Source organism: Genypterus blacodes, unplaced genomic scaffold (genome assembly GCF_046128005.1).
Source record: "Genypterus blacodes isolate CSIRO-AG114 ecotype Tasmania unplaced genomic scaffold, CSIRO-AGI_Gbla_v1 ptg000044l_1, whole genome shotgun sequence".
Lineage (NCBI taxonomy): Eukaryota > Metazoa > Chordata > Actinopteri > Ophidiiformes > Ophidiidae > Genypterus > Genypterus blacodes.
In genome coordinates this window covers 102,417-174,505 of record NW_027466857.1, presented here as the reverse complement: position 1 = coordinate 174,505, position 72,089 = coordinate 102,417, and positions in this window count along the sequence as shown.

Sequence of the window (72,089 nt, the reverse complement as noted above, 5' to 3'; positions counted from 1 at the left end):
TTGCCCCAAAATAACACAAATTGAAGCCATTGCAGCCTGGATGCTGTGTCTGAAATGTGAGCTCTCTCACTCCTTCCTTATCCAAGATATGGGCGTTTCAAGTTTTCTCCAGTTGAAAAAACACGTTGACCTCGGGGTCAACATTTTCACCAAAAATTCAATATTCCCCAATTTGCCCCGAAATAACACAAATTGAAGCCATTGCAGCCTGGATGCTGTGTCTGAAATGTGAGCTCTCTCACTCCTTCCTTATCCAAGATATGGGCGTTTCAAGTTTTCTCCAGTTGAAAAAACACGTTGACCGCAGTGTCAACATTTTCACCAAAAATTCAATATTCCCCAATTTGCCCCGAAATAACACAAATTGAAGCCATTGCAGCCTGGATGCTGTGTCTGAAATGTGAGCTCTCTAACTCCTTCCTTGCCCAAGATATGGGCGTTTCAAGTTATCTCCTCAGCTGAAAAAAACATTGACCGCGGGGTCAACATTTTCACAAAAAATTCAATATTCCCCAATTTGCCCCGAAATAACACAAATTGAAGCCATTGCAGCCTGGATGCTGTGTCTGAAATGTGAGCTCTCTAACTCCTTCCTTGCCCAAGATATGGGCGTTTCAAGTTATCTCCTCAGCTGAAAAAAACATTGACCGCGGGGTCAACATTTTCACAAAAAATTCAATATTCCCCAATTTGCCCCGAAATAACACAAATTGAAGCCATTGCAGCCTGAATGCTGTGTCTGAAATGTGAGCTCTCTCACTCCTACCTTATCCAAGATATGGGCGTTTAAAGTTCTCCTCAGCTGAAAAAAACATTGACCGCGGGGTCAACATTTTCACCAAAAATTCAATATTCCCCAATTTGCCCCAAAATAACACAAATTGAAGCCATTGCAGCCTGGATGCTGCGTCTAAAAATTTGAACACTCTAACTCCTTCCTTGCCCAAGATATGGGCGTTTAAAGTTCTCCTCAGCTGAAAAAAACATTGACCGCGGGGTCAACATTTTCACAAAAAATTCAATATTCCCCAATTTGCCCCGAAATAACACAAATTGAAGCCATTGCTGCCTGGATGCTGCGTCTAAAAATTTTAACACTCTAACTCCTTCCTTGCCCAAGATATGGGCGTTTCAAGTTCTCCTCAGCTGAAAAAAACATTGACCGCGGGGTCAACTTTTTCACCAAAAATTCAATATTCCCCAATTTGCCCCGAAATAACACAAATTCATCCCATTGCAGCCTGGATGCTGTGTCTGAAATGTGAGCTCTCTCACTCCTTCCATGCCCAAGATATGGGCATTTCAAGTTATCTCCTCAGCTGAAAAAAACATTGACCGCGGGGTCAACTTTTTCACCAAAAAATCAATATTCCCCAATTTGCCCCAAAATAACACAAATTGAAGCCATTGCAGCCTGGATGCTGCATCTAAAAATTTTAACACTCTAACTCCTTCCTTGCCCAAGATATTGGCGTTTCAAGTTCTCCTCAGCTGAAAAAAACATTGACCGCGGGGTCAACATGTTCACCAAAAATTCAATATTCCCCAATTTGCCCCAAAATAACACAAATTGAAGCCATTGCAGCCTGGATGCTGTGTCTGAAATTTAAGCTCTCTCACTCCTTCCATGCCGAAGATATGGGCGTTTCAAGTTCTCCTCAGCTGAAAAAAACATTCACCGCGGGGTCAACTTTTTCACCAAAAAATCAATATTCCCCAATTTGCCCCGAAATAACACAAATTGAAGCCAATGCAGCCTGGATGCTGTGTCTGAAATGTGAGCTCTCTCACTCCTTCCTTATCCAAGATATGGGCGTTTCAAGTTCTCCTCAGCTGAAAAAAACAATAACCGCGGGGTCAACATTTTCACAAAAAATTCAATATTCCCCAATTTGCCCCGAAATAACACAAATTGAAGCCATTGCAGCCTGGATGCTGCGTCTGAAATGTGACCTCTCTCACTCCTTCCATGCCCAAGATATGGGCGTTTCAAGTTCTACTCAGCTGAAAAAAACATTGACCGCGGGGTCAACATTTTCACCAAAAATTCAATATTCCCCAATTTGCCCCAAAATAACACAAATTGAAGCCATTGCAGCCTGGATGCTGTGTCTGAAATGTGAGCTCTCTAACTGCTTCCTTGCCCGAGATATGGGCGTTTCAAGTTATCTCCTCAGCTGAAAAAAACATTGACCGCGAGGTCAACTTTTTCACCAAAAATTCAATATTCCCCAATTTGTCCCGAAATAACACAAATTCATCCCATTGCAGCCTGGATGCTGTGTCTGAAATGTGAGCTCTCTCACTCCTTCCTTATCCAAGATATGGGCGTTTCAAGTTTTCTCCAGTTGAAAAAACACGTTGACCGCGGGGTCAACATTTTCACCAAAAATTCAATATTCCCCAATTTAACCCAAAATAACACAAATTGAAGCCATTGCAGCCTGGATGCTGCGTCTAAAAATTTTAACACTCTAACTCCTTCCTTGCCCAAGATATGGGCGTTTCAAGTTCTCCTCAGCTGAAAAAAACATTGACCGCGGGGTCAACATTTTCACCAAAAATTCAATATTCCCCAATTTGCCCCAAAATAACACAAATTGAAGCCATTGCAGCCTGGATGCTGTGTCTGAAATGTGAGGTCTCTCACTCCTTCCTTATCCAAGATATGGGCATTTCAAGTTCTCCTCAGCTGAAAAAAACATTGACCGCGGGGTCAACATTTTCACCAAAAATTCAATATTCCCCAATTTGCCCCAAAATAACACAAATTGAAGCCATTGCAGCCTGGATGCTGTGTCTGAAATTTAAGCTCTCTCACTCCTTCCATGCCCAAGATATGGGCGTTTCAAGTAATCTCCTCAGCTGAAAAAAACATTGACCGCGGGGTCAACTTTTTCACCAAAAAATCAATATTCCCCAATTTGCCCCAAAATAACACAAATTGAAGCCATTGCAGCCTGGATACTGTGTCTGAAATGTGAGCTCTCTCACTCCTTCCTTATCCAAGATATGGGCATTTCAAGTTCTCCTCAGCTGAAAAAAACATTGACCGCGGGGTCAACATTTTCACCAAAAATTCAATATTCCCTAATTTGCCCCAAAATAACACAAATTGAAGCCATTGCAGCCTGGATGCTGTGTCTGAAATGTGAGCTCTCTAACTCCTTCCTTGCCCAAGATATGGGCGTTTCAAGTTCTCCTCAGCTGAAAAAATCATTGACCGCGGGGTCAACATTTTCACAAATAAATTCAATATTCCCCAATTTGCCCCGAAATAACACAAATTGAAGCCATTGCAGCCTGGATGCTGCGTCTAAAAATTTTAACACTCTAACTCCTTCCTTGCCCAAGATATGGGCGTTTCAAGTTATCTCCTCAGCTGAAAAAAACATTGACCGCGGGGTCAACTTTTTCACCAAGAATTCAATATTCCCCAATTTGCCCCAAAATAACACAAATTGAAGCCATTGCAGCCTGGATGCTGTGTCTGAAATGTGAGCTCTCTCACTCCTTCCTTATCCAAGATATGGGCGTTTCAAGTTATCTCCTCAGCTGAAAAAAACATTGACCGCGAGGTCAACTTTTTCACCAAAAATTCAATATTCCCCAATTTGTCCCGAAATAACACAAATTCATCCCATTGCAGCCTGGATGCTGTGTCTGAAATGTGAGCTCTCTCACTCCTTCCTTATCCAAGATATGGGCGTTTCAAGTTTTCTCCAGTTGAAAAAACACGTTGACCGCGGGGTCAACATTTTCACCAAAAATTCAATATTCCCCAATTTGTCCCGAAATAACACAAATTCATCCCATTGCAGCCTGGATGCTGTGTCTGAAATGTGAGCTCTCTAACTGCTTCCTTGCCCAAGATATGGGCGTTTCAAGTTCTCCTCAGCTGAAAAAAACATTGACCGCGAGGTCAACTTTTTCACCAAAAATTCAATATTCCCCAATTTGCCCCAAAATAACACAAATTGAAGCCATTGCAGCCTGGATGCTGCGTCTAAAAATTTTAACACTCTAACTCCTTCCTTGCCCAAGATATGGGCGTTTCAAGTTATCTCCACTTCTGAAAAAAACATTGATTTTTTTCACCAAAAAATCAATATTCCCCAATTTGCCCCAAAATAACACAAATTGAAGCCATTGCAGCCTGGATGCTGTGTCTGAAATGTGAGCTCTCTCACTCCTTCCTTATCCAAGATATGGGCGTTTCAAGTTTTCTCCAGTTGAAAAAACACGTTGACCGCGGGGTCAACATTTTCACCAAAAATTCAATATTCCCCAATTTGCCCCGAAATAACACAAATTGAAGCCATTGCAGCCTGGATGCTGTGTCTGAAATGTGAGCTCTCTCACTCCTTCCTTATCCAAGATATGGGCATTTCAAGTTCTCCTCAGCTGAAAAAAACATTGACCGTGGGGTCAACTTTTTCACAAAAAAATCAATATTCCCCAATTTGCCCGAAAAAAACACAAATTGAAGCCATTGCAGCCTGGATGCTGTGTCTGAAATGTGAGATCTCTCACTCCTTCCTTATCCAAGATATGGGCGTTTCAAGTTCTCCTCAGCTGAAAAAACACGTTGACCGTGGGGTCAACTTTTTCACAAAAAAATCAATATTCCCCAATTTGCCCGAAAAAAACACAAATTGAAGCCATTGCAGCCTGGATGCTGTGTCTGAAATGTGAGATCTCTCACTCCTTCCTTATCCAACATATGGGCGTTTCAAGTTTTCTCCAGTTGAAAAAACACGTTGACCGCGGGGTCAACATTTTCACCAAAAATTCAATATTCCCCAATTTAACCCAAAATAACACAAATTGAAGCCATTGCAGCCTGGATGCTGCGTCTAAAAATTTGAACACTCTAACTCCTTCCTTGCCCAAGATATGGGCGTTTCAAGTTCTCCTCAGCTGAAAAAAACATTGACCGCGGGGTCAACATTTTCACCAAAAATTCAATATTCCCCAATTTGCCCCAAAATAACACAAATTGAAGCCATTGCAGCCTGGATGCTGTGTCTGAAATGTGAGCTCTCTCACTCCTTCCTTATCCAAGATATGGGCGTTTCAAGTTCTCCTCAGCTGAAAAAAACATTGACCGTGGGGTCAACATTTTCACCAAAAATTCAATATTCCCCAATTTGCCCCAAAATAACACAAATTGAAGCCATTGCAGCCTGGATGCTGTGTCTGAAATTTAAGCTCTCTCACTCCTTCCATGCCCAAGATATGGGCGTTTCAAGTTATCTCCTCAGCTGAAAAAAACATTGACCGCGGGGTCAACTTTTTCACCAAAAATTCAATATTCCCCAATTTGCCCCAAAATAACACAAATTGAAGCCATTGCAGCCTGGATGCTGCGTCTAAAAATTTGAACACTCTAACTCCTTCCTTGCCCAAGATAAGGGCGTTTCAAGTTCTCCTCAGCTGAAAAAAACATTTACCGCGGGGTCAACTTTTTCACCAAAAAATCAATATTCCCCAATTTGCCCCGAAATAACACAAATTGAAGCCAATGCAGCCTGGATGCTGTGTCTGAAATGTGAGCTCTCTCACTCCTTCCTTATCCAAGATATGGGCGTTTAAAGTTCTCCTCAGCTGAAAAAAACATTGACCGCGGGGTCAACATTTTCACAAATAATTCAATATTCCCCAATTTGCCCCGAAATAACACAAATTGAAGCCATTGCAGCCTGGATGCTGCGTCTAAAAAGTTTAACACTCTAACTCCTTCCTTGCCCAAGATATGGGCGTTTCAAGTTATCTCCTCAGCTGAAAAAAACATTGACCGCGGGGTCAACTTTTTCACCAAAAAATCAATATTCCCCAATTTGCCCCAAAATAACACAAATTGAAGCCATTGCAGCCTGAATGCTGTGTCTGAAATGTGAGCTCTCTCACTCCTACCTTATCCAAGATATGGGCGTTTAAAGTTCTCCTCAGCTGAAAAAAACATTGACCGCGGGGTCAACATTTTCACCAAAAATTCAATATTCCCCAATTTGCCCGAAAATAACACAAATTGAAGCCATTGCAGCCTGGATGCTGCGTCTAAAAATTTGAACACTCTAACTCCTTCCTTGCCCAAGATATGGGCGTTTCAAGTTCTCCTCAGCTGAAAAAAACATTGACCGCGGGGTCAACATTTTCACCAAAAATTCAATATTCCCCAATTTGCCCCAAAATAACACAAATTGAAGCCATTGCAGCCTGGATGCTGTGTCTGAAATGTGAGCTCTCTCACTCCTTCCTTATCCAAGATATGGGCGTTTCAAGTTCTCCTCAGCTGAAAAAAACATTGACCGCGGGGTCAACATTTTCACCAAAAATTCAATATTCCCCAATTTGCCCCAAAATAACACAAATTGAAGCCATTGCAGCCTGGATGCTGTGTCTGAAATGTGAGGTCTCTCACTCCTTCCTTATCCAAGATATGGGCGTTTCAAGTTTTCTCCAGTTGAAAAAACACGTTGACCGCGGGGTCAACATTTTCACCAAAAATTCAATATTCCCCAATTTGCCCCAAAATAACACAAATTGAAGCCATTGCAGCCTGGATGCTGTGTCTGAAATGTGAGGTCTCTCACTCCTTCCTTATCCAAGATATGGGCGTTTCAAGTTTTCTCCAGTTGAAAAAACACGTTGACCGCGGGGTCAACATTTTCACCAAAAATTCAATATTCCCCAATTTGCCCCAAAATAACACAAATTCATCCCATTGCAGCCTGGATGCTGTGTCTGAAATGTGAGCTCTCTCACTCCTTCCTTATCCAAGATATGGGCGTTTCAAGTTCTCCTCAGCTGAAAAAAACATTGACCGCGTGGTCAACTTTTTCACCAAAAATTCAATGTTCCCCAATTTGCCCCAAAATAACACAAATTGAAGCCATTGCAGCCTGGATGCTGTGTCTGAAATGTGAGCTCTCTCACTCCTTCCTTATCCAAGATATGGGCGTTTCAAGTTTTCTCCAGTTGAAAAAACACGTTGACCTCGGGGTCAACATTTTCACCAAAAATTCAATATTCCCCAATTTGCCCCGAAATAACACAAATTGAAGCCATTGCAGCCTGGATGCTGCGTCTGAAATGTGACCTCTCTCACTCCTTCCATGCCCAAGATATGGGCGTTTCAAGTTCTACTCAGCTGAAAAAAACATTGACCGCGGGGTCAACATTTTCACCAAAAATTCAATATTCCCCAATTTGCCACAAAATAACACAAATTGAAGCCATTGCAGCCTGGATGCTGTGTCTGAAATGTGAGCTCTCTAACTGCTTCCTTGCCCAAGATATGGGCGTTTCAAGTTATCTCCTCAGCTGAAAAAAACATTGACCGCGAGGTCAACTTTTTCACCAAAAATTCAATATTCCCCAATTTGTCCCGAAATAACACAAATTCATCCCATTGCAGCCTGGATGCTGTGTCTGAAATGTGAGCTCTCTCACTCCTTCCTTATCCAAGATATGGGCGTTTCAAGTTCTCCTCAGCTGAAAAAAACATTGACCGCGGGGTCAACTTTTTCACAAAAAAATCAATATTCCCCAATTTGCCCGAAAAAAACACAAATTGAAGCCATTGCAGCCTGGATGCTGTGTCTGAAATGTGAGATCTCTCACTCCTTCCTTATCCAAGATATGGGCGTTTCAAGTTTTCTCCAGTTGAAAAAACACGTTGACCGCGGGGTCAACATTTTCACCAAAAATTAAATATTCCCCAATTTAACCCAAAATAACACAAATTGAAGCCATTGCAGCCTGGATGCTGTGTCTGAAATGTGAGCTCTCTCACTCCTTCCTTATCCAAGATATGGGCGTTTCAAGTTCTCCTCAGCTGAAAAAAACATTGACCGCGGGGTCAACATTTTCACCAAAAATTCAATATTCCCCAATTTGCCCCAAAATAACACAAATTGAAGCCATTGCAGCCTGGATGCTGTGTCTGAAATGTGAGCTCTCTCACTCCTTCCTTATCCAAGATATGGGCGTTTCAAGTTCTCCTCAGCTGAAAAAAACATTGACCGCGGGGTCAACATTTTCACCAAAAATTCAATATTCCCCAATTTGCCCCAAAATAACACAAATTCATCCCATTGCAGCCTGGATGCTGTGTCTGAAATGTGAGCTCTCTCACTCCTTCCTTATCAAAGATATGGGCGTTTCAAGTTCTCCTCAGCTGAAAAAAACATTGACCGCGGGGTCAACATTTTCACCAAAAATTCAATATTCCCCAATTTGCCCCAAAATAACACAAATTCATCCCATTGCAGCCTGGATGCTGTGTCTGAAATGTGAGCTCTCTCACTCCTTCCTTATCCAAGATATGGGCGTTTCAAGTTCTCCTCAGCTGAAAAAAACATTGACCGCGTGGTCAACTTTTTCACCAAAAATTCAATGTTCCCCAATTTGCCCCAAAATAACACAAATTGAAGCCATTGCAGCCTGGATGCTGTGTCTGAAATGTGAGCTCTCTCACTCCTTCCTTATCCAAGATATGGGCGTTTCAAGTTTTCACCAGTTGAAAAAACACGTTGACCCCGCGGTCAACGTGTTTTTTCGGTTTTTTCGGTCAACATTTTTACCAAAAATTCAATATTCCCCAATTTGCCCCAAAATAACACAAATTGAAGCCATTGCAGCCTGGATGCTGTGTCTGAAATGTGAGCTCTCTCACTCCTTCCTTATCCAAGATATGGGCGTTTCAAGTTCTCCTCAGCTGAAAAAAACATTGACCGCGTGGTCAACTTTTTCACCAAAAATTCAATGTTCCCCAATTTGCCCCAAAATAACACAAATTGAAGCCATTGCAGCCTGGATGCTGTGTCTGAAATGTGAGCTCTCTCACTCCTTCCTTATCCAAGATATGGGCGTTTCAAGTTTTCTCCAGTTGAAAAAACACGTTGACCTCGGGGTCAACATTTTCACCAAAAATTCAATATTCCCCAATTTGCCCCGAAATAACACAAATTGAAGCCATTGCAGCCTGGATGCTGTGTCTGAAATGTGAGCTCTCTCACTCCTTCCTTATCCAAGATATGGGCGTTTCAAGTTTTCTCCAGTTGAAAAAACACGTTGACCGCAGTGTCAACATTTTCACCAAAAATTCAATATTCCCCAATTTGCCCCGAAATAACACAAATTGAAGCCATTGCAGCCTGGATGCTGTGTCTGAAATGTGAGCTCTCTAACTCCTTCCTTGCCCAAGATATGGGCGTTTCAAGTTATCTCCTCAGCTGAAAAAAACATTGACCGCGGGGTCAACATTTTCACAAAAAATTCAATATTCCCCAATTTGCCCCGAAATAACACAAATTGAAGCCATTGCAGCCTGGATGCTGTGTCTGAAATGTGAGCTCTCTAACTCCTTCCTTGCCCAAGATATGGGCGTTTCAAGTTATCTCCTCAGCTGAAAAAAACATTGACCGCGGGGTCAACATTTTCACAAAAAATTCAATATTCCCCAATTTGCCCCGAAATAACACAAATTGAAGCCATTGCAGCCTGAATGCTGTGTCTGAAATGTGAGCTCTCTCACTCCTACCTTATCCAAGATATGGGCGTTTAAAGTTCTCCTCAGCTGAAAAAAACATTGACCGCGGGGTCAACATTTTCACCAAAAATTCAATATTCCCCAATTTGCCCCAAAATAACACAAATTGAAGCCATTGCAGCCTGGATGCTGCGTCTAAAAATTTGAACACTCTAACTCCTTCCTTGCCCAAGATATGGGCGTTTAAAGTTCTCCTCAGCTGAAAAAAACATTGACCGCGGGGTCAACATTTTCACAAAAAATTCAATATTCCCCAATTTGCCCCGAAATAACACAAATTGAAGCCATTGCTGCCTGGATGCTGCGTCTAAAAATTTTAACACTCTAACTCCTTCCTTGCCCAAGATATGGGCGTTTCAAGTTCTCCTCAGCTGAAAAAAACATTGACCGCGGGGTCAACTTTTTCACCAAAAATTCAATATTCCCCAATTTGTCCCGAAATAACACAAATTGAAGCCATTGCAGCCTGGATGCTGTGTCTGAAATGTGAGCTCTCTCACTCCTTCCTTATCCAAGATATGGGCGTTTCAAGTTCTCCTCAGCTGAAAAAAACATTGACCGCGAGGTCAACTTTTTCACCAAAAATTCAATATTCCCCAATTTGCCCCAAAATAACACAAATTGAAGCCATTGCAGCCTGGATGCTGCGTCTAAAAATTTTAACACTCTAACTCCTTCCTTGCCCAAGATATGGGCGTTTCAAGTTATCTCCACTTCTGAAAAAAACATTGATTTTTTTCACCAAAAAATCAATATTCCCCAATTTGCCCCAAAATAACACAAATTGAAGCCATTGCAGCCTGGATGCTGTGTCTGAAATGTGAGCTCTCTCACTCCTTCCTTATCCAAGATATGGGCGTTTCAAGTTTTCTCCAGTTGAAAAAACACGTTGACCGCGGGGTCAACATTTTCACCAAAAATTCAATATTCCCCAATTTGCCCCGAAATAACACAAATTGAAGCCAATGCAGCCTGGATGCTGCGCTAAAAATTTTAACACTCTAACTACTTCCTTGCCCAAGATATGGGCGTTTCAAGTTATCTCCTCAGCTGAAAAAAACATTGATTTTTTTCACCAAAAAATCAATATTCCCCAATTTGCCCCAAAATAACACAAATTGAAGCCATTGCAGCCTGGATGCTGTGTCTGAAATGTGAGCTCTCTCACTCCTTCCTTATCCAAGATATGGGCATTTCAAGTTCTCCTCAGCTGAAAAAAACATTGACCGTGGGGTCAACTTTTTCACAAAAAAATCAATATTCCCCAATTTGCCCGAAAAAAACACAAATTGAAGCCATTGCAGCCTGGATGCTGTGTCTGAAATGTGAGATCTCTCACTCCTTCCTTATCCAAGATATGGGCGTTTCAAGTTCTCCTCAGCTGAAAAAACACGTTGACCGTGGGGTCAACTTTTTCACAAAAAAATCAATATTCCCCAATTTGCCCGAAAAAAACACAAATTGAAGCCATTGCAGCCTGGATGCTGTGTCTGAAATGTGAGATCTCTCACTCCTTCCTTATCCAACATATGGGCGTTTCAAGTTTTCTCCAGTTGAAAAAACACGTTGACCGCGGGGTCAACATTTTCACCAAAAATTCAATATTCCCCAATTTAACCCAAAATAACACAAATTGAAGCCATTGCAGCCTGGATGCTGCGTCTAAAAATTTGAACACTCTAACTCCTTCCTTGCCCAAGATATGGGCGTTTCAAGTTCTCCTCAGCTGAAAAAAACATTGACCGCGGGGTCAACATTTTCACCAAAAATTCAATATTCCCCAATTTGCCCCAAAATAACACAAATTGAAGCCATTGCAGCCTGGATGCTGTGTCTGAAATGTGAGCTCTCTCACTCCTTCCTTATCCAAGATATGGGCGTTTCAAGTTCTCCTCAGCTGAAAAAAACATTGACCGTGGGGTCAACATTTTCACCAAAAATTCAATATTCCCCAATTTGCCCCAAAATAACACAAATTGAAGCCATTGCAGCCTGGATGCTGTGTCTGAAATTTAAGCTCTCTCACTCCTTCCATGCCCAAGATATGGGCGTTTCAAGTTATCTCCTCAGCTGAAAAAAACATTGACCGCGGGGTCAACTTTTTCACCAAAAATTCAATATTCCCCAATTTGCCCCAAAATAACACAAATTGAAGCCATTGCAGCCTGGATGCTGCGTCTAAAAATTTGAACACTCTAACTCCTTCCTTGCCCAAGATAAGGGCGTTTCAAGTTCTCCTCAGCTGAAAAAAACATTTACCGCGGGGTCAACTTTTTCACCAAAAAATCAATATTCCCCAATTTGCCCCGAAATAACACAAATTGAAGCCAATGCAGCCTGGATGCTGTGTCTGAAATGTGAGCTCTCTCACTCCTTCCTTATCCAAGATATGGGCGTTTAAAGTTCTCCTCAGCTGAAAAAAACATTGACCGCGGGGTCAACTTTTTCACCAAAAATTCAATATTCCCCAATTTGCCCCGAAATAACACAAATTGAAGCCATTGCAGCCTGGATGCTGTGTCTGAAATGTGAGCTCTCTCACTCCTTCCATGCCCAAGATATGGGCATTTCAAGTTATCTCCTCAGCTGAAAAAAACATTGACCGCGGGGTCAACTTTTTCACCAAAAAATCAATATTCCCCAATTTGCCCCAAAATAACACTAATTGAAGCCATTGCAGCCTGGATGCTGCATCTAAAAATTTTAACACTCTAACTCCTTCCTTGCCCAAGATATTGGCGTTTCAAGTTCTCCTCAGCTGAAAAAAACATTTACCGCGGGGTCAACATGTTCACCAAAAATTCAATATTCCCCAATTTGCCCCAAAATAACACAAATTGAAGCCATTGCAGCCTGGATGCTGCGTCTGAAATGTGAGCTCTCTCACTCCTTCCTTATCCAAGATATGGGCGTTTCAAGTTCTCCTCAGCTGAAAAAAACATTTACCGCGGGGTCAACTTTTTCACCAAAAAATCAATATTCCCCAATTTACTCCGAAATAACACAAATTGAAGCCAATGCAGCCTGGATGCTGTGTCTGAAATGTGAGCTCTCTCACTCCTTCCTTATCCAAGATATGGGCGTTTAAAGTTCTCCTCAGCTGAAAAAAACATTGACCGCGGGGTCAACATTTTCACAAAAAATTCAATATTCCCCAATTTGCCCCAAAATAACACAAATTGAAGCCATTGCAGCCTGGATGCTGTGTCTGAAATGTGAGCTCTCTCACTCCTTCCTTATCCAAGATATGGGCGTTTAAAGTTCTCCTCAGCTGAAAAAAACATTGACCGCGGGGTCAACATTTTCACCAAAAATTCAATATTCCCCAATTTGCCCCAAAATAACACAAATTGATGCCATTCCTGCCTGGATGCTGCGTCTGAAATTTAAGCTCTCTCACTCCTTCCTTGCCCAAGATATGGGCGTTTCAAGTTCTCCTCAGCTGAAAAAAACATTGACCGCGTGGTCAACTTTTTCACCAAAAATTCAATGTTCCCCAATTTGCCCCAAAATAACACAAATTGAAGCCATTGCAGCCTGGATGCTGTGTCTGAAATGTGAGCTCTCTCACTCCTTCCTTATCCAAGATATGGGCGTTTCAAGTTTTCACCAGTTGAAAAAACACGTTGACCGCGGGGTCAACATTTTTACCAAAAATTCAATATTCCCCAATTTGCCCCAAAATAACACAAATTGAAGCCATTGCAGCCTGGATGCTGTGTCTGAAATGTGAGCTCTCTCACTCCTTCCTTATCCAAGATATGGGCGTTTCAAGTTCTCCTCAGCTGAAAAAAACATTGACCGCGGGGTCAACATTTTCACCAAAAATTCAATATTCCCCAATTTGCCCCAAAATAACACAAATTCATCCCATTGCAGCCTGGATGCTGTGTCTGAAATGTGAGCTCTCTCACTCCTTCCTTGCCCAAGACACGGGCGTTTCAAGTTATCTCCTCAGCTGAAAAAAACATTGACCGCGAGGTCAACTTTTTCACCAAAAATTCAATATTCCCCACTTTGCCCCAAAATAACACAAATTGAAGCCATTGCAGCCTGGATGCTGTGTCTGAAATGTGAGCTCTCTCACTCCTTCCTTGCCCAAGATATGGGCGTTTCAAGTTCTCCTCAGCTGAAAAAAACATTGACCGCGGGGTCAACATTTTCACCAAAAATTCAATATTCCCCAATTTGCCCCAAAATAACACAAATTGAAGCCATTGCAGCCTGGATGCTGTGTCTGAAATGTGAGCTCTCTAACTCCTTCCTTGCCCAAGATATGGGCGTTTCAAGTTATCTCCTCAGCTGAAAAAAACATTGACCGCGGGGTCAACATTTTCACAAAAAATTCAATATTCCCCAATTTGCCCCGAAATAACACAAATTGAAGCCATTGCAGCCTGGATGCTGTGTCTGAAATGTGAGCTCTCTAACTCCTTCCTTGCCCAAGATATGGGCGTTTCAAGTTATCTCCTCAGCTGAAAAAAACATTGACCGCGGGGTCAACATTTTCACCAAAAATTCAATATTCCCCAATTTGCCCCAAAATAACACAAATTGAAGCCATTGCAGCCTGGATGCTGTGTCTGAAATGTAAGCTCTCTTACTCCTTCCATGCCCAAGATATGGGCGTTTCAAGTTATCTCCTCAGCTGAAAAAAACATTGACCGCGGGGTCAACTTTTTCACCACAAAATCAATATTCCCCAATTTGCCCCAAAATAACACAAATTGAAGCCATTGCAGCCTGGATGCTGTGTCTGAAATGTGAGCTCTCTCACTCCTTCCTTGCCCAAGATATGGGCGTTTCAAGTTCTCCTCAGCTGAAAAAAACATTGACCGCGGGGTCAACATTTTCACCAAAAATTCAATATTCCCCAATTTGCCCCAAAATAACACAAATTGAAGCCATTGCAGCCTGGATGCTGTGTCTGAAATGTGAGCTCTCTCACTCCTTCCTTGCCCAAGATATGGGCGTTTCAAGTTCTCCTCAGCTGAAAAAAACATTGACCGCGGGGTCAACATTTTCACAAAAAATTCAATATTCCCCAATTTGCCCCGAAATAACACAAATTGAAGCCATTGCAGCCTGGATGCTGTGTCTGAAATGTGAGCTCTCTAACTCCTTCCTTGCCCAAGATATGGGCGTTTCAAGTTATCTCCTCAGCTGAAAAAAACATTGACCGCGGGGTCAACATTTTCACCAAAAATTCAATATTCCCCAATTTGCCCCAAAATAACACAAATTGAAGCCATTGCAGCCTGGATGCTGTGTCTGAAATGTAAGCTCTCTTACTCCTTCCATGCCCAAGATATGGGCGTTTCAAGTTATCTCCTCAGCTGAAAAAAACATTGACCGCGGGGTCAACTTTTTCACCACAAAATCAATATTCCCCAATTTGCCCCAAAATAACACAAATTGAAGCCATTGCAGCCTGGATACTGTGTCTGAAATGTGAGCTCTCTCACTCCTTCCTTATCCAAGATATGGGCGTTTCAAGTTCTCCTCAGCTGAAAAAAACATTGACCGCGGGGTCAACTTTTTCACAAAAAAATCAATATTCCCCAATTTGCCCCGATATAACACAAATTGAAGCCATTGCAGCCTGGATACTGTGTCTGAAATGTGAGCTCTCTCACTCCTTCCTTATCCAAGATATGGGCATTTCAAGTTCTCCTCAGCTGAAAAAAACATTGACCGCGGGGTCAACATTTTCACCAAAAATTCAATATTCCCCAATTTGCCCCAAAATAACACAAATTGAAGCCATTGCAGCCTGGATGCTGCGTCTAAAAATTTGAACACTCTAACTCCTTCCTTGCCCAAGATATGGGCGTTTAAAGTTCTCCTCAGCTGAAAAAAACATTGACCGCGGGGTCAACTTTTTCACCAAAAAATCAATATTCCCCAATTTGCCCCGAAATAACACAAATTGAAGCCAATGCAGCCTGGATGCTGTGTCTGAAATGTGAGCTCTCTCACTCCTTCCTTATCCAAGATATGGGCATTTCAAGTTCTCCTCAGCTGAAAAAAACATTGACCACGGGGTCAACATTTTCACCAAAAATTCAATATTCCCCAATTTATCCCAAAATAACACAAATTGAAGCCATTGCAGCCTGGATGCTGCGTCTAAAAATTTGAACACTCTAACTCCTTCCTTGCCCAAGATATGGGCGTTTAAAGTTCTCCTCAGCTGAAAAAAACATTGACCGCGGGGTCAACATTTTCACAAAAAATTCAATATTCCCCAATTTGCCCCGAAATAACACAAATTGAAGCCATTGCTGCCTGGATGCTGCGTCTAAAAATTTTAACACTCTAACTCCTTCCTTGCCCAAGATATGGGCGTTTCAAGTTCTCCTCAGCTGAAAAAAACATTGACCGCGGGGTCAACTTTTTCACCAAAAAATCAATATTCCCCAATTTGCCCCGAAATAACACAAATTGAAGCCAATGCAGCCTGGATGCTGTGTCTGAAATGTGAGCTCTCTCACTCCTTCCTTATCCAAGATATGGGCGTTTCAAGTTCTCCTCAGCTGAAAAAAACATTCACCGCGGGGTCAACTTTTTCACCAAAAAATCAATATTCCCCAATTTGCCCCGAAATAACACAAATTCATCCCATTGCAGCCTGGATGCTGTGTCTGAAATGTGAGCTCTCTCACTCCTTCCTTATCCAAGATATGGGCGTTTCAAGTTCTCCTCAGCTGAAAAAAACATTGACCGCGGGGTCAACTTTTTCACCAAAAAATCAATATTCCCCAATTTGCCCCGAAATAACACAAATTGAAGCCATTGCAGCCTGGATGCTGCGTCTAAAAATTTTAACACTCTAACTCCTTCCTTGCCCAAGATATGGGCATTTCAAGTTCTCCTCAGCTGAAAAAACATTGACCGCGGGGTCAACATTTTCACCAAAAAATCAATATTCCCCAATTTGCCCCGAAATAACACAAATTGAAGCCAATGCAGCCTGGATGCTGTGTCTGAAATGTGAGCTCTCTCACTCCTTCCTTATCCAAGATATGGGCGTTTCAAGTTTTCTCCAGTTGAAAAAACACGTTGACCTCGGGGTCAACATTTTCACCAAAAATTCAATATTCCCCAATTTGCCCCGAAATAACACAAATTGAAGCCATTGCAGCCTGGATGCTGTGTCTGAAATGTGAGCTCTCTCACTCCTTCCTTATCCAAGATATGGGCGTTTCAAGTTTTCTCCAGTTGAAAAAACACGTTGACCACAGTGTCAACATTTTCACCAAAAATTCAATATTCCCCAATTTGCCCCGAAATAACACAAATTGAAGCCATTGCAGCCTGGATGCTGTGTCTGAAATGTGAGCTCTCTAACTCCTTCCTTGCCCAAGATATGGGCGTTTCAAGTTATCTCCTCAGCTGAAAAAAACATTGACCGCGGGGTCAACTTTTTCACCAAAAAATCAATATTCCCCAATTTGCCCCGAAATAACACAAATTGAAGCCATTGCAGCCTGGATGCTGCATCTAAAAATTTTAACACTCTAACTCCTTCCTTGCCCAAGATATTGGCGTTTCAAGTTCTCCTCAGCTGAAAAAAACATTGACCGCGGGGTCAACATGTTCACCAAAAATTCAATATTCCCCAATTTGCCCCAAAATAACACAAATTGAAGCCATTGCAGCCTGGATGCTGCGTCTGAAATGTGACCTCTCTCACTCCTTCCATGCCCAAGATATGGGCGTTTCAAGTTCTCCTCAGCTGAAAAAAACATTGACCGCGGGGTCAACATTTTCACCAAAAATTCAATATTCCCCAATTTGCCCCAAAATAACACAAATTGAAGCCATTGCAGCCTGGATGCTGTGTCTGAAATTTAAGCTCTCTTACTCCTTCCATGCCCAAGATATGGGCGTTTCAAGTTATCTCCTCAGCTGAAAAAAACATTGACCGCGGGGTCAACTTTTTCACCACAAAATCAATATTCCCCAATTTGCCCCAAAATAACACAAATTGAAGCCATTGCAGCCTGGATACTGTGTCTGAAATGTGAGCTCTCTCACTCCTTCCTTATCCAAGATATGGGCGTTTCAAGTTCTCCTCAGCTGAAAAAAACATTGACCGCGGGGTCAACTTTTTCACAAAAAAATCAATATTCCCCAATTTGCCCCGATATAACACAAATTGAAGCCATTGCAGCCTGGATACTGTGTCTGAAATGTGAGCTCTCTCACTCCTTCCTTATCCAAGATATGGGCATTTCAAGTTCTCCTCAGCTGAAAAAAACATTGACCGCGGGGTCAACATTTTCACCAAAAATTCAATATTCCCCAATTTGCCCCAAAATAACACAAATTGAAGCCATTGCAGCCTGGATGCTGCGTCTAAAAATTTGAACACTCTAACTCCTTCCTTGCCCAAGATATGGGCGTTTAAAGTTCTCCTCAGCTGAAAAAAACATTGACCGCGGGGTCAACTTTTTCACCAAAAAATCAATATTCCCCAATTTGCCCCGAAATAACACAAATTGAAGCCAATGCAGCCTGGATGCTGTGTCTGAAATGTGAGCTCTCTCACTCCTTCCTTATCCAAGATATGGGCATTTCAAGTTCTCCTCAGCTGAAAAAAACATTGACCACGGGGTCAACATTTTCACCAAAAATTCAATATTCCCCAATTTATCCCAAAATAACACAAATTGAAGCCATTGCAGCCTGGATGCTGCGTCTAAAAATTTGAACACTCTAACTCCTTCCTTGCCCAAGATATGGGCGTTTAAAGTTCTCCTCAGCTGAAAAAAACATTGACCGCGGGGTCAACATTTTCACAAAAAATTCAATATTCCCCAATTTGCCCCGAAATAACACAAATTGAAGCCATTGCTGCCTGGATGCTGCGTCTAAAAATTTTAACACTCTAACTCCTTCCTTGCCCAAGATATGGGCGTTTCAAGTACTCCTCAGCTGAAAAAAACATTGACCGCGGGGTCAACTTTTTCACCAAAAAATCAATATTCCCCAATTTGCCCCGAAATAACACAAATTGAAGCCAATGCAACCTGGATGCTGTGTCTGAAATGTGAGCTCTCTCACTCCTTCCTTATCCAAGATATGGGCGTTTCAAGTTCTCCTCAGCTGAAAAAAACATTCACCGCGGGGTCAACTTTTTCACCAAAAAATCAATATTCCCCAATTTGCCCCGAAATAACACAAATTCATCCCATTGCAGCCTGGATGCTGTGTCTGAAATGTGAGCTCTCTCACTCCTTCCTTATCCAAGATATGGGCGTTTCAAGTTCTCCTCAGCTGAAAAAAACATTGACCGCGGGGTCAACTTTTTCACCAAAAAATCAATATTCCCCAATTTGCCCCGAAATAACACAAATTGAAGCCAATGCAGCCTGGATGCTGTGTCTGAAATGTGAGCTCTCTCACTCCTTCCTTATCCAAGATATGGGCGTTTCAAGTTCTCCTCAGCTGAAAAAAACATTCACCGCGGGGTCAACTTTTTCACCAAAAAATCAATATTCCCCAATTTGCCCCGAAATAACACAAATTCATCCCATTGCAGCCTGGATGCTGTGTCTGAAATGTGAGCTCTCTCACTCCTTCCTTATCCAAGATATGGGCGTTTCAAGTTCTCCTCAGCTGAAAAAAACATTGACCGCGGGGTCAACATGTTCACCAAAAATTCAATATTCCCCAATTTGCCCCAAAATAACACAAATTGAAGCCATTGCAGCCTGGATGCTGCGTCTGAAATGTGACCTCTCTCACTCCTTCCATGCCCAAGATATGGGCGTTTCAAGTTCTACTCAGCTGAAAAAAACATTGACCGCGGGGTCAACATTTTCACCAAAAATTCAATATTCCCCAATTTGCCCCGAAATAACACAAATTGGAGCCAATGCAGCCTGGATGCTGTGTCTGAAATGTGAGCTCTCTCACTCCTTCCTTATCCAAGATATGGGCGTTTCAAGTTCTCCTCAGCTGAAAAAAACATTGACCGCGGGGTCAACATTTTCACCAAAAATTCAATATTCCCCAATTTGCCCCAAAATAACACAAATTGAAGCCATTGCAGCCTGGATGCTGTGTCTGAAATTTAAGCTCTCTTACTCCTTCCATGCCCAAGATATGGGCGTTTCAAGTTATCTCCTCAGCTGAAAAAAACATTGACCGCGGGGTCAACTTTTTCACCACAAAATCAATATTCCCCAATTTGCCCCAAAATAACACAAATTGAAGCCATTGCAGCCTGGATACTGTGTCTGAAATGTGAGCTCTCTCACTCCTTCCTTATCCAAGATATGGGCGTTTCAAGTTCTCCTCAGCTGAAAAAAACATTGACCGCGGGGTCAACTTTTTCACAAAAAAATCAATATTCCCCAATTTGCCCCGATATAACACAAATTGAAGCCATTGCAGCATGGATACTGTGTCTGAAATGTGAGCTCTCTCACTCCTTCCTTATCCAAGATATGGGCATTTCAAGTTCTCCTCAGCTGAAAAAAACATTGACCGCGGGGTCAACATTTTCACCAAAAATTCAATATTCCCCAATTTGCCCCAAAATAACACAAATTGAAGCCATTGCAGCCTGGATGCTGCGTCTAAAAATTTGAACACTCTAACTCCTTCCTTGCCCAAGATATGGGCGTTTAAAGTTCTCCTCAGCTGAAAAAAACATTGACCGCGGGGTCAACTTTTTCACCAAAAAATCAATATTCCCCAATTTGCCCCGAAATAACACAAATTGAAGCCAATGCAGCCTGGATGCTGTGTCTGAAATGTGAGCTCTCTCACTGCTTCCTTATCCAAGATATGGGCATTTCAAGTTCTCCTCAGCTGAAAAAAACATTGACCGCGGGGTCAACATTTTCACCAAAAATTCAATATTCCCCAATTTGCCCCAAAATAACACAAATTGAAGCCATTGCAGCCTGGATGCTGCGTCTAAAAATTTGAACACTCTAACTCCTTCCTTGCCCAAGATATGGGCGTTTAAAGTTCTCCTCAGCTGAAAAAAACATTGACCGCGGGGTCAACTTTTTCACCAAAAAATCAATATTCCCCAATTTGCCCCGAAATAACACAAATTGAAGCCAATGCAGCCTGGATGCTGTGTCTGAAATGTGAGCTCTCTCACTGCTTCCTTATCCAAGATATGGGCATTTCAAGTTCTCCTCAGCTGAAAAAAACATTGACCGCGGGGTCAACATTTTCACCAAAAATTCAATATTCCCCAATTTGCCCCAAAATAACACAAATTGAAGCCATTGCAGCCTGGATGCTGCGTCTAAAAATTTGAACACTCTAACTCCTTCCTTGCCCAAGATATGGGCGTTTAAAGTTCTCCTCAGCTGAAAAAAACATTGACCGCGGGGTCAACTTTTTCACCAAAAAATCAATATTCCCCAATTTGCCCCGAAATAACACAAATTGAAGCCAATGCAGCCTGGATGCTGTGTCTGAAATGTGAGCTCTCTCACTGCTTCCTTATCCAAGATATGGGCATTTCAAGTTCTCCTCAGCTGAAAAAAACATTGACCGCGGGGTCAACTTTTTCACCAAAAAATCAATATTCCCCAATTTGCCCCGAAATAACACAAATTGAAGCCATTGCAGCCTGGATGCTGCATCTAAAAATTTTAACACTCTAACTCCTTCCTTGCCCAAGATATTGGCGTTTCAAGTTCTCCTCAGCTGAAAAAAACATTGACCGCGGGGTCAACATGTTCACCAAAAATTCAATATTCCCCAATTTGCCCCAAAATAACACAAATTGAAGCCATTGCAGCCTGGATGCTGCGTCTGAAATGTGACCTCTCTCACTCCTTCCATGCCCAAGATATGGGCGTTTCAAGTTCTACTCAGCTGAAAAAAACATTGACCGCGGGGTCAACATTTTCACCAAAAATTCAATATTCCCCAATTTGCCCCGAAATAACACAAATTGGAGCCAATGCAGCCTGGATGCTGTGTCTGAAATGTGAGCTCTCTCACTCCTTCCTTATCCAAGATATGGGCGTTTCAAGTTCTCCTCAGCTGAAAAAAACATTGACCGCGGGGTCAACATTTTCACCAAAAATTCAATATTCCCCAATTTGCCCCAAAATAACACAAATTGAAGCCATTGCAGCCTGGATGCTGTGTCTGAAATTTAAGCTCTCTTACTCCTTCCATGCCCAAGATATGGGCGTTTCAAGTTATCTCCTCAGCTGAAAAAAACATTGACCGCGGGGTCAACTTTTTCACCACAAAATCAATATTCCCCAATTTGCCCCAAAATAACACAAATTGAAGCCATTGCAGCCTGGATACTGTGTCTGAAATGTGAGCTCTCTCACTCCTTCCTTATCCAAGATATGGGCGTTTCAAGTTCTCCTCAGCTGAAAAAAACATTGACCGCGGGGTCAACTTTTTCACAAAAAAATCAATATTCCCCAATTTGCCCCGATATAACACAAATTGAAGCCATTGCAGCCTGGATACTGTGTCTGAAATGTGAGCTCTCTCACTCCTTCCTTATCCAAGATATGGGCATTTCAAGTTCTCCTCAGCTGAAAAAAACATTGACCGCGGGGTCAACATTTTCACCAAAAATTCAATATTCCCCAATTTGCCCCAAAATAACACAAATTGAAGCCATTGCAGCCTGGATGCTGCGTCTAAAAATTTGAACACTCTAACTCCTTCCTTGCCCAAGATATGGGCGTTTAAAGTTCTCCTCAGCTGAAAAAAACATTGACCGCGGGGTCAACATTTTCACCAAAAATTCAATATTCCCCAATTTATCCCAAAATAACACAAATTGAAGCCATTGCAGCCTGGATGCTGCGTCTAAAAATTTGAACACTCTAACTCCTTCCTTGCCCAAGATATGGGCGTTTAAAGTTCTCCTCAGCTGAAAAAAACATTGACCGCGGGGTCAACATTTTCACAAAAAATTCAATATTCCCCAATTTGCCCCGAAATAACACAAATTGAAGCCATTGCTGCCTGGATGCTGCGTCTAAAAATTTTAACACTCTAACTCCTTCCTTGCCCAAGATATGGGCGTTTCAAGTTCTCCTCAGCTGAAAAAAACATTGACCGCGGGGTCAACATTTTCACCAAAAATTCAATATTCCCCAATTTGCCCCAAAATAACAAAAATTGAAGCCATTGCAGCCTGGATGCTGTGTCTGAAATGTGAGCTCTCTCACCTTCCTTATCCAAGATATGGGCATTTCAAGTTCTCCTCAGCTGAAAAAAACATTGACCGCGGGGTCAACTTTTTCACCAAGAATTCAATATTCCCCAATTTGCCCCAAAATAACACAAATTGAAGCCATTGCAGCCTGGATGCTGTGTCTGAAATGTGAGCTCTCTCACTCCTTCCTTATCCAAGATATGGGCGTTTCAAGTTATCTCCTCAGCTGAAAAAAACATTGACCGCGAGGTCAACTTTTTCACCAAAAATTCAATATTCCCCAATTTGCCCCAAAATAACACAAATTGAAGCCATTGCAGCCTGGATGCTGCGTCTAAAAATTTTAACACTCTAACTCCTTCCTTGCCCAAGATATGGGCGTTTCAAGTTATCTCCTCTTCTGAAAAAAACATTGATTTTTTTCACCAAAAAATCAATATTCCCCAATTTGCCCCGAAATAACACAAATTGAAGCCATTGCAGCCTGGATGCTGTGTCTGAAATGTGAGCTCTCTCACTCCTTCCTTATCCAAGATATGGGCGTTTCAAGTTCTCCTCAGCTGAAAAAACACGTTGACCGTGGGGTCAACTTTTTCACAAAAAAATCAATATTCCCCAATTTGCCCCAAAATAACACAAATTGAAGCCATTGCAGCCTGGATGCTGTGTCTGAAATGTGAGCTCTCTCACTCCTTCCTTATCCAAGATATGGGCGTTTCAAGTTATCTCCTCAGCTGAAAAAAACATTGACCGCGAGGTCAACTTTTTCACCAAAAATTCAATATTCCCCAATTTGCCCCAAAATAACACAAATTGAAGCCATTGCAGCCTGGATGCTGCGTCTAAAAATTTTAACACTCTAACTCCTTCCTTGCCCAAGATATGGGCGTTTCAAGTTATCTCCTCTTCTGAAAAAAACATTGATTTTTTTCACCAAAAAATCAATATTCCCCAATTTGCCCCGAAATAACACAAATTGAAGCCATTGCAGCCTGGATGCTGTGTCTGAAATGTGAGCTCTCTCACTCCTTCCTTATCCAAGATATGGGCGTTTCAAGTTCTCCTCAGCTGAAAAAACACGTTGACCGTGGGGTCAACTTTTTCACAAAAAAATCAATATTCCCCAATTTGCCCGAAAAAAACACAAATTGAAGCCATTGCAGCCTGGATGCTGTGTCTGAAATGTGAGATCTCTCACTCCTTCCTTATCCAAGATATGGGCGTTTCAAGTTTTCTCCAGTTGAAAAAACACGTTGACCGCGGGGCCAACATTTTCACCAAAAATTCAATATTCCCCAATTTAACCCAAAATAACACAAATTGAAGCCATTGCAGCCTGGATGCTGCGTCTAAAAATTTTAACACTCTAACTCCTTCCTTGCCCAAGATATGGGCGTTTCAAGTTCTCCTCAGCTGAAAAAAACATTGACCGCGGGGTCAACATTTTCACCAAAAATTCAATATTCCCCAATTTGCCCCAAAATAACACAAATTGAAGCCATTGCAGCCTGGATGCTGTGTCTGAAATGTGAGCTCTCTCACTCCTTCCTTATCCAAGATATGGGCGTTTCAAGTTCTCCTCAGCTGAAAAAAACATTGACCGTGGGGTCAACATTTTCACCAAAAATTCAATATTCCCCAATTTAACCCAAAATAACACAAATTGAAGCCATTGCAGCCTGGATGCTGCGTCTAAAAATTTGAACACTCTAACTCCTTCCTTGCCCAAGATATGGGCGTTTCAAGTTCTCCTCAGCTGAAAAAAACATTTACCGCGGGGTCAACTTTTTCACCAAAAAATCAATATTCCCCAATTTGCCCCGAAATAACACAAATTGAAGCCAATGCAGCCTGGATGCTGTGTCTGAAATGTGAGCTCTCTCACTCCTTCCTTATCCAAGATATGGGCGTTTAAAGTTCTCCTCAGCTGAAAAAAACATTGACCGCGGGGTCAACATTTTCACAAATAATTCAATATTCCCCAATTTGCCCCGAAATAACACAAATTGAAGCCATTGCAGCCTGGATGCTGCGTCTAAAAATTTTAACACTCTAACTCCTTCCTTGCCCAAGATATGGGCGTTTCAAGTTATCTCCTCAGCTGAAAAAAACATTGACCGCGGGGTCAACTTTTTCACCAAAAAATCAATATTCCCCAATTTGCCCCAAAATAACACAAATTGAAGCCATTGCAGCCTGAATGCTGTGTCTGAAATGTGAGCTCTCTCACTCCTACCTTATCCAAGATATGGGCGTTTAAAGTTCTCCTCAGCTGAAAAAAACATTGACCGCGGGGTCAACATTTTCACCAAAAATTCAATATTCCCCAATTTGCCCCAAAATAACACAAATTGAAGCCATTGCAGCCTGGATGCTGCGTCTAAAAATTTGAACACTCTAACTCCTTCCTTGCCCAAGATATGAGCGTTTCAAGTTCTCCTCAGCTGAAAAAAACATTGACCGCGGGGTCAACATTTTCACCAAAAATTCAATATTCCCCAATTTGCCCCAAAATAACAAAAATTGAAGCCATTGCAGCCTGGATGCTGTGTCTGAAATGTGAGCTCTCTCACCTTCCTTATCCAAGATATGGGCGTTTCAAGTTCTCCTCAGCTGAAAAAAACATTTACCGCGGGGTCAACTTTTTCACCAAAAAATCAATATTCCCCAATTTGCCCCGAAATAACACAAATTGAAGCCAATGCAGCCTGGATGCTGTGTCTGAAATGTGAGCTCTCTCACTCCTTCCTTATCCAAGATATGGGCATTTCAAGTTCTCCTCAGCTGAAAAAAACATTCACCGCGGGGTCAACTTTTTCACCAAAAAATCAATATTCCCCAATTTGCCCCGAAATAACACAAATTGAAGCCAATGCAGCCTGGATGCTGCGTCTGAAATGTGAGCTCTCTCACTCCTTCCATGCCCAAGATATGGGCGTTTCAAGTTCTACTCAGCTGAAAAAAACATTGACCGCGGGGTCAACATTTTCACCAAAAATTCAATATTCCCCAATTTGCCCCAAAATAACAAAAATTGAAGCCATTGCAACCTGGATACTGTGTCTGAAATGTGAGCTCTCTCACTCCTTCCTTATCCAAGATATGGGCGTTTCAAGTTCTCCTCAGCTGAAAAAAACATTGACCGCGGGGTCAACTTTTTCACCAAAAAATCAATATTCCCCAATTTGCCCCGAAATAACACAAATTGAAGCCAATGCAGCCTGGATGCTGTGTCTGAAATGTGAGCTCTCTCACTCCTTCCTTATCCAAGATATGGGCGTTTCAAGTTCTCCTCAGCTGAAAAAAACATTTACCGCGGGGTCAACTTTTTCACCAAAAAATCAATATTCCCCAATTTGCCCCGAAATAACACAAATTGAAGCCATTGCAGCCTGGATGCTGCGTCTAAAAATTTTAACACTCTAACTCCTTCCTTGCCCAAGATATGGGCATTTCAAGTTCTCCTCAGCTGAAAAAACATTGACCGCGGGGTCAACATTTTCACCAAAAATTCAATATTCCCCAATTTGCCCCGAAATAACACAAATTGAAGCCATTGCAGCCTGGATGCTGTGTCTGAAATGTGAGCTCTCTCACTCCTTCCTTATCCAAGATATGGGCGTTTCAAGTTTTCTCCAGTTGAAAAAACACGTTGACCACAGTGTCAACATTTTCACCAAAAATTCAATATTCCCCAATTTGCCCCGAAATAACACAAATTGAAGCCATTGCAGCCTGGATGCTGTGTCTGAAATGTGAGCTCTCTAACTCCTTCCTTGCCCAAGATATGGGCGTTTCAAGTTATCTCCTCAGCTGAAAAAAACATTGACCGCGGGGTCAACTTTTTCACCAAAAAATCAATATTCCCCAATTTGCCCCGAAATAACACAAATTCATCCCATTGCAGCCTGGATGCTGTGTCTGAAATGTGAGCTCTCTCACTCCTTCCTTATCCAAGATATGGGCGTTTCAAGTTCTCCTCAGCTGAAAAAAACATTGACCGCGGGGTCAACTTTTTCACCAAAAAATCAATATTCCCCAATTTGCCCCGAAATAACACAAATTGAAGCCAATGCAGCCTGGATGCTGTGTCTGAAATGTGAGCTCTCTCACTCCTTCCTTATCCAAGATATGGGCGTTTCAAGTTCTCCTCAGCTGAAAAAAACATTCACCGCGGGGTCAACTTTTTCACCAAAAAATCAATATTCCCCAATTTGCCCCGAAATAACACAAATTCATCCCATTGCAGCCTGGATGCTGTGTCTGAAATGTGAGCTCTCTCACTCCTTCCTTATCCAAGATATGGGCGTTTCAAGTTCTCCTCAGCTGAAAAAAACATTGACCGCGGGGTCAACTTTTTCACCAAAAAATCAATATTCCCCAATTTGCCCCGAAATAACACAAATTGAAGCCATTGCAGCCTGGATGCTGCATCTAAAAATTTTAACACTCTAACTCCTTCCTTGCCCAAGATATTGGCGTTTCAAGTTCTCCTCAGCTGAAAAAAACATTGACCGCGGGGTCAACATGTTCACCAAAAATTCAATATTCCCCAATTTGCCCCAAAATAACACAAATTGAAGCCATTGCAGCCTGGATGCTGCGTCTGAAATGTGACCTCTCTCACTCCTTCCATGCCCAAGATATGGGCGTTTCAAGTTCTACTCAGCTGAAAAAAACATTGACCGCGGGGTCAACTTTTTCACCACAAAATCAATATTCCCCAATTTGCCCCAAAATAACACAAATTGAAGCCATTGCAGCCTGGATACTGTGTCTGAAATGTGAGCTCTCTCACTCCTTCCTTATCCAAGATATGGGCGTTTCAAGTTCTCCTCAGCTGAAAAAAACATTGACCGCGGGGTCAACTTTTTCACAAAAAAATCAATATTCCCCAATTTGCCCCGATATAACACAAATTGAAGCCATTGCAGCCTGGATACTGTGTCTGAAATGTGAGCTCTCTCACTCCTTCCTTATCCAAGATATGGGCATTTCAAGTTCTCCTCAGCTGAAAAAAACATTGACCGCGGGGTCAACATTTTCACCAAAAATTCAATATTCCCCAATTTGCCCCAAAATAACACAAATTGAAGCCATTGCAGCCTGGATGCTGCGTCTAAAAATTTGAACACTCTAACTCCTTCCTTGCCCAAGATATGGGCGTTTAAAGTTCTCCTCAGCTGAAAAAAACATTGACCGCGGGGTCAACATTTTCACAAAAAATTCAATATTCCCCAATTTGCCCCGAAATAACACAAATTGAAGCCATTGCTGCCTGGATGCTGCGTCTAAAAATTTTAACACTCTAACTCCTTCCTTGCCCAAGATATGGGCGTTTCAAGTTCTCCTCAGCTGAAAAAAACATTGACCGCGGGGTCAACATTTTCACCAAAAATTCAATATTCCCCAATTTGCCCCAAAATAACAAAAATTGAAGCCATTGCAGCCTGGATGCTGTGTCTGAAATGTGAGCTCTCTCACTCCTTCCTTATCCAAGATATGGGCGTTTCAAGTTTTCTCCAGTTGAAAAAACACGTTGACCTCGGGGTCAACATTTTCACCAAAAATTCAATATTCCCCAATTTGCCCCGAAATAACACAAATTGAAGCCATTGCAGCCTGGATGCTGTGTCTGAAATGTGAGCTCTCTCACTCCTTCCTTATCCAAGATATGGGCGTTTCAAGTTTTCTCCAGTTGAAAAAACACGTTGACCACAGTGTCAACATTTTCACCAAAAATTCAATATTCCCCAATTTGCCCCGAAATAACACAAATTGAAGCCATTGCAGCCTGGATGCTGTGTCTGAAATGTGAGCTCTCTAACTCCTTCCTTGCCCAAGATATGGGCGTTTCAAGTTATCTCCTCAGCTGAAAAAAACATTGACCGCGGGGTCAACTTTTTCACCAAAAAATCAATATTCCCCAATTTGCCCCGAAATAACACAAATTCATCCCATTGCAGCCTGGATGCTGTGTCTGAAATGTGAGCTCTCTCACTCCTTCCTTATCCAAGATATGGGCGTTTCAAGTTCTCCTCAGCTGAAAAAATCATTGACCGCGGGGTCAACTTTTTCACCAAAAAATCAATATTCCCCAATTTGCCCCGAAATAACACAAATTGAAGCCATTGCAGCCTGGATGCTGCATCTAAAAATTTTAACACTCTAACTCCTTCCTTGCCCAAGATATTGGCGTTTCAAGTTCTCCTCAGCTGAAAAAAACATTGACCGCGGGGTCAACATGTTCACCAAAAATTCAATATTCCCCAATTTGCCCCAAAATAACACAAATTGAAGCCATTGCAGCCTGGATGCTGCGTCTGAAATGTGACCTCTCTCACTCCTTCCATGCCCAAGATATGGGCGTTTCAAGTTCTACTCAGCTGAAAAAAACATTGACCGCGGGGTCAACATTTTCACCAAAAATTCAATATTCCCCAATTTGCCCCAAAATAACACAAATTGAAGCCATTGCAGCCTGGATGCTGTGTCTGAAATTTAAGCTCTCTTACTCCTTCCATGCCCAAGATATGGGCGTTTCAAGTTATCTCCTCAGCTGAAAAAAACATTGACCGCGGGGTCAACTTTTTCACCACAAAATCAATATTCCCCAATTTGCCCCAAAATAACACAAATTGAAGCCATTGCAGCCTGGATACTGTGTCTGAAATGTGAGCTCTCTCACTCCTTCCTTATCCAAGATATGGGCATTTCAAGTTCTCCTCAGCTGAAAAAAACATTGACCGCGGGGTCAACATTTTCACCAAAAATTCAATATTCCCCAATTTGCCCCAAAATAACACAAATTGAAGCCATTGCAGCCTGGATGCTGCGTCTAAAAATTTGAACACTCTAACTCCTTCCTTGCCCAAGATATGGGCGTTTAAAGTTCTCCTCAGCTGAAAAAAACATTGTCCGCGGGGTCAACTTTTTCACCAAAAAATCAATATTCCCCAATTTGCCCCGAAATAACACAAATTGAAGCCAATGCAGCCTGGATGCTGTGTCTGAAATGTGAGCTCTCTCACTCCTTCCTTATCCAAGATATGGGCATTTCAAGTTCTCCTCAGCTGAAAAAAACATTGACCACGGGGTCAACATTTTCACCAAAAATTCAATATTCCCCAATTTATCCCAAAATAACACAAATTGAAGCCATTGCAGCCTGGATGCTGCGTCTAAAAATTTGAACACTCTAACTCCTTCCTTGCCCAAGATATGGGCGTTTAAAGTTCTCCTCAGCTGAAAAAAACATTGACCGCGGGGTCAACATTTTCACAAAAAATTCAATATTCCCCAATTTGCCCCGAAATAACACAAATTGAAGCCATTGCTGCCTGGATGCTGCGTCTAAAAATTTTAACACTCTAACTCCTTCCTTGCCCAAGATATGGGCGTTTCAAGTTCTCCTCAGCTGAAAAAAACATTGACCGCGGGGTCAACTTTTTCACCAAAAAATCAATATTCCCCAATTTGCCCCGAAATAACACAAATTGAAGCCAATGCAGCCTGGATGCTGTGTCTGAAATGTGAGCTCTCTCACTCCTTCCTTATCCAAGATATGGGCGTTTCAAGTTCTCCTCAGCTGAAAAAAACATTCACCGCGGGGTCAACTTTTTCACCAAAAAATCAATATTCCCCAATTTGCCCCGAAATAACACAAATTCATCCCATTGCAGCCTGGATGCTGTGTCTGAAATGTGAGCTCTCTCACTCCTTCCTTATCCAAGATATGGGCGTTTCAAGTTCTCCTCAGCTAAAAAAAACATTGAACGCGGGGTCAACTTTTTCACCAAAAAATCAATATTCCCCAATTTGCCCCGAAATAACACAAATTGAAGCCATTGCAGCCTGGATGCTGCATCTAAAAATTTTAACACTCTAACTCCTTCCTTGCCCAAGATATTGGCGTTTCAAGTTCTCCTCAGCTGAAAAAAACATTGACCGCGGGGTCAACATTTTCACAAAAAATTCAATATTCCCCAATTTGCCCCGAAATAACACAAATTGAAGCCATTGCTGCCTGGATGCTGCGTCTGAAATGTGACCTCTCTCACTCCTTCCATGCCCAAGATATGGGCGTTTCAAGTTCTACTCAGCTGAAAAAAACATTGACCGCGGGGTCAACATTTTCACAAAAAATTCAATATTCCCCAATTTGCCCCGAAATAACACAAATTGAAGCCATTGCTGCCTGGATGCTGCGTCTAAAATTTGAACACTCTAACTCCTTCCTTGCCCAAGATATGGGCGTTTAAAGTTCTCCTCAGCTGAAAAAAACATTGACCGCGGGGTCAACATTTTCACAAAAAATTCAATATTCCCCAATTTGCCCCGAAATAACACAAATTGAAGCCATTGCTGCCTGGATGCTGCGTCTAAAAATTTTAACACTCTAACTCCTTCCTTGCCCAAGATATGGGCGTTTCAAGTTCTCCTCAGCTGAAAAAAACATTGACCGCGGGGTCAACTTTTTCACCAAAAAATCAATATTCCCCAATTTGCCCCGAAATAACACAAATTGAAGCCAATGCAGCCTGGATGCTGTGTCTGAAATGTGAGCTCTCTCACTCCTTCCTTATCCAAGATATGGGCGTTTCAAGTTCTCCTCAGCTGAAAAAAACATTCACCGCGGGGTCAACTTTTTCACCAAAAAATCAATATTCCCCAATTTGCCCCGAAATAACACAAATTCATCCCATTGCAGCCTGGATGCTGTGTCTGAAATGTGAGCTCTCTCACTCCTTCCTTATCCAAGATATGGGCGTTTCAAGTTCTCCTCAGCTAAAAAAAACATTGAACGCGGGGTCAACTTTTTCACCAAAAAATCAATATTCCCCAATTTGCCCCGAAATAACACAAATTGAAGCCATTGCAGCCTGGATGCTGCATCTAAAAATTTTAACACTCTAACTCCTTCCTTGCCCAAGATATTGGCGTTTCAAGTTCTCCTCAGCTGAAAAAAACATTGACCGCGGGGTCAACATTTTCACAAAAAATTCAATATTCCCCAATTTGCCCCGAAATAACACAAATTGAAGCCATTGCTGCCTGGATGCTGCGTCTGAAATGTGACCTCTCTCACTCCTTCCATGCCCAAGATATGGGCGTTTCAAGTTCTACTCAGCTGAAAAAAACATTGACCGCGGGGTCAACATTTTCACCAAAAATTCAATATTCCCCAATTTGCCCCGAAATAACACAAATTGGAGCCAATGCAGCCTGGATGCTGTGTCTGAAATGTGAGCTCTCTCACTCCTTCCTTATCCAAGATATGGGCGTTTCAAGTTCTCCTCAGCTGAAAAAAACATTGACCGCGGGGTCAACATTTTCACCAAAAATTCAATATTCCCCAATTTGCCCCAAAATAACACAAATTGAAGCCATTGCAGCCTGGATGCTGTGTCTGAAATTTAAGCTCTCTTACTCCTTCCTTGCCCAAGATATGGGCGTTTAAAGTTCTCCTCAGCTGAAAAAAACATTGACCGCGGGGTCAACATTTTCACAAAAAATTCAATATTCCCCAATTTGCCCCGAAATAACACAAATTGAAGCCATTGCTGCCTGGATGCTGCGTCTAAAAATTTTAACACTCTAACTCCTTCCTTGCCCAAGATATGGGCGTTTCAAGTTCTCCTCAGCTGAAAAAAACATTGACCGCGGGGTCAACATTTTCACCAAAAATTCAATATTCCCCAATTTGCCCCAAAATAACAAAAATTGAAGCCATTGCAGCCTGGATGCTGTGTCTGAAATGTGAGCTCTCTCACCTTCCTTATCCAAGATATGGGCATTTCAAGTTCTCCTCAGCTGAAAAAAACATTGACCGCGGGGGTCAACTTTTTCACCAAAAAATCAATATTCCCCAATTTGCCCCGAAATAACACAAATTGAAGCCAATGCAGCCTGGATGCTGTGTCTGAAATGTGAGCTCTCTCACTCCTTCCTTATCCAAGATATGGGCGTTTCAAGTTCTCCTCAGCTGAAAAAAACATTGACCGCGGGGTCAACATTTTCACCAAAAATTCAATATTCCCCAATTTGCCCCAAAATAACACAAATTGAAGCCATTGCAGCCTGGATGCTGTGTCTGAAATGTGAGCTCTCTCACTCCTTCCTTGTCCAAGATATGGGCGTTTCAAGTTTTCTCCAGTTGAAAAAACACGTTGACCGCGGGGTCAACATTTTCACCAAAAATTCAATATTCCCCAATTTGCCCCAAAATAACACAAATTGAAGCCATTGCAGCCTGGATGCTGTGTCTGAAATGTGAGCTCTCTCACTCCTTCCTTGTCCAAGATATGGGCGTTTCAAGTTTTCTCCAGTTGAAAAAACACGTTGACCGCGGGGTCAACATTTTCACCAAAAATTCAATATTCCCCAATTTGCCCCAAAATAACACAAATTGAAGCCATTGCAGCCTGGATGCTGTGTCTGAAATGTGAGCTCTCTCACTCCTTCCTTGTCCAAGATATGGGCGTTTCAAGTTTTCTCCAGTTGAAAAAACACGTTGACCGCGGGGTCAACATTTTCACCAAAAATTCAATATTCCCCACTTTGCCCCAAAATAACACAAATTGAAGCCATTGCAGCCTGGATGCTGTGTCTGAAATGTGAGCTCTCTCACTCCTTCCTTGTCCAAGATATGGGCGTTTCAAGTTTTCTCCAGTTGAAAAAACACGTTGACCGCGGGGTCAACATTTTCACCAAAAATTCAATATTCCCCAATTTGCCCCAAAATAACACAAATTGAAGCCATTGCAGCCTGGATGCTGTGTCTGAAATGTGAGCTCTCTCACTCCTTCCTTGTCCAAGATATGGGCGTTTCAAGTTTTCTCCAGTTGAAAAAACACGTTGACCGCGGGGTCAACATTTTCACCAAAAATTCAATATTCCCCAATTTGCCCCAAAATAACACAAATTGAAGCCATTGCAGCCTGGATGCTGCGTCTAAAAATTGAACACTCTAACTCCTTCCTTGCCCAAGATACGGGCGTTTCAAGTTATCTCCTCAGCTGAAAAAAACATTGACCGCGAGGTCAACTTTTTCACCAAAAATTCAATATTCCCCAATTTGCCCCAAAATAACACAAATTGATGCCATTCCTGCCTGGATGCTGCGTCTGAAATTTAAGCTCTCTCACTCCTTCCTTGCCCAAGATATGGGCGTTTCAAGTTCTCCTCAGCTGAAAAAAACATTGACCGCGGGGTCAACATTTTCACCAAAAATTCAATATTCCCCAATTTGCCCCAAAATATCACAAATTCATCCCATTGCAGCCTGGATGCTGTGTCTGAAATGTGAGCTCTCTCACTCCTTCCTTATCCAAGATATGGGCGTTTCAAGTTTTCCTCAGCTGAAAAAAACATTGACCGCGGGGTCAACTTTTTCACAAAAAATTCAATATTCCCCAATTTGCCCCAAAATAACACAAATTGAAGCCATTGCAGCCTGGATGCTGTGTCTGAAATGTGAGCTCTCTCACTCCTTCCTTATCAAAGATATGGGCGTTTCAAGTTCTCCTCAGCTGAAAAAAACATTGACCGCGGGGTCAACATTTTCACCAAACATTCAATATTCCCCAATTTGCCCCAAAATAACACAAATTCATCCCATTGCAGCCTGGATGCTGTGTCTGAAATGTGAGCTCTCTCACTCCTTCCTTATCAAAGATATGGGCGTTTCAAGTTCTCCTCAGCTGAAAAAAACATTGACCGCGGGGTCAACATTTTCACCAAAAATTCAATATTCCCCAATTTGCCCCAAAATAACACAAATTGAAGCCATTGCAGCCTGGATGCTGTGTCTGAAACGTGAGCTCTCTCACTCCTTCCTTATCCAAGATATGGGCGTTTCAAGTTTTCTCCAGTTGAAAAAACACGTTGACCGCGGGGTCAACATTTTCACCAAAAATTCAATATTCCCCAATTTGCCCCAAAATAACACAAATTCATCCCATTGCAGCCTGGATGTTGTGTCTGAAATGTGAGCTCTCTAACTCCTTCCTTGCCCAAGATATGGGCGTTTCAAGTTATCTCCTCAGCTGAAAAAAACATTGACCGCGAGGTCAACTTTTTCACCAAAAATTCAATATTCCCCAATTTGCCCCAAAATAACACAAATTGAAGCCATTGCAGCCTGGATGCTGCGTCTCAAAATTTTAACACTCTAACTCCTTCCTTGCCCAAGATATGGGCGTTTCAAGTTCTCCTCAGCTGAAAAAACATTGACCGCGGGGTCAACATTTTCACAAAAAATTCAATATTCCCCAATTTGCCCCAAAATAACACAAATTGAAGCCATTGCAGCCTGGATGCTGTGTCTGAAATGTGAGCTCTCTCACTCCTTCCTTGCCCAAGATACGGGCGTTTCAAGTTATCTCCTCAGCTGAAAAAAACATTGACCAACAACATTGACCAACAACTTTTTCACCAAAAATTCAATATTCCCCAATTTGCCCAAAAATAACACAAATTGAAGCCATTGCAGCCTGGATGCTGTGTCTGAAATGTGAGCTCTCTCACTCCTTCCTTATTCAAGATATGGGCGTTTCAAGTTCTCCTCAGCTGAAAAAAACATTGACCGCGGGGTCAACATTTTCACCAAAAATTCAATATTCCCCTATTTGCCCCAAAATAACACAAATTGAAGCCATTGCAGCCTGGATGCGAAATGTGAGCTCTCTCACTCCTTCCTTATCCAAGATATGGGCGTTTCAAGTTCTCCTCAGCTAAAAAAAACATTGACCGCGGGTCAACTTTTTCACCAAAAAATCAATATTCCCCAATTTGCCCCGAAATAACACAAATTCATCCCATTGCAGCCTGGATGCTGTGTCTGAAATGTGAGCTCTCTCACTCCTTCCTTGCCCAAGATATGGGCGTTTCAAGTTCTCCTCAGCTGAAAAAAACATTGACCGCGGGCTCAACATTTTCACCAAAAATTCAATATTCCCCAATTTGCCCCAAAATGACACAAATTGAAGCCATTGCAGCCTGGATGCTGCGTCTAAAAATTTTAACACTCTAACTCCTTCCTTGCCCAAGATATGGGCGTTTCAAGTTCTCCTCAGCTGAAAAAAACATTGACCGCGGGGTCAACATTTTCACAAAAAATTCAATATTCCCCAATTTGCCCCAAAATGACACAAATTGAAGCCATTGCAGCCTGGATGCTGCGTCTAAAAATTTTAACACTCTAACTCCTTCCTTGCCCAAGATATGGGCGTTTCAAGTTCTCCTCAGCTGAAAAAAACATTGACCGCGGGGTCAACATTTTCACAAAAAATTCAATATTCCCCAATTTGCCCCAAAATAACACAAATTGAAGCCATTGCAGCCTGGATGCTGTGTCTGAAATGTGAGCTCTCTCACTCCTTCCTTGCCCAAGATACGGGCGTTTCAAGTTATCTCCTCAGCTGAAAAAAACATTGACTGCGGGGTCAACATTTTCACCAAAAATTCAATATTCCCCAATTTGCCCCAAAATAACACAAATTGAAGCCATTGCAGCCTGGATGCTGTGTCTGAAATGTGAGCTCTCTCACTCCTTCCTTGCCCAAGATATGGGCGTTTCAAGTTCTCCTCAGCTGAAAAAAACATTGACCGCGGGGTCAACATTTTCACAAAAAATTCAATATTCCCCAATTTGCCACTAAATAACACAAATTGAAGCCATTGCAGCCTGGATGCAGCGTCTAAAAATTTTAACACTCTAACTCCTTCCTTGCCCAAGATATGGGCGTTTCAAGTTCTCCTCAGCTGAAAAAAACATTGACCGCGGGGTCAACATTTTCACAAAAAATTCAATATTCCCCAATTTGCCCCAAAATAACACAAATTGAAGCCATTGCAGCCTGGATGCTGTGTCTGAAATGTGAGCTCTCTCACTCCTTCCTTATCCAAGATATGGGCATTTCAAGTTCTCCTCAGCTGAAAAAAACATTGACCGCGGGGTCAACATTTTCACCAAAAATTCAATATTCCCCAATTTGCCCCAAAATAACACAAATTGAAGCCAATGCAGCCTGGATGCTGTGTCTGAAATGTGAGCTCTCTCACTCCTTCCTTGCCCAAGATACGGGCGTTTCAAGTTATCTCCTCAGCTGAAAAAAACATTGACTGCGGGGTCAACATTTTCACCAAAAATTCAATATTCCCCAATTTGCCCCAAAATAACACAAATTGAAGCCAATGCAGCCTGGATGCTGTGTCTGAAATGTGAGCTCTCTCACCCCATCCTTATCTAAGATATGGGCGTTTCAAGTTCTCCTCAGCTGAAAAAAACATTGACCGCGGGGTCAACTTTTTCACCAAAAATTCAATATTCCCCAATTTGCCCCGAAATAACACAAATTGAAGCCATTGCAGCCTGGATGCTGCGTCTAAAAATTTGAACACTCTAACTCCTTCCTTGCCCAAGATATGGGCGTTTCAAGTTCTCCTCAGCTGAAAAAAACATTGACCGCGGGGTCAACTTTTTCACCAAAAATTCAATATTCCCCAATTTGCCCCAAAATAACACAAATTGAAGCCAATGCGGCCTGGATGCTGTGTCTGAAATGTGAGCTCTCTCACTCCTTCCTTATCCAAGATATGGGCATTTCAAGTTCTCCTCAGCTGAAAAAAACATTGACCGCGGGGTCAACTTTTTCACCAAAAATTCAATATTCCCCAATTTGCCCCGAAATACCACAAATTCATCCCATTGCAGCCTGGATGCTGTGTCTGATATGTGAGCTCTCTCACTCCTTCCTTATCCAAGATATGGGCGTTTCAAGTTCTCCTCAGCTGAAAAAAACATTGACCGCGGGGTCAACTTTTTCACCAAAAATTCAATATTCCCCAATTTGCCCCAAAATGACACAAATTGAAGCCATTGCAGCCTGGATGCTGTGTCTGAAATGTGAGCTCTCTCACTCCTTCCTTGCCCAAGATACGGGCGTTTCAAGTTATCTCCTCAGTTGAAAAAAACATTGACCGCGAGGTCAACTTTTTCACCAAAAATTCAATATTCCCCAATTTGCCCCGAAATAACACAAATTGAAGCCATTGCAGCCTGGATGCTGTGTCTGAAATGTGAGCTCTCTCACTCCTTCCTTGCCCAAGATACGGGCGTTTCAAATTATCTCCTCAGTTGAAAAAAACATTGACCGCGAGGTCAACTTTTTCACCAAAAATTCAATATTCCCCAATTTGCCCCGAAATAACACAAATTGAAGCCATTGCAGCCTGGATGCTGTGTCTGAAATGTGAGCTCTCTCACTCCTTCCTTGCCCAAGATACGGGCGTTTCAAGTTATCTCCTCAGTTGAAAAAAACATTGACCGCGGGGTCAACATTTTCACAAAAAATTCAATATTTCCCAATTTGCCCCGAAATAACACAAATTGAAGCCATTGCAGCTTGGATGCTGCGTCTAAAAATTTTAACACTCTAACTCCTTCCTTGCCCAAGATATGGGCGTTTCAAGTTCTCCTCAGCTGAAAAAAACATTGACCGCGGGGTCAACATTTTCACCAAAAATTCAATATTCCCCAATTTGCCCCAAAATAACACAAATTGAAGCCAATGCAGCCTGAATGCTGTGTCTGAAATGTGAGCTCTCTCACTCCTTCCTTATCCAAGATATGGGCGTTTCAAGTTCTCCTCAGCTGAAAAAAACATTGACCGCGGGGTCAACTTTTTCACCAAAAATTCAATATTCCCCAATTTGCCCCGAAATAACACAAATTCATCCCATTGCAGCCTGGATGCTGTGTCTGAAATGTGAGCTCTCTCACTCCTTCCTTATCCAAGATATGGGCGTTTCAAGTTCTCCTCAGCTGAAAAAAACATTGACCGCGGGGTCAACATTTTCACAAAAAATTCAATATTCCCCAATTTGCCCAAAAATGACACAAATTGAAGCCATTGCAGCCCGGATGCTGCGTCTAAAAATTTTAACACTCTAACTCCTTCCTTGCCCAAGATATGGGCGTTTCAAGTTCTCCTCAGCTGAAAAAAACATTGACCGCGGGGTCAACATTTTCACCAAAAATTCAATATTCCCCAATTTGCCCCAAAATAACACAAATTGAAGCCATTGCAGCCTGGATGCTGTGTCTGAAATGTGAGCTCTCTCACTCCTTCCTTATCCAAGATATGGGCGTTTCAAGTTCTCCTCAGCTGAAAAAAACATTGACCGCGGGGTCAACATTTTCACCAAAAATTCAATATTCCCCAATTTGCCCCGAAATAACACAAATTGAAGCCATTGCAGCCTGGATGCTGTGTCTGAAATGTGAGCTCTCTAACTCCTTCCTTGCCCAAGATATGGGCGTTTCAAGTTCTCCTCAGCTGAAAAAAACATTGACCGCGGGGTCAACTTTTTCACCAAAAATTCAATATTCCCCAATTTGCCCCAAAATAACACAAATTGAAGCCATTGCAGCCTGGATGCTGCGTCTAAACATTTTAACACTCTAACTCCTTCCTTGCCCAAGATATGGGCGTTTCAAGTTCTCCTCAGCTGAAAAAAACATTGACCGCGGGGTCAACTTTTTCACCAAAAATTCAATATTCCCCAATTTGCCCCAAAATAACACAAATTGAAGCCATTGCAGCCTGGATGCTGTGTCTGAAATGTGAGCTCTCTCACTCCTTCCTTATCCAAGATATGGGCGTTTCAAGTTCTCCTCAGCTGAAAAAAACATTGACCGCGGGGTCAACTTTTTCACCAAAAAATCAATATTCCCCAATTTGCCCCAAAATAACACAAATTGAAGCCATTGCAGCCTGGATGCTGCGTCTAAAAATTTGAACACTCTAACTCCTTCCTTGCCCAAGATATGGGCGTTTCAAGTTCTCCTCAGCTGAAACAAACATTGACTGCGGGGTCAACATTTTCACCAAAAATTCAATATTCCCCAATTTGCCCCAAAATAACACAAATTGAAGCCAATGCAGCCTGGATGCTGTGTCTGAAATGTGAGCTCTCTCACTCCTTCCTTAATCAAGATATGGGCATTTCAAGTTCTCCTCAGCTGAAAAAAACATTGACCGCGGGGTGAACTTTTTCACCAAAAATTCAATATTCCCCAATTTGCCCCGAAATACCACAAATTCATCCCATTGCAGCCTGGATGCTGTGTCTAAAAATTTGAACACTCTAACTCCTTCCTTGCCCAAGATATGGGCGTTTCAAGTTCTCCTCAGCTGAAAAAAACATTGACCGCGGGGTCAACTTTTTCACCAAAAATTCAATATTCCCCAATTTGCCCCAAAATAACACAAATTGAAGCCATTGCAGCCTGGATGCTGTGTCTGAAATGTGAGCTCTCTCACTCCTTCCTTATCCAAGATATGGGCGTTTCAAGTTCTCCTCAGCTGAAAAAAACATTGACCGCGGGGTCAACTTTTTCACCAAAAAATCAATATTCCCCAATTTGCCCCAAAATAACACAAATTGAAGCCATTGCAGCCTGGATGCTGCGTCTAAAAATTTGAACACTCTAACTCCTTCCTTGCCCAAGATATGGGCGTTTCAAGTTCTCCTCAGCTGAAACAAACATTGACTGCGGGGTCAACATTTTCACCAAAAATTCAATATTCCCCAATTTGCCCCAAAATAACACAAATTGAAGCCAATGCAGCCTGGATGCTGTGTCTGAAATGTGAGCTCTCTCACTCCTTCCTTAATCAAGATATGGGCATTTCAAGTTCTCCTCAGCTGAAAAAAACATTGACCGCGGGGTGAACTTTTTCACCAAAAATTCAATATTCCCCAATTTGCCCCGAAATACCACAAATTCATCCCATTGCAGCCTGGATGCTGTGTCTAAAAATTTGAACACTCTAACTCCTTCCTTGCCCAAGATATGGGCGTTTCAAGTTCTCCTCAGCTGAAAAAAACATTGACCGCGGGGTCAACATTTTCACAAAAAATTCAATATTCCCCAATTTGCCCCAAAATGACACAAATTGAAGCCATTGCAGCCTGGATGCTGCGTCTAAAAATTTGAACACTCTAACTCCTTCCTTGCCCAAGATATGGGCGTTTCAAGTTCTCCTCAGCTGAAAAAAACATTGACCGCGGGGTCAACATTTTCACAAAAAATTCAATATTCCCCAATTTGCCCCAAAATGACACAAATTGAAGCCATTGCAGCCTGGATGCTGCGTCTAAAAATGTGAGCTCTCTCACTCCTTCCTTGCCCAAGATACGGGCGTTTCAAGTTATCTCCTCAGCTGAAAAAAACATTGACCGCGGGGTCAACTTTTTCAACAAAAATTCAATATTCCCCAATTTGCCCCGAAATACCACAAATTCATCCCATTGCAGCCTGGATGCTGTGTCTGAAATGTGAGCTCTCTCACTCCTTCCTTGCCCAAGATATGGGCGTTTCAAGTTCTCCTCAGCTGAAAAAAACATTGACCGTGGGGTCAACTTTTTCACCAAAAAATTCAATATTCCCCCAATTTGCCCCAAAATAACACAAATTGAAGCCATTGCAGCCTGGATGCTGTGTCTGAAATGTGAGCTCTCTCACTCCTTCCTTGCCCAAGATACGGGCGTTTCAAGTTATCTCCTCAGCTGAAAAAAACATTGACTGCGGGGTCAACATTTTCACCAAAAATTCAATATTCCCCAATTTGCCCCAAAATAACACAAATTGAAGCCATTGCAGCCTGGATGCTGTGTCTGAAATGTGAGCTCTCTCACTCCTTCCTTATCCAAGATATGGGCGTTTCAAGTTCTCCTCAGCTGAAAAAAACATTGACCGCGGGGTCAACTTTTTCAACAAAAATTCAATATTCCCCAATTTGCCCCGAAATAACACAAATTCATCCCATTGCAGCCTGGATGCTGTGTCTGAAATGTGAGCTCTCTCACTCCTTCCTTGCCCAAGATATGGGCGTTTCAAGTTCTCCTCAGCTGAAAAAAACATTGACCGTGGGGTCAACTTTTTCACCAAAAAATTCAATATTCCCCCAATTTGCCCCAAAATAACACAAATTGAAGCCATTGCAGCCTGGATGCTGTGTCTGAAATGTGAGCTCTCTCACTCCTTCCTTATCTAAGATATGGGCGTTTCAAGTTCTCCTCAGCTGAAAAAAACATTGACCGCGGGGTCAACTTTTTCACCAAAAATTCAATATTCCCCAATTTGCCCCGAAATAACACAAATTGAAGCCATTGCAGCCTGGATGCTGCGTCTAAAAATTTGAACACTCTAACTCCTTCCTTGCCCAAGATATGGGCGTTTCAAGTTCTCCTCAGCTGAAAAAAACATTGACCGCGGGGTCAACTTTTTCACCAAAAATTCAATATTCCCCAATTTGCCCCAAAATAACACAAATTGAAGCCAATGCGGCCTGGATGCTGTGTCTGAAATGTGAGCTCTCTCACTCCTTCCTTATCCAAGATATGGGCATTTCAAGTTCTCCTCAGCTGAAAAAAACATTGACCGCGGGGTCAACTTTTTCACCAAAAATTCAATATTCCCCAATTTGCCCCGAAATACCACAAATTCATCCCATTGCAGCCTGGATGCTGTGTCTGATATGTGAGCTCTCTCACTCCTTCCTTATCCAAGATATGGGCGTTTCAAGTTCTCCTCAGCTGAAAAAAACATTGACCGCGGGGTCAACTTTTTCACCAAAAATTCAATATTCCCCAATTTGCCCCAAAATGACACAAATTGAAGCCATTGCAGCCTGGATGCTGCGTCTAAAAATTTTAACACTCTAACTCCTTCCTTGCCCAAGATATGGGCGTTTCAAGTTCTCCTCAGCTGAAAAAAACATTGACCGCGGGGTCAACATTTTCACCAAAAATTCAATATTCCCCAATTTGCCCCAAAATAACACAAATTGAAGCCAATGCAGCCTGGATGCTGTGTCTGAAATGTGAGCTCTCTCACTCCTTCCTTGCCCAAGATACGGGCGTTTCAAATTATCTCCTCAGTTGAAAAAAACATTGACCGCGAGGTCAACTTTTTCACCAAAAATTCAATATTCCCCAATTTGCCCCGAAATAACACAAATTGAAGCCATTGCAGCCTGGATGCTGTGTCTGAAATGTGAGCTCTCTCACTCCTTCCTTGCCCAAGATACGGGCGTTTCAAGTTATCTCCTCAGTTGAAAAAAACATTGACCGCGGGGTCAACATTTTCACAAAAAATTCAATATTTCCCAATTTGCCCCGAAATAACACAAATTGAAGCCATTGCAGCTTGGATGCTGCGTCTAAAAATTTTAACACTCTAACTCCTTCCTTGCCCAAGATATGGGCGTTTCAAGTTCTCCTCAGCTGAAAAAAACATTGACCGCGGGGTCAACATTTTCACCAAAAATTCAATATTCCCCAATTTGCCCCAAAATAACACAAATTGAAGCCAATGCAGCCTGGATGCTGTGTCTGAAATGTGAGCTCTCTCACTCCTTCCTTATCCAAGATATGGGCGTTTCAAGTTCTCCTCAGCTGAAAAAAACATTGACCGCGGGGTCAACTTTTTCACCAAAAATTCAATATTCCCCAATTTGCCCCAAAATAACACAAATTGAAGCCATTGCAGCCTGGATGCTGCGTCTAAACATTTTAACACTCTAACTCCTTCCTTGCCCAAGATATGGGCGTTTCAAGTTCTCCTCAGCTGAAAAAAACATTGACCGCGGGGTCAACTTTTTCACCAAAAATTCAATATTCCCCAATTTGCCCCGAAATAACACAAATTCATCCCATTGCAGCCTGGATGCTGTGTCTGAAATGTGAGCTCTCTCACTCCTTCCTTATCCAAGATATGGGCGTTTCAAGTTCTCCTCAGCTGAAAAAAACATTGACCGCGGGGTCAACATTTTCACAAAAAATTCAATATTCCCCAATTTGCCCAAAAATGACACAAATTGAAGCCATTGCAGCCCGGATGCTGCGTCTAAAAATTTTAACACTCTAACTCCTTCCTTGCCCAAGATATGGGCGTTTCAAGTTCTCCTCAGCTGAAAAAAACATTGACCGCGGGGTCAACATTTTCACCAAAAATTCAATATTCCCCAATTTGCCCCGAAATAACACAAATTGAAGCCATTGCAGCCTGGATGCTGTGTCTGAAATGTGAGCTCTCTAACTCCTTCCTTATCCAAGATATGGGCGTTTCAAGTTCTCCTCAGCTGAAAAAAACAGTGACCGCGAGGTCAACTTTTTCACCAAAAATTCAATATTCCCCAATTTGCCCCGAAATAACACAAATTCATCCCATTGCAGCCTGGATGCTGTGTCTGAAATGTGAGCTCTCTCACTCCTTCCTTATCCAAGATATGGGCGTTTCAAGTTCTCCTCAGCTGAAAAAAACATTGACCGCGGGGTCAACATTTTCACAAAAAATTCAATATTCCCCAATTTGCCCAAAAATGACACAAATTGAAGCCATTGCAGCCCGGATGCTGCGTCTAAAAATTTTAACACTCTAACTCCTTCCTTGCCCAAGATATGGGCGTTTCAAGTTCTCCTCAGCTGAAAAAAACATTGACCGTGGGGTCAACTTTTTCACCAAAAAATTCAATATTCCCCCAATTTGCCCCAAAATAACACAAATTGAAGCCATTGCAGCCTGGATGCTGTGTCTGAAATGTGAGCTCTCTCACTCCTTCCTTATCTAAGATATGGGCGTTTCAAGTTCTCCTCAGCTGAAAAAAACATTGACCGCGGGGTCAACTTTTTCACCAAAAATTCAATATTCCCCAATTTGCCCCGAAATAACACAAATTGAAGCCATTGCAGCCTGGATGCTGCGTCTAAAAATTTGAACACTCTAACTCCTTCCTTGCCCAAGATATGGGCGTTTCAAGTTCTCCTCAGCTGAAAAAAACATTGACCGCGGGGTCAACTTTTTCACCAAAAATTCAATATTCCCCAATTTGCCCCAAAATAACACAAATTGAAGCCAATGCGGCCTGGATGCTGTGTCTGAAATGTGAGCTCTCTCACTCCTTCCTTATCCAAGATATGGGCATTTCAAGTTCTCCTCAGCTGAAAAAAACATTGACCGCGGGGTCAACTTTTTCACCAAAAATTCAATATTCCCCAATTTGCCCCGAAATACCACAAATTCATCCCATTGCAGCCTGGATGCTGTGTCTGATATGTGAGCTCTCTCACTCCTTCCTTATCCAAGATATGGGCGTTTCAAGTTCTCCTCAGCTGAAAAAAACATTGACCGCGGGGTCAACTTTTTCACCAAAAATTCAATATTCCCCAATTTGCCCCAAAATGACACAAATTGAAGCCATTGCAGCCTGGATGCTGCGTCTAAAAATTTTAACACTCTAACTCCTTCCTTGCCCAAGATATGGGCGTTTCAAGTTCTCCTCAGCTGAAAAAAACATTGACCGCGGGGTCAACATTTTCACCAAAAATTCAATATTCCCCAATTTGCCCCAAAATAACACAAATTGAAGCCAATGCAGCCTGGATGCTGTGTCTGAAATGTGAGCTCTCTCACTCCTTCCTTGCCCAAGATACGGGCGTTTCAAATTATCTCCTCAGTTGAAAAAAACATTGACCGCGAGGTCAACTTTTTCACCAAAAATTCAATATTCCCCAATTTGCCCCGAAATAACACAAATTGAAGCCATTGCAGCCTGGATGCTGTGTCTGAAATGTGAGCTCTCTCACTCCTTCCTTGCCCAAGATACGGGCGTTTCAAGTTATCTCCTCAGTTGAAAAAAACATTGACCGCGGGGTCAACATTTTCACAAAAAATTCAATATTTCCCAATTTGCCCCGAAATAACACAAATTGAAGCCATTGCAGCTTGGATGCTGCGTCTAAAAATTTTAACACTCTAACTCCTTCCTTGCCCAAGATATGGGCGTTTCAAGTTCTCCTCAGCTGAAAAAAACATTGACCGCGGGGTCAACATTTTCACCAAAAATTCAATATTCCCCAATTTGCCCCAAAATAACACAAATTGAAGCCAATGCAGCCTGGATGCTGTGTCTGAAATGTGAGCTCTCTCACTCCTTCCTTATCCAAGATATGGGCGTTTCAAGTTCTCCTCAGCTGAAAAAAACATTGACCGCGGGGTCAACTTTTTCACCAAAAATTCAATATTCCCCAATTTGCCCCAAAATAACACAAATTGAAGCCATTGCAGCCTGGATGCTGCGTCTAAACATTTTAACACTCTAACTCCTTCCTTGCCCAAGATATGGGCGTTTCAAGTTCTCCTCAGCTGAAAAAAACATTGACCGCGGGGTCAACTTTTTCACCAAAAATTCAATATTCCCCAATTTGCCCCGAAATAACACAAATTCATCCCATTGCAGCCTGGATGCTGTGTCTGAAATGTGAGCTCTCTCACTCCTTCCTTATCCAAGATATGGGCGTTTCAAGTTCTCCTCAGCTGAAAAAAACATTGACTGCGGGGTCAACATTTTCACAAAAAATTCAATATTCCCCAATTTGCCCAAAAATGACACAAATTGAGGCCATTGCAGCCCGGATGCTGCGTCTAAAAATTTTAACACTCTAACTCCTTCCTTGCCCAAGATATGGGCGTTTCAAGTTCTCCTCAGCTGAAAAAAACATTGACCGCGGGGTCAACATTTTCACCAAAAATTCAATATTCCCCAATTTGCCCCGAAATAACACAAATTGAAGCCATTGCAGCCTGGATGCTGTGTCTGAAATGTGAGCTCTCTAACTCCTTCCTTATCCAAGATATGGGCGTTTCAAGTTCTCCTCAGCTGAAAAAAACAGTGACCGCGAGGTCAACTTTTTCACCAAAAATTCAATATTCCCCAATTTGCCCCGAAATAACACAAATTCATCCCATTGCAGCCTGGATGCTGTGTCTGAAATGTGAGCTCTCTCACTCCTTCCTTATCCAAGATATGGGCGTTTCAAGTTCTCCTCAGCTGAAAAAAACATTGACCGCGGGGTCAACATTTTCACAAAAAATTCAATATTCCCCAATTTGCCCAAAAATGACACAAATTGAAGCCATTGCAGCCCGGATGCTGCGTCTAAAAATTTTAACACTCTAACTCCTTCCTTGCCCAAGATATGGGCGTTTCAAGTTCTCCTCAGCTGAAAAAAACATTGACCGCGGGGTCAACATTTTCACCAAAAATTCAATATTCCCCAATTTGCCCCGAAATAACACAAATTGAAGCCATTGCAGCCTGGATGCTGTGTCTGAAATGTGAGCTCTCTAACTCCTTCCTTATCCAAGATATGGGCGTTTCAAGTTCTCCTCAGCTGAAAAAAACATTGACCGCGGGGTCAACATTTTCACCAAAAATTCAATATTCCCCAATTTGCCCCGAAATAACACAAATTGAAGCCATTGCAGCCTGGATGCTGTGTCTGAAATGTGAGCTCTCTAACTCCTTCCTTGCCCAAGATATGGGCGTTTCAAGTTTTCTCCAGTTGAAAAAACACGTTGACCGCGTGGTCAACATTTTCACCAAAAATTCTATATTCCCCAATTTGCCCCGAAATAACACAAATTGAAGCCATTGCAGCCTGGATGCTGTGTCTGAAATGTGAGCTCTCTCACTCCTTCCTTGCCCAAGATATGGGCGTTTCAAGTTCTCCTCAGCTGAAAAAAACATTGACCGCGGAGTCAACTTTTTCACCAAAAATTCAATATTCCCCAATTTGCCCCAAAATAACACAAATTGAAGCCATTGCAGCCTGGATGCTGCGTCTAAACATTTTAACACTCTAACTCCTTCCTTGCCCAAGATATGGGCGTTTCAAGTTCTCCTCAGCTGAAAAAAACATTGACCGCGGGGTCAACTTTTTCACCAAAAATTCAATATTCCCCAATTTGCCCCAAAATAACACAAATTGAAGCCATTGCAGCCTGGATGCTGCGTCTAAAAATTTGAACACTCTAACTCCTTCCTTGCCCAAGATATGGGCGTTTCAAGTTCTCCTCAGCTGAAAAAAACATTGACCGCGGGGTCAACATTTTCACAAAAAATTCAATATTCCCCAATTTGCCCCGAAATAACACAAATTGAAGCCATTGCAGCCTGGATGCTGTGTCTGAAATGTGAGCTCTCTCACTCCTTCCTTATCCAAGATATGGGCGTTTCAAGTTCTCCTCAGCTGAAAAAAACATTGACCGCGGGGTCAACATTTTCACAAAAAATTCAATATTCCCCAATTTGCCCCAAAATGACACAAATTGAAGCCATTGCAGCCTGGATGCTGCGTCTAAAAATTTGAACACTCTAACTCCTTCCTTGCCCAAGATATGGGCGTTTCAAGTTCTCCTCAGCTGAAAAAAACATTGACCGCGGGGTCAACATTTTCACCAAAAATTCAATATTCCCCAATTTGCCCCAAAATAACACAAATTGAAGCCAATGCAGCCTGGATGCTGTGTCTGAAATGTGAGCTCTCTCACTCCTTCCTTGCCCAAGATATGGGCGTTTCAAGTTCTCCTCAGCTGAAAAAAACATTGACCGCGGGGTCAACTTTTTCACCAAAAATTCAATATTCCCCAATTTGCCCCGAAATAACACAAATTCATCCCATTGCAGCCTGGATGCTGTGTCTGAAATGTGAGCTCTCTCACTCCTTCCTTATCCAAGATATGGGCGTTTCAAGTTCTCCTCAGCTGAAAAAAACATTGACCGCGGGGTCAACATTTTCACAAAAAATTCAATATTCCCCAATTTGCCCAAAAATGACACAAATTGAAGCCATTGCAGCCCGGATGCTGCGTCTAAAAATTTTAACACTCTAACTCCTTCCTTGCCCAAGATATGGGCGTTTCAAGTTCTCCTCAGCTGAAAAAAACATTGACCGCGGGGTCAACATTTTCACCAAAAATTCAATATTCCCCAATTTGCCCCAAAATAACACAAATTGAAGCCATTGCAGCCTGGATGCTGTGTCTGAAATGTGAGCTCTCTCACTCCTTCCTTATCCAAGATATGGGCGTTTCAAGTTCTCCTCAGCTGAAAAAAACATTGACCGCGGGGTCAACATTTTCACCAAAAATTCAATATTCCCCAATTTGCCCCGAAATAACACAAATTGAAGCCATTGCAGCCTGGATGCTGTGTCTGAAATGTGAGCTCTCTAACTCCTTCCTTGCCCAAGATATGGGCGTTTCAAGTTCTCCTCAGCTGAAAAAAACATTGACCGCGGGGTCAACTTTTTCACCAAAAATTCAATATTCCCCAATTTGCCCCAAAATAACACAAATTGAAGCCATTGCAGCCTGGATGCTGCGTCTAAACATTTTAACACTCTAACTCCTTCCTTGCCCAAGATATGGGCGTTTCAAGTTCTCCTCAGCTGAAAAAAACATTGACCGCGGGGTCAACTTTTTCACCAAAAATTCAATATTCCCCAATTTGCCCCAAAATAACACAAATTGAAGCCATTGCAGCCTGGATGCTGTGTCTGAAATGTGAGCTCTCTCACTCCTTCCTTATCCAAGATATGGGCGTTTCAAGTTCTCCTCAGCTGAAAAAAACATTGACCGCGGGGTCAACTTTTTCACCAAAAAATCAATATTCCCCAATTTGCCCCAAAATAACACAAATTGAAGCCATTGCAGCCTGGATGCTGCGTCTAAAAATTTGAACACTCTAACTCCTTCCTTGCCCAAGATATGGGCGTTTCAAGTTCTCCTCAGCTGAAACAAACATTGACTGCGGGGTCAACATTTTCACCAAAAATTCAATATTCCCCAATTTGCCCCGAAATACCACAAATTCATCCCATTGCAGCCTGGATGCTGTGTCTAAAAATTTGAACACTCTAACTCCTTCCTTGCCCAAGATATGGGCGTTTCAAGTTCTCCTCAGCTGAAAAAAACATTGACCGCGGGGTCAACATTTTCACAAAAAATTCAATATTCCCCAATTTGCCCCAAAATGACACAAATTGAAGCCATTGCAGCCTGGATGCTGCGTCTAAAAATTTGAACACTCTAACTCCTTCCTTGCCCAAGATATGGGCGTTTCAAGTTCTCCTCAGCTGAAAAAAACATTGACCGCGGGGTCAACATTTTCACAAAAAATTCAATATTCCCCAATTTGCCCCAAAATGACACAAATTGAAGCCATTGCAGCCTGGATGCTGCGTCTAAAAATGTGAGCTCTCTCACTCCTTCCTTGCCCAAGATACGGGCGTTTCAAGTTATCTCCTCAGCTGAAAAAAACATTGACCGCGGGGTCAACTTTTTCACCAAAAATTCAATATTCCCCAATTTGCCCCAAAATAACACAAATTGAAGCCAATGCGGCCTGGATGCTGTGTCTGAAATGTGAGCTCTCTCACTCCTTCCTTATCCAAGATATGGGCATTTCAAGTTCTCCTCAGCTGAAAAAAACATTGACCGCGGGGTCAACTTTTTCACCAAAAATTCAATATTCCCCAATTTGCCCCGAAATACCACAAATTCATCCCATTGCAGCCTGGATGCTGTGTCTGATATGTGAGCTCTCTCACTCCTTCCTTATCCAAGATATGGGCGTTTCAAGTTCTCCTCAGCTGAAAAAAACATTGACCGCGGGGTCAACTTTTTCAACAAAAATTCAATATTCCCCAATTTGCCCCGAAATACCACAAATTCATCCCATTGCAGCCTGGATGCTGTGTCTGAAATGTGAGCTCTCTCACTCCTTCCTTGCCCAAGATATGGGCGTTTCAAGTTCTCCTCAGCTGAAAAAAACATTGACCGTGGGGTCAACTTTTTCACCAAAAAATTCAATATTCCCCCAATTTGCCCCAAAATAACACAAATTGAAGCCATTGCAGCCTGGATGCTGTGTCTGAAATGTGAGCTCTCTCACTCCTTCCTTGCCCAAGATACGGGCGTTTCAAGTTATCTCCTCAGCTGAAAAAAACATTGACTGCGGGGTCAACATTTTCACCAAAAATTCAATATTCCCCAATTTGCCCCAAAATAACACAAATTGAAGCCATTGCAGCCTGGATGCTGTGTCTGAAATGTGAGCTCTCTCACTCCTTCCTTATCCAAGATATGGGCGTTTCAAGTTCTCCTCAGCTGAAAAAAACATTGACCGCGGGGTCAACTTTTTCAACAAAAATTCAATATTCCCCAATTTGCCCCGAAATAACACAAATTCATCCCATTGCAGCCTGGATGCTGTGTCTGAAATGTGAGCTCTCTCACTCCTTCCTTGCCCAAGATATGGGCGTTTCAAGTTCTCCTCAGCTGAAAAAAACATTGACCGTGGGGTCAACTTTTTCACCAAAAAATTCAATATTCCCCCAATTTGCCCCAAAATAACACAAATTGAAGCCATTGCAGCCTGGATGCTGTGTCTGAAATGTGAGCTCTCTCACTCCTTCCTTATCTAAGATATGGGCGTTTCAAGTTCTCCTCAGCTGAAAAAAACATTGACCGCGGGGTCAACTTTTTCACCAAAAATTCAATATTCCCCAATTTGCCCCGAAATAACACAAATTGAAGCCATTGCAGCCTGGATGCTGCGTCTAAAAATTTGAACACTCTAACTCCTTCCTTGCCCAAGATATGGGCGTTTCAAGTTCTCCTCAGCTGAAAAAAACATTGACCGCGGGGTCAACTTTTTCACCAAAAATTCAATATTCCCCAATTTGCCCCAAAATAACACAAATTGAAGCCAATGCGGCCTGGATGCTGTGTCTGAAATGTGAGCTCTCTCACTCCTTCCTTATCCAAGATATGGGCATTTCAAGTTCTCCTCAGCTGAAAAAAACATTGACCGCGGGGTCAACTTTTTCACCAAAAATTCAATATTCCCCAATTTGCCCCGAAATACCACAAATTCATCCCATTGCAGCCTGGATGCTGTGTCTGATATGTGAGCTCTCTCACTCCTTCCTTATCCAAGATATGGGCGTTTCAAGTTCTCCTCAGCTGAAAAAAACATTGACCGCGGGGTCAACTTTTTCACCAAAAATTCAATATTCCCCAATTTGCCCCAAAATGACACAAATTGAAGCCATTGCAGCCTGGATGCTGCGTCTAAAAATTTTAACACTCTAACTCCTTCCTTGCCCAAGATATGGGCGTTTCAAGTTCTCCTCAGCTGACCGCGGGGTCAACTTTTTCACCAAAAATTCAATATTCCCCAATTTGCCCCGAAATACCACAAATTCATCCCATTGCAGCCTGGATGCTGTGTCTGAAATGTGAGCTCTCTCACTCCTTCCTTGCCCAAGATATGGGCGTTTCAAGTTCTCCTCAGCTGAAAAAAACATTGACCGTGGGGTCAACTTTTTCACCAAAAAATTCAATATTCCCCCAATTTGCCCCAAAATAACACAAATTGAAGCCATTGCAGCCTGGATGCTGTGTCTGAAATGTGAGCTCTCTCACTCCTTCCTTATCTAAGATATGGGCGTTTCAAGTTCTCCTCAGCTGAAAAAAACATTGACCGCGGGGTCAACTTTTTCACCAAAAATTCAATATTCCCCAATTTGCCCCGAAATAACACAAATTGAAGCCATTGCAGCCTGGATGCTGCGTCTAAAAATTTGAACACTCTAACTCCTTCCTTGCCCAAGATATGGGCGTTTCAAGTTCTCCTCAGCTGAAAAAAACATTGACCGCGGGGTCAACTTTTTCACCAAAAATTCAATATTCCCCAATTTGCCCCAAAATAACACAAATTGAAGCCAATGCGGCCTGGATGCTGTGTCTGAAATGTGAGCTCTCTCACTCCTTCCTTATCCAAGATATGGGCATTTCAAGTTCTCCTCAGCTGAAAAAAACATTGACCGCGGGGTCAACTTTTTCACCAAAAATTCAATATTCCCCAATTTGCCCCGAAATACCACAAATTCATCCCATTGCAGCCTGGATGCTGTGTCTGATATGTGAGCTCTCTCACTCCTTCCTTATCCAAGATATGGGCGTTTCAAGTTCTCCTCAGCTGAAAAAAACATTGACCGCGGGGTCAACTTTTTCACCAAAAATTCAATATTCCCCAATTTGCCCCAAAATGACACAAATTGAAGCCATTGCAGCCTGGATGCTGCGTCTAAAAATTTTAACACTCTAACTCCTTCCTTGCCCAAGATATGGGCGTTTCAAGTTCTCCTCAGCTGAAAAAAACATTGACCGCGGGGTCAACATTTTCACCAAAAATTCAATATTCCCCAATTTGCCCCAAAATAACACAAATTGAAGCCAATGCAGCCTGGATGCTGTGTCTGAAATGTGAGCTCTCTCACTCCTTCCTTGCCCAAGATACGGGCGTTTCAAATTATCTCCTCAGTTGAAAAAAACATTGACCGCGAGGTCAACTTTTTCACCAAAAATTCAATATTCCCCAATTTGCCCCGAAATAACACAAATTGAAGCCATTGCAGCCTGGATGCTGTGTCTGAAATGTGAGCTCTCTAACTCCTTCCTTGCCCAAGATATGGGCGTTTCAAGTTTTCTCCAGTTGAAAAAACACGTTGACCGCGTGGTCAACATTTTCACCAAAAATTCTATATTCCCCAATTTGCCCCGAAATAACACAAATTGAAGCCATTGCAGCCTGGATGCTGTGTCTGAAATGTGAGCTCTCTCACTCCTTCCTTGCCCAAGATATGGGCGTTTCAAGTTCTCCTCAGCTGAAAAAAACATTGACCGCGGGGTCAACTTTTTCACCAAAAATTCAATATTCCCCAATTTGCCCCAAAATAACACAAATTGAAGCCATTGCAGCCTGGATGCTGCGTCTAAACATTTTAACACTCTAACTCCTTCCTTGCCCAAGATATGGGCGTTTCAAGTTCTCCTCAGCTGAAAAAAACATTGACCGCGGGGTCAACTTTTTCACCAAAAATTCAATATTCCCCAATTTGCCCCAAAATAACACAAATTGAAGCCATTGCAGCCTGGATGCTGCGTCTAAAAATTTGAACACTCTAACTCCTTCCTTGCCCAAGATATGGGCGTTTCAAGTTCTCCTCAGCTGAAAAAAACATTGACCGCGGGGTCAACATTTTCACAAAAAATTCAATATTCCCCAATTTGCCCCGAAATAACACAAATTGAAGCCATTGCAGCCTGGATGCTGTGTCTGAAATGTGAGCTCTCTCACTCCTTCCTTATCCAAGATATGGGCGTTTCAAGTTCTCCTCAGCTGAAAAAAACATTGACCGCGGGGTCAACTTTTTCACCAAAAATTCAATATTCCCCAATTTGCCCCAAAATAACACAAATTGAAGCCATTGCAGCCTGGATGCTGCGTCTAAACATTTTAACACTCTAACTCCTTCCTTGCCCAAGATATGGGCGTTTCAAGTTCTCCTCAGCTGAAAAAAACATTGACCGCGGGGTCAACTTTTTCACCAAAAATTCAATATTCCCCAATTTGCCCCAAAATAACACAAATTGAAGCCATTGCAGCCTGGATGCTGCGTCTAAAAATTTGAACACTCTAACTCCTTCCTTGCCCAAGATATGGGCGTTTCAAGTTCTCCTCAGCTGAAAAAAACATTGACCGCGGGGTCAACATTTTCACAAAAAATTCAATATTCCCCAATTTGCCCCGAAATAACACAAATTGAAGCCAATGCAGCCTGGATGCTGTGTCTGAAATGTGAGCTCTCTCACTCCTTCCTTAATCAAGATATGGGCATTTCAAGTTCTCCTCAGCTGAAAAAAAAATTGACCGCGGGGTGAACTTTTTCACCAAAAATTCAATATTCCCCAATTTGCCCCGAAATACCACAAATTCATCCCATTGCAGCCTGGATGCTGTGTCTAAAAATTTGAACACTCTAACTCCTTCCTTGCCCAAGATATGGGCGTTTCAAGTTCTCCTCAGCTGAAAAAAACATTGACCGCGGGGTCAACATTTTCACAAAAAATTCAATATTCCCCAATTTGCCCCAAAATGACACAAATTGAAGCCATTGCAGCCTGGATGCTGCGTCTAAAAATTTGAACACTCTAACTCCTTCCTTGCCCAAGATATGGGCGTTTCAAGTTCTCCTCAGCTGAAAAAAACATTGACCGCGGGGTCAACATTTTCACAAAAAATTCAATATTCCCCAATTTGCCCCAAAATGACACAAATTGAAGCCATTGCAGCCTGGATGCTGCGTCTAAAAATTTGAACACTCTAACTCCTTCCTTGCCCAAGATATGGGCGTTTCAAGTTCTCCTCAGCTGAAAAAAACATTGACCGCGGGGTCAACATTTTCACCAAAAATTCAATATTCCCCAATTTGCCCCAAAATAACACAAATTGAAGCCAATGCAGCCTGGATGCTGTGTCTGAAATGTGAGCTCTCTCACTCCTTCCTTAATCAAGATATGGGCATTTCAAGTTCTCCTCAGCTGAAAAAAACATTGACCGCGGGGTCAACATTTTCACCAAAAATTCAATATTCCCCAATTTGCCCCAAAATAACACAAATTGAAGCCAATGCAGCCTGGATGCTGTGTCTGAAATGTGAGCTCTCTCACTCCTTCCTTAATCAAGATATGGGCATTTCAAGTTCTCCTCAGCTGAAAAAAACATTGACCGCGGGGTGAACTTTTTCACCAAAAATTCAATATTCCCCAATTTGCCCCGAAATACCACAAATTCATCCCATTGCAGCCTGGATGCTGTGTCTAAAAATTTGAACACTCTAACTCCTTCCTTGCCCAAGATATGGGCGTTTCAAGTTCTCCTCAGCTGAAAAAAACATTGACCGCGGGGTCAACATTTTCACAAAAAATTCAATATTCCCCAATTTGCCCCAAAATGACACAAATTGAAGCCATTGCAGCCTGGATGCTGCGTCTAAAAATTTGAACACTCTAACTCCTTCCTTGCCCAAGATATGGGCGTTTCAAGTTCTCCTCAGCTGAAAAAAACATTGACCGCGGGGTCAACATTTTCACAAAAAATTCAATATTCCCCAATTTGCCCTAAAATGACACAAATTGAAGCCATTGCAGCCTGGATGCTGCGTCTAAAAATTTGAACACTCTAACTCCTTCCTTGCCCAAGATATGGGCGTTTCAAGTTCTCCTCAGCTGAAAAAAACATTGACCGCGGGGTCAACATTTTCACCAAAAATTCAATATTCCCCAATTTGCCCCAAAATAACACAAATTGAAGCCAATGCAGCCTGGATGCTGTGTCTGAAATGTGAGCTCTCTCACTCCTTCCTTATCCAAGATATGGGCGTTTCAAGTTCTCCTCAGCTGAAAAAAACATTGACCGCGGGGTCAACTTTTTCACCAAAAATTCAATATTCCCCAATTTGCCCCGAAATAACACAAATTGAAGCCATTGCAGCCTGGATGCTGTGTCTGAAATGTGAGCTCTCTCACTCCTTCCTTGCCCAAGATACGGGCGTTTCAAGTTATCTCCTCAGCTGAAAAAAACATTGACCGCGAGGTCAACTTTTTCACCAAAAATTCAATATTCCCCAATTTGGGCGGAAATAACACAAATTGAAGCCATTGCAGCCTGGATGCTGTGTCTGAAATGTGAGCTCTCTCACTCCTTCCTTGCCCAAGATACGGGCGTTTCAAGTTATCTCCTCATCTGAAAAAAACATTGACTGCGGGGTCAACATTTTCACCAAAAATTCAATATTCCCCAATTTGCCCCAAAATAACACAAATTGAAGCCATTGCATTCTGGATGCTGTGTCTGAAATGTGAGCTCTCTCACTCCTTCCTTATCCAAGATATGGGCGTTTCAAGTTCTCCTCAGCTGAAAAAAACATTGACCGCGGGGTCAACATTTTCACAAAAAATTCAATATTCCCCAATTTGCCCCAAAATGACACAAATTGAAGCCATTGCAGCCTGGATGCTGCGTCTAAAAATTTTAACACTCTAACTCCTTCCTTGCCCAAGATATGGGCGTTTCAAGTTCTCCTCAGCTGAAAAAAACATTGACCGCGGGGTCAACATTTTCACAAAAAATTCAATATTCCCCAATTTGCCCCGAAATAACACAAATTGAAGCCATTGCAGCCTGGATGCTGCGTCTTAAAATTTTAACACTCTAACTCCTTCCTTGCCCAAGATATGGGCGTTTCAAGTTCTCCTCAGCTGAAAAAAACATTGACCGCGGGGTCAACTTTTTCACCAAAAATTCAATATTCCCCAATTTGCCCCAAAATAACACAAATTCATCCCATTGCAGCCTGGATGCTGTGTCTGAAATGTGAGCTCTCTCACTCCTTCCTTATCCAAGATATGGGCGTTTCAAGTTTTCTCCAGTTGAAAAAAAACGTTGACCGCGGGGTCAACTTTTTCACAGAAAATTCAATATTCCCCAATTTGCCCCAAAATAACACAAATTGAAGCCATTGCAGCCTGGATGCTGTGTCTGAAACGTGAGCTCTCTCACTCCTTCCTTATCCAAGATATGGGCGTTTCAAGTTCTCCTCAGCTGAAAAAAACATTGACCGCGGGGTCAACTTTTTCACCAAAAATTCAATATTCCCCAATTTGCCCCAAAATAACACAAATTGAAGCCATTGCAGCCTGGATGCTGTGTCTGAAATGTGAGCTCTCTCACTCCTTCCTTATCCAAGATATGGGCGTTTCAAGTTATCTCCTCAGCTGAAAAAAACATTGACCGCGGGGTCAACTTTTTCACCAAAAATTCAATATTCCCCAATTTGCCCCAAAATAACACAAATTGAAGCCATTGCAGCCTGGATGCTGCGTCTAAACATTTTAACACTCTAACTCCTTCCTTGCCCAAGATATGGGCGTTTCAAGTTCTCCTCAGCTGAAAAAAACATTGACCGCGGGGTCAACTTTTTCACCAAAAATTCAATATTCCCCAATTTGCCCCAAAATAACACAAATTGAAGCCATTGCAGCCTGGATGCTGCGTCTAAAAATTTGAACACTCTAACTCCTTCCTTGCCCAAGATATGGGCGTTTCAAGTTCTCCTCAGCTGAAAAAAACATTGACCGCGGGGTCAACATTTTCACAAAAAATTCAATATTCCCCAATTTGCCCCGAAATAACACAAATTGAAGCCATTGCAGCCTGGATGCTGTGTCTGAAATGTGAGCTCTCTCACTCCTTCCTTATCCAAGATATGGGCGTTTCAAGTTCTCCTCAGCTGAAAAAAACATTGACCGCGGGGTCAACTTTTTCACCAAAAATTCAATATTCCCCAATTTGCCCCAAAATAACACAAATTGAAGCCATTGCAGCCTGGATGCTGCGTCTAAACATTTTAACACTCTAACTCCTTCCTTGCCCAAGATATGGGCGTTTCAAGTTCTCCTCAGCTGAAAAAAACATTGACCGCGGGGTCAACTTTTTCACCAAAAATTCAATATTCCCCAATTTGCCCCAAAATAACACAAATTGAAGCCATTGCAGCCTGGATGCTGCGTCTAAAAATTTGAACACTCTAACTCCTTCCTTGCCCAAGATATGGGCGTTTCAAGTTCTCCTCAGCTGAAAAAAACATTGACCGCGGGGTCAACATTTTCACAAAAAATTCAATATTCCCCAATTTGCCCCGAAATAACACAAATTGAAGCCAATGCAGCCTGGATGCTGTGTCTGAAATGTGAGCTCTCTCACTCCTTCCTTAATCAAGATATGGGCATTTCAAGTTCTCCTCAGCTGAAAAAAAAATTGACCGCGGGGTGAACTTTTTCACCAAAAATTCAATATTCCCCAATTTGCCCCGAAATACCACAAATTCATCCCATTGCAGCCTGGATGCTGTGTCTAAAAATTTGAACACTCTAACTCCTTCCTTGCCCAAGATATGGGCGTTTCAAGTTCTCCTCAGCTGAAAAAAACATTGACCGCGGGGTCAACATTTTCACAAAAAATTCAATATTCCCCAATTTGCCCCAAAATGACACAAATTGAAGCCATTGCAGCCTGGATGCTGCGTCTAAAAATTTGAACACTCTAACTCCTTCCTTGCCCAAGATATGGGCGTTTCAAGTTCTCCTCAGCTGAAAAAAACATTGACCGCGGGGTCAACATTTTCACAAAAAATTCAATATTCCCCAATTTGCCCCAAAATGACACAAATTGAAGCCATTGCAGCCTGGATGCTGCGTCTAAAAATTTGAACACTCTAACTCCTTCCTTGCCCAAGATATGGGCGTTTCAAGTTCTCCTCAGCTGAAAAAAACATTGACCGCGGGGTCAACATTTTCACCAAAAATTCAATATTCCCCAATTTGCCCCAAAATAACACAAATTGAAGCCAATGCAGCCTGGATGCTGTGTCTGAAATGTGAGCTCTCTCACTCCTTCCTTAATCAAGATATGGGCATTTCAAGTTCTCCTCAGCTGAAAAAAACATTGACCGCGGGGTGAACTTTTTCACCAAAAATTCAATATTCCCCAATTTGCCCCGAAATACCACAAATTCATCCCATTGCAGCCTGGATGCTGTGTCTAAAAATTTGAACACTCTAACTCCTTCCTTGCCCAAGATATGGGCGTTTCAAGTTCTCCTCAGCTGAAAAAAACATTGACCGCGGGGTCAACATTTTCACAAAAAATTCAATATTCCCCAATTTGCCCCAAAATGACACAAATTGAAGCCATTGCAGCCTGGATGCTGCGTCTAAAAATTTGAACACTCTAACTCCTTCCTTGCCCAAGATATGGGCGTTTCAAGTTCTCCTCAGCTGAAAAAAACATTGACCGCGGGGTCAACATTTTCACAAAAAATTCAATATTCCCCAATTTGCCCCAAAATGACACAAATTGAAGCCATTGCAGCCTGGATGCTGCGTCTAAAAATTTGAACACTCTAACTCCTTTCTTGCCCAAGATATGGGCGTTTCAAGTTCTCCTCAGCTGAAAAAAACATTGACCGCGGGGTCAACTTTTTCACCAAAAATTCAATATTCCCCAATTTGCCCCGAAATAACACAAATTGAAGCCATTGCAGCCTGGATGCTGTGTCTGAAATGTGAGCTCTCTCACTCCTTCCTTGCCCAAGATACGGGCGTTTCAAGTTATCTCCTCAGCTGAAAAAAACATTGACCGCGAGGTCAACTTTTTCACCAAAAATTCAATATTCCCCAATTTGCCCCAAAATAACACAAATTGAAGCCATTGCAGCTTGGATGCTGCGTCTAAAAATTTGAACACTCTAACTCCTTCCTTGCCCAAGATATGGGCGTTTCAAGTTCTCCTCAGCTGAAAAAAACATTGACCGCGGGGTCAACTTTTTCACCAAAAATTCAATATTCCCCAATTTGGGCGGAAATAACACAAATTGAAGCCATTGCAGCCTGGATGCTGTGTCTGAAATGTGAGCTCTCTCACTCCTTCCTTGCCCAAGATACGGGCGTTTCAAGTTATCTCCTCATCTGAAAAAAACATTGACTGCGGGGTCAACATTTTCACCAAAAATTCAATATTCCCCAATTTGCCCCAAAATAACACAAATTGAAGCCATTGCATTCTGGATGCTGTGTCTGAAATGTGAGCTCTCTCACTCCTTCCTTATCCAAGATATGGGCGTTTCAAGTTCTCCTCAGCTGAAAAAAACATTGACCGCGGGGTCAACATTTTCACAAAAAATTCAATATTCCCCAATTTGCCCCAAAATGACACAAATTGAAGCCATTGCAGCCTGGATGCTGCGTCTAAAAATTTTAACACTCTAACTCCTTCCTTGCCCAAGATATGGGCGTTTCAAGTTCTCCTCAGCTGAAAAAAACATTGACCGCGGGGTCAACATTTTCACAAAAAATTCAATATTCCCCAATTTGCCCCGAAATAACACAAATTGAAGCCATTGCAGCCTGGATGCTGCGTCTTAAAATTTTAACACTCTAACTCCTTCCTTGCCCAAGATATGGGCGTTTCAAGTTCTCCTCAGCTGAAAAAAACATTGACCGCGGGGTCAACTTTTTCACCAAAAATTCAATATTCCCCAATTTGCCCCAAAATAACACAAATTCATCCCATTGCAGCCTGGATGCTGTGTCTGAAATGTGAGCTCTCTCACTCCTTCCTTATCCAAGATATGGGCGTTTCAAGTTTTCTCCAGTTGAAAAAAAACGTTGACCGCGGGGTCAACTTTTTCACAGAAAATTCAATATTCCCCAATTTGCCCCAAAATAACACAAATTGAAGCCATTGCAGCCTGGATGCTGTGTCTGAAACGTGAGCTCTCTCACTCCTTCCTTATCCAAGATATGGGCGTTTCAAGTTCTCCTCAGCTGAAAAAAACATTGACCGCGGGGTCAACTTTTTCACCAAAAATTCAATATTCCCCAATTTGCCCCAAAATAACACAAATTGAAGCCATTGCAGCCTGGATGCTGCGTCTAAAAATTTTAACACTCTAACTCCTTCCTTGCCCAAGATATGGGCGTTTCAAGTTCTCCTCAGCTGAAAAAAACATTGACCGCGGGGTCAACATTTTCACAAAAAATTCAATATTCCCCAATTTGCCCCAAAATAACACAAATTGAAGCCATTGCAGCTTGGATGCTGCGTCTAAAAATTTTAACACTCTAACTCCTTCCTTGCCCAAGATATGGGCGTTTCAAGTTCTCCTCAGCTGAAAAAAACATTGACCGCGGGGTCAACTTTTTCACCAAAAATTCAATATTCCCCAATTTGGGCGGAAATAACACAAATTGAAGCCATTGCAGCCTGGATGCTGTGTCTGAAATGTGAGCTCTCTCACTCCTTCCTTGCCCAAGATACGGGCGTTTCAAGTTATCTCCTCATCTGAAAAAAACATTGACTGCGGGGTCAACATTTTCACCAAAAATTCAATATTCCCCAATTTGCCCCAAAATAACACAAATTGAAGCCATTGCATTCTGGATGCTGTGTCTGAAATGTGAGCTCTCTCACTCCTTCCTTATCCAAGATATGGGCGTTTCAAGTTCTCTTCAGCTGAAAAAAACATTGACCGCGGGGTCAACATTTTCACAAAAAATTCAATATTCCCCAATTTGCCCCAAAATGACACAAATTGAAGCCATTGCAGCCTGGATGCTGCGTCTAAAAATTTTAACACTCTAACTCCTTCCTTGCCCAAGATATGGGCGTTTCAAGTTCTCCTCAGCTGAAAAAAACATTGACCGCGGGGTCAACATTTTCACAAAAAATTCAATATTCCCCAATTTGCCCCGGAATAACACAAATTGAAGCCATTGCAGCCTGGATGCTGCGTCTTAAAATTTTAACACTCTAACTCCTTCCTTGCCCAAGATATGGGCGTTTCAAGTTCTCCTCAGCTGAAAAAAACATTGACCGCGGGGTCAACTTTTTCACCAAAAATTCAATATTCCCCAATTTGCCCCAAAATAACACAAATTCATCCCATTGCAGCCTGGATGCTGTGTCTGAAATGTGAGCTCTCTCACTCCTTCCTTATCCAAGATATGGGCGTTTCAAGTTTTCTCCAGTTGAAAAAAAACGTTGACCGCGGGGTCAACTTTTTCACAGAAAATTCAATATTCCCCAATTTGCCCCAAAATAACACAAATTGAAGCCATTGCAGCCTGGATGCTGTGTCTGAAACGTGAGCTCTCTCACTCCTTCCTTATCCAAGATATGGGCGTTTCAAGTTCTCCTCAGCTGAAAAAAACATTGACCGCGGGGTCAACTTTTTCACCAAAAATTCAATATTCCCCAATTTGCCCCAAAATAACACAAATTGAAGCCATTGCAGCCTGGATGCTGTGTCTGAAATGTGAGCTCTCTAACTCCTTCCTTGCCCAAGATATGGGCGTTTCAAGTTATCTCCTCAGCTGAAAAAAACATTGACCGCGAGGTCAACTTTTTCACCAAAAATTCAATATTCCCCAATTTGCCCCAAAATAACACAAATTGAAGCCATTGCAGCCTGGATGCTGTGTCTGAAATGTGAGCTCTCTAACTCCTTCCTTGCCCAAGATATGGGCGTTTCAAGTTATCTCCTCAGCTGAAAAAAACATTGACCGCGAGGTCAACTTTTTCACAAAAAATTCAATATTCCCCAATTTGCCCCGAAAAAACACAAATTGAAGCCATTGCAGCCTGGATGCTGTGTCTGAAATGTGAGCTCTCTCACTCCTTCCTTATCCAAGATATGGGCGTTTCAAGTTCTCCTCAGCTGAAAAAAACATTGACCAACAACATTGACCAACAACTTTTTCACCAAAAATTCAATATTCCCCAATTTGCCCAAAAATAACACAAATTGAAGCCATTGCAGCCTGGATGCTGTGTCTGAAATGTGAGCTCTCTCACTCCTTCCTTATTCAAGATATGGGCGTTTCAAGTTCTCCTCAGCTGAAAAAAACATTGACCGCGGGCTCAACATTTTCACCAAAAATTCAATATTCCCCAATTTGCCCCAAAATGACACAAATTGAAGCCATTGCAGCCTGGATGCTGCGTCTAAAAATTTTAACACTCTAACTCCTTCCTTGCCCAAGATATGGGCGTTTCAAGTTCTCCTCAGCTGAAAAAAACATTGACCGCGGGGTCAACATTTTCACAAAAAATTCAATATTCCCCAATTTGCCCCAAAATGACACAAATTGAAGCCATTGCAGCCTGGATGCTGCGTCTAAAAATTTTAACACTCTAACTCCTTCCTTGCCCAAGATATGGGCGTTTCAAGTTCTCCTCAGCTGAAAAAAACATTGACAGCGGGGTCAACATTTTCACAAAAAATTCAATATTCCCCAATTTGCCCCAAAATGACACAAATTGAAGCCATTGCAGCCTGGATGCTGCGTCTAAAAATTTTAACACTCTAACTCCTTCCTTGCCCAAGATATGGGCGTTTCAAGTTCTCCTCAGCTGAAAAAAACATTGACCGCGGGGTCAACATTTTCACAAAAAATTCAATATTCCCCAATTTGCCCCTAAATAACACAAATTGAAGCCATTGCAGCCTGGATGCAGCGTCTAAAAATTTTAACACTCTAACTCCTTCCTTGCCCAAGATATGGGCGTTTCAAGTTCTCCTCAGCTGAAAAAAACATTGACCGCGGGGTCAACATTTTCACAAAAAATTCAATATTCCCCAATTTGCCCCAAAATAACACAAATTGAAGCCATTGCAGCCTGGATGCTGTGTCTGAAATGTGAGCTCTCTCACTCCTTCCTTATCCAAGATATGGGCATTTCAAGTTCTCCTCAGCTGAAAAAAACATTGACCGCGGGGTCAACATTTTCACCAAAAATTCAATATTCCCCAATTTGCCCCAAAATAACACAAATTGAAGCCATTGCAGCCTGGATGCTGTGTCTGAAATGTGAGCTCTCTCACTCCTTCCTTATCCAAGATATGGGCATTTCAAGTTATCCTCAGCTGAAAAAAACATTGACCGCGGGGTCAACATTTTCACCAAAAATTCAATATTCCCCAATTTGCCCCAAAATAACACAAATTGAAGCCATTGCAGCCTGGATGCTGTGTCTGAAATGTGAGCTCTCTCACTCCTTCCTTATCCAAGATATGGGCATTTCAAGTTCTCCTCAGCTGAAAAAAACATTGACCGCGGGGTCAACATTTTCACAAAAAATTCAATATTCCCCAATTTGCCCCGAAATAACACAAATTGAAGCCATTGCAGCCTGGATGCTGCGTCTTAAAATTTTAACACTCTAACTCCTTCCTTGCCCAAGATATGGACGTTTCAAGTTATCTCCTCAGCTGAAAAAAACATTGACCGCGTGGTCAACATTTTCACCAAAAATTCACTATTCCCCAATTTGCCCCAAAATAACACAAATTGAAGTCATTGCAGCCTGGATGCTGTGTCTGAAATGTGAGCTCTCTCACTCCTTCCTTATCCAAGATATGGGCATTTCAAGTTCTCCTCAGCTGAAAAAAACATTGACCGCGGGGTCAACATTTTCAGCAAAAATTCAATATTCCCCAATTTGCCCGAAAATGACACAAATTGAAGCCATTGCAGCCTGGATGCTGCATCTAAAAATTTTAACACTCTAACTCCTTCCTTGCCCAAGATATGGGCGTTTCAAGTACTCCTCAGCTGAAAAAAACATTCACCGCGGGGTCACCATTTTCACCAAAAATTCAATATTCCCCAATTTGTCCCGAAATAACACAAATTGAAGCCATTGCAGCCTGGATGCTGTGTGTGAAATGTGAGCTCCCTCACTCCTTCCTTATCCAAGATATGGGCATTTCAAGTTCTCCTCAGCTGAAAAAAACATTGACCGCGGGGTCAACATTTTCACCAAAAATTCACTATTCCCCAATTTGCCCCAAAATAACACAAATTGAAGCCATTGCAGCCTGGATGCTGTGTCTGAAATGTGAGCTCTCTCACTCCTTCCTTATCCAAGATATGGGCGTTTCAAGTTCTCCTCAGCTAAAAAAAACATTGACCGCGGGTCAACTTTTTCACCAAAAAATCAATATTCCCCAATTTGCCCCGAAATAACACAAATTCATCCCATTGCAGCCTGGATGCTGTGTCTGAAATGTGAGCTCTCTCACTCCTTCCTTATCCAAGATATGGGCATTTCAAGTTCTCCTCAGCTGAAAAAAACATTGACCAACAACATTGACCAACAACTTTTTCACCAAAAATTCAATATTCCCCAATTTGCCCAAAAATAACACAAATTGAAGCCATTGCAGCCTGGATGCTGTGTCTGAAATGTGAGCTCTCTCACTCCTTCCTTATTCAAGATATGGGCGTTTCAAGTTCTCCTCAGCTGAAAAAAACATTGACCGCGGGCTCAACATTTTCACCAAAAATTCAATATTCCCCAATTTGCCCCAAAATGACACAAATTGAAGCCATTGCAGCCTGGATGCTGCGTCTAAAAATTTTAACACTCTAACTCCTTCCTTGCCCAAGATATGGGCGTTTCAAGTTCTCCTCAGCTGAAAAAAACATTGACCGCGGGGTCAACATTTTCACCAAAAATTCAATATTCCCCAATTTGCCCCAAAATGACACAAATTGAAGCCATTGCAGCCTGGATGCTGCGTCTAAAAATTTTAACACTCTAACTCCTTCCTTGCCCAAGATATGGGCGTTTCAAGTTCTCCTCAGCTGAAAAAAACATTGACCGCGGGGTCAACATTTTCACAAAAAATTCAATATTCCCCAATTTGCCCCAAAATGACACAAATTGAAGCCATTGCAGCCTGGATGCTGCGTCTAAAAATTTTAACACTCTAACTCCTTCCTTGCCCAAGATATGGGCGTTTCAAGTTCTCCTCAGCTGAAAAAAACATTGACCGCGGGGTCAACATTTTCACCAAAAATTCAATATTCCCCAATTTGCCCCAAAATAACACAAATTGAAGCCAATGCAGCCTGGATGCTGTGTCTGAAATGTGAGCTCTCTCACTCCATCCTTATCCAAGATATGGGCGTTCCAAGTTCTCCTCAGCTGAAAAAAACATTGACTGCGGGGTCAACATTTTCACCAAAAATTCAATATTCCCCAATTTGCCCCAAAATAACACAAATTGAAGCCATTGCAGCCTGGATGCTGTGTCTGAAATGTGAGCTCTCTCACTCCTTCCTTGCCCAAGATATGGGCGTTTCAAGTTCTCCTCAGCTGAAAAAAACATTGACCGCGGGGTCAACATTTTCACCAAAAATTCAATATTCCCCAATTTGCCCCGAAATAACACAAATTGAAGCCATTGCAATCTGGATGCTGTGACTGAAGTGTGAGCTCTCTAACTCCTTCCTTGCCCAAGATATGGGCGTTTCAAGTTCTCCTCAGCTGAAAAAAACATTGACCGCGGGGTCAACATTTTCACAAAAAATTCAATATTCCCCAATTTGCCCCTAAATAACACAAATTGAAGCCATTGCAGCCTGGATGCAGCGTCTAAAAATTTTAACACTCTAACTCCTTCCTTGCCCAAGATATGGGCGTTTCAAGTTCTCCTCAGCTGAAAAAAACATTGACCGCGGGGTCAACATTTTCACCAAAAATTCAATATTCCCCAATTTGCCCCAAAATAACACAAATTGAAGCCATTGCAGCCTGGATGCTGTGTCTGAAATGTGAGCTCTCTCACTCCTTCCTTATCCAAGATATGGGCATTTCAAGTTCTCCTCAGCTGAAAAAAACATTGACCGCGGGGTCAACATTTTCACAAAAAATTCAATATTCCCCAATTTGCCCCGAAATAACACAAATTGAAGCCATTGCAGCCTGGATGCTGCGTCTTAAAATTTTAACACTCTAACTCCTTCCTTGCCCAAGATATGGACGTTTCAAGTTATCTCCTCAGCTGAAAAAAACATTGACCGCGTGGTCAACATTTTCACCAAAAATTCACTATTCCCCAATTTGCCCCAAAATAACACAAATTGAAGTCATTGCAGCCTGGATGCTGTGTCTGAAATGTGAGCTCTCTCACTCCTTCCTTATCCAAGATATGGGCATTTCAAGTTCTCCTCAGCTGAAAAAAACATTGACCGCGGGGTCAACATTTTCAGCAAAAATTCAATATTCCCCAATTTGCCCGAAAATGACACAAATTGAAGCCATTGCAGCCTGGATGCTGCATCTAAAAATTTTAACACTCTAACTCCTTCCTTGCCCAAGATATGGGCGTTTCAAGTACTCCTCAGCTGAAAAAAACATTCACCGCGGGGTCACCATTTTCACCAAAAATTCAATATTCCCCAATTTGTCCCGAAATAACACAAATTGAAGCCATTGCAGCCTGGATGCTGTGTGTGAAATGTGAGCTCCCTCACTCCTTCCTTATCCAAGATATGGGCATTTCAAGTTCTCCTCAGCTGAAAAAAACATTGACCGCGGGGTCAACATTTTCACCAAAAATTCACTATTCCCCAATTTGCCCCAAAATAACACAAATTGAAGCCATTGCAGCCTGGATGCTGTGTCTGAAATGTGAGCTCTCTCACTCCTTCCTTATCCAAGATATGGGCGTTTCAAGTTCTCCTCAGCTAAAAAAAACATTGACCGCGGGTCAACTTTTTCACCAAAAAATCAATATTCCCCAATTTGCCCCGAAATAACACAAATTCATCCCATTGCAGCCTGGATGCTGTGTCTGAAATGTGAGCTCTCTCACTCCTTCCTTATCCAAGATATGGGCATTTCAAGTTCTCCTCAGCTGAAAAAAACATTGACCGCGGGGTCAACTTTTTCACCAAAAATTCAATATTCCCCAATTTGCCCCAAAATAACACAAATTGAAGCCATTGCAGCCTGGATGCTGTGTCTGAAATGTGAGCTCTCTCACTCCTTCCTTATCCAAGATATGGGCGTTTCAAGTTCTCATCAGCTGAAAAAAACATTGACCGCGGGGTCAACTTTTTCACCAAAAATTCAATATTCCCCAATTTGCCCCAAAATAACACAAATTGAAGCCATTGCAGCCTGGATGCTGTGTCTGAAATGTGAGCTCTCTCACTCCTTCCTTATCCAAGATATGGGCGTTTCAAGTTATCTCCTCAGCTGAAAAAAACATTGACCGCGAGGTCAACTTTTTCACCAAAAATTCAATATTCCCCAATTTGCCCCAAAATAACACAAATTGAAGCCATTGCAGCCTGGATGCTGTGTCTGAAATGTGAGCTCTCTAACTCCTTCCTTGCCCAAGATATGGGCGTTTCAAGTTATCTCCTCAGCTGAAAAAAACATTGACCGCGAGGTCAACTTTTTCACCAAAAATTCAATATTCCCCAATTTGCCCCAAAATAACACAAATTGAAGCCATTGCAGCCTGGATGCTGCGTCTCAAAATTTTAGCACTCTAACTCCTTCCTTGCCCAAGATATGGGCGTTTCAAGTTCTCCTCAGCTGAAAAAAACAATGACCGCGGGGTCAACATCTTCACAAAAAATTCAATATTCCCCAATTTGCCCCGAAATAACACAAATTGAAGCCATTGCAGCCTGGATACTGTGTCTGAAATGTGAGCTCTCTCACTCCTTCCTTATCCAAGATATGGGCGTTTCAAGTTCTCCTCAGCTGAAAAAAACATTGACCAACAACATTGACCAACAACTTTTTCACCAAAAATTCAATATTCCCCAATTTGCCCAAAAATAACACAAATTGAAGCCATTGCAGCCTGGATGCTGTGTCTGAAATGTGAGCTCTCTCACTCCTTCCTTATTCAAGATATGGGCGTTTCAAGTTCTCCTCAGCTGAAAAAAACATTGACCGCGGGGTCAACATTTTCACCAAAAATTCAATATTCCCCTATTTGCCCCAAAATAACACAAATTGAAGCCATTGCAGCCTGGATGCGAAATGTGAGCTCTCTCACTCCTTCCTTATCCAAGATATGGGCGTTTCAAGTTCTCCTCAGCTAAAAAAAACATTGACCGCGGGTCAACTTTTTCACCAAAAAATCAATATTCCCCAATTTGCCCCAAAATAACACAAATTCATCCCATTGCAGCCTGGATGCTGTATCTGAAATGTGAGCTCTCTCACTCCTTCCTTATCCAAGATATGGGCATTTCAAGTTCTCCTCAGCTGAAAAAAACATTGACCGCGGGCTCAACATTTTCACCAAAAATTCAATATTCCCCAATTTGCCCCAAAATGACACAAATTGAAGCCATTGCAGCCTGGATGCTGCGTCTAAAAATTTTAACACTCTAACTCCTTCCTTGCCCAAGATATGGGCGTTTCAAGTTCTCCTCAGCTGAAAAAAACATTGACCGCGGGGTCAACATTTCCACAAAAAATTCAATATTCCCCAATTTGCCCCTAAATAACACAAATTGAAGCCATTGCAGCCTGGATGCTGCGTCTAAAAATTTTAACACTCTAACTCCTTCCTTATCCAAGATATGGGCGTTTCAAGTTCTCCTCAGCTGAAAAAAACATTGACCGCGGGGTCAACTTTTTCACCAAAAATTCAATATTCCCCAATTTGCCCCAAAATAACACAAATTGAAGCCATTGCAGCCTGGATGCTGTGTCTGAAATGTGAGCTCTCTCACTCCTTCCTTGCCCAAGATACGGGCGTTTCAAGTTATCTCCTCAGCTGAAAAAAACATTGACCGCGGGGTCAACTTTTTCACCAAAAATTCAATATTCCCCAATTTGCCCCAAAATGACACAAATTGAAGCCATTGCAGCCTGGATGCTGCGTCTAAAAATTTTAACACTCTAACTCCTTCCTTGCCCAAGATATGGGCGTTTCAAGTTCTCCTCAGCTGAAAAAAACATTGACCGCGGGGTCAACTTTTTCACCAAAAATGCAATATTCCCCAATTTGCCCCAAAATAACACAAATTGAAGCCATTGCAGCCTGGATGCTGTGTCTGAAATGTGAGCTCTCTCACTCCTTCCTTGCCCAAGATACGGGCGTTTCAAGTTATCTCCTCAGTTGAAAAAAACATTGACCGCGGGGTCAACATTTTCACAAACAATTCAATATTCCCCAATTTGCCCCGAAATAACACAAATTGAAGCCATTGCAGCTTGGATGCTTCGTCTAAAAATTTTAACACTCTAACTCCTTCCTTGCCCAAGATATGGGCGTTTCAAGTTCTCCTCAGCTGAAAAAAACATTGACCAACAACATTGACCAACAACTTTTTCACCAAAAATTCAATATTCCCCAATTTGCCCAAAAATAACACAAATTGAAGCCATTGCAGCCTGGATGCTGTGTCTGAAATGTGAGCTCTCTCACTCCTTCCTTATTCAAGATATGGGCGTTTCAAGTTCTCCTCAGCTGAAAAAAACATTGACCGCGGGGTCAACATTTTCACCAAAAATTCAATATTCCCCTATTTGCCCCAAAATAACACAAATTGAAGCCATTGCAGCCTGGATGCGAAATGTGAGCTCTCTCACTCCTTCCTTATCCAAGATATGGGCGTTTCAAGTTCTCCTCAGCTAAAAAAAACATTGACCGCGGGTCAACTTTTTCACCAAAAAATCAATATTCCCCAATTTGCCCCGAAATAACACAAATTCATCCCATTGCAGCCTGGATGCTGTGTCTGAAATGTGAGCTCTCTCACTCCTTCCTTGCCCAAGATATGGGCGTTTCAAGTTCTCCTCAGCTGAAAAAAACATTGACCGCGGGCTCAACATTTTCACCAAAAATTCAATATTCCCCAATTTGCCCCAAAATGACACAAATTGAAGCCATTGCAGCCTGGATGCTGCGTCTAAAAATTTTAACACTCTAACTCCTTCCTTGCCCAAGATATGGGCGTTTCAAGTTCTCCTCAGCTGAAAAAAACATTGACCGCGGGGTCAACATTTTCACAAAAAATTCAATATTCCCCAATTTGCCCCAAAATGACACAAATTGAAGCCATTGCAGCCTGGATGCTGCGTCTAAAAATTTTAACACTCTAACTCCTTCCTTGCCCAAGATATGGGCGTTTCAAGTTCTCCTCAGCTGAAAAAAACATTGACCGCGGGGTCAACATTTTCACCAAAAATTCAATATTCCCCAATTTGCCCCAAAATAACACAAATTGAAGCCAATGCAGCCTGGATGCTGTGTCTGAAATGTGAGCTCTCTCACTCCATCCTTATCCAAGATATGGGCGTTCCAAGTTCTCCTCAGCTGAAAAAAACATTGACTGCGGGGTCAACATTTTCACCAAAAATTCAATATTCCCCAATTTGCCCCGAAATAACACAAATTGAAGCCATTGCAATCTGGATGCTGTGACTGAAGTGTGAGCTCTCTAACTCCTTCCTTGCCCAAGATATGGGCGTTTCAAGTTCTCCTCAGCTGAAAAAAACATTGACCGCGGGGTCAACATTTTCACAAAAAATTCAATATTCCCCAATTTGCCCCTAAATAACACAAATTGAAGCCATTGCAGCCTGGATGCAGCGTCTAAAAATTTTAACACTCTAACTCCTTCCTTGCCCAAGATATGGGCGTTTCAAGTTCTCCTCAGCTGAAAAAAACATTGACCGCGGGGTCAACATTTTCACAAAAAATTCAATATTCCCCAATTTGCCCCAAAATAACACAAATTGAAGCCATTGCAGCCTGGATGCTGTGTCTGAAATGTGAGCTCTCTCACTCCTTCCTTATCCAAGATATGGGCGTTTCAAGTTATCTCCTCAGCTGAAAAAAACATTGACCGCGAGGTCAACTTTTTCACCAAAAATTCAATATTCCCCAATTTGCCCCAAAATAACACAAATTGAAGCCATTGCAGCCTGGATGCTGTGTCTGAAATGTGAGCTCTCTAACTCCTTCCTTGCCCAAGATATGGGCGTTTCAAGTTATCTCCTCAGCTGAAAAAAACATTGACCGCGAGGTCAACTTTTTCACCAAAAATTCAATATTCCCCAATTTGCCCCAAAATAACACAAATTGAAGCCATTGCAGCCTGGATGCTGCGTCTCAAAATTTTAGCACTCTAACTCCTTCCTTGCCCAAGATATGGGCGTTTCAAGTTCTCCTCAGCTGAAAAAAACAATGACCGCGGGGTCAACATCTTCACAA